The 72,089-nt window shown below is 45.0% G+C and overlaps 1 long non-coding RNA gene across 1 annotated transcript; it reads left to right on the forward strand.

Moving 5' to 3' along the window:
- Positions 1–15,965: 15,965 nt before the first annotated feature.
- On the forward strand, positions 15,966–42,883 carry LOC142803631 (uncharacterized). Its single transcript, XR_012894208.1, has 2 exons — positions 15,966–18,583; positions 42,470–42,883. It is a non-coding gene; the product is annotated as an uncharacterized LOC142803631 (long non-coding RNA).
- The last annotated feature ends 29,206 nt before the right edge of the window (positions 42,884–72,089 follow it).

Here is a 72,089-nt window from a genome sequence, read left to right on the forward strand (position 1 = left end):
AAGTGACCACGGCCGTCAGAACGAGTAATGCAAAAAATCATCACCACGATGTGATACCTAATTACGTCACCATAACGCCACGTGTCACCGAATGACTTCATTACGTTATGCGACGTGGCGTCACGCAATGACGTCATCAGAGGAGACAATCGTTAGGTTGAAGGTAGGCCGATTCCGGAGAGAGAGATGCAAGGAAAGGCGGGGAGGTTAACCAAATGCATGTCCGGTTGGCTACCCTGCACTGGGGGAGACAGATAAAGGGATTGAAGAGAGGGATACAGAATAGGAGGAAAGAGAGACACACAGAATCACGAGCACACTTGGGGTGGCAGGTTGTTGCTTTCTGCGCTGTCGAAGCAGATGTGCAAGATACTAGAATATTCTGTACGAATATGGTCTGCAGTCCATTTGGTTCAAAATCATGTGGATCGGGATATCGCCGGGTGCCACAGTGAGCGCAGAAGCCCAGTACGTGTTCAACTGGCTCTTCAGATTTGCAGAAGTCGCATGCGGAGGTGTCCGCCACATTGATGCGATACGAGTACACCCTATAATGCACTGCATAAATATGTGAGGTAAAGGAACTTTCAATTCTTCCAATCTCGGAGCAGCGCAAAACCATGCTGAGTGCAGGAAACTCTTGAAAGTGGCAAAGAGGGGAATTAATAAAATAGACTCCAAAGATATAGAAGATGGTTTTCTCCATCGAGTCGTCTAAGCGCATGAAAAGAGAATGAAAAGAGCCTAGTTTCTCGGGACGAAGTGAGGGGAATGCCTCACGTAACGTGAAAGCCGCCACAAGAGCCCAGACTTTGGGAGTGCCTCATCATGATCTTGTTCCAGATTTCAGTGGAGCATTAACGCATTACCAGTCGATGAGTGGCCTCAAGCCGCGCGGTTACTGCGTGCCTGTTCAAACGGAATACGAGATTGTGGTGATCTCAAACTTTTTGCTTTGTTTTCGCGTGTCTTTCCTATGGCACTAGAACGGTATTAAAGTGGAAAGTGGGGCAAGTTGAATCGAATTCACGAAAACAACAACAACAACAACAACAACAACAACAACAACAACAACAACAACAACAACAACAACAACAACAACAACAACAACAACAACAACAACAACAACAACAACAACAACAACAACAACAACAACAACAACAACAACAACAACAACAACAAACACAACAACAACAATAACAACAACAACGACAACGACGACAACAACAACAACAACAAATATATTTATCCTGTTCAACGCCATTAAAGCCTTCGGACAGCGAGGCTGTTGCCCCTGTAATTTGGTTGCTTGAACCCTCTCCTTTCATTGTCCCCAGTTACTTTTAATTCATTTCTCTGTTGTTTCCCTAATTAAGCAAAGCCAGGTATTTAGTTTCATTCGAAAGCTCTGGTTAGTGTGGACTACCCTGAACTTTTCTCTCATTCCGCTAACTTTTCTCTGTCACTCCCAATCTACTCTTTGCCATTTCCTGGGGGATAGATGCCCTCTCAGTGCATAATTTCAGTCGCCCTTTTGAGTCGTTCGCCCTACGTGGCCTGCATCATTTCAATATCTTTCCCCCTCCTACTCACGTGACGCCCCCTTGCACTCCAGCCTGGTCACGTGATATTTTTAGGTGCTGTAATGACTTCGCTGTAAAACAACGTATGAAGACGAGGGCTTGTAGAAAAAAAAAACAAGAAAGGCGCTGACTCGCAATAAGTTAATACGTGAACGAAACTGAACTATCGCAATGAAGTCCATGACGACTTTATTAGGTCTGGAAGACGTGGCCCAAAACAGTCACTTCTGAGGCGCAGAACCGACTCCAGAGCTTTCTCTACTAACGATCAAGATGAAGAACACTAGGCTATGATGGTTTTGTACAGGTGATGAAGAAGCGTGCTTTGAATGCCTACACTGATTCTCCGCGCATGAGAAAGGCCATCCTGGCTGCAACTTATAGATGCGAAGAACGCCTTGCGAAAAACTCTATACAGTGACCACCAAAACAACAGAAAAAAAGAATGTGATGGACAAAACACTAGTTTCCAGTGCCGCCGCCATTTCAATCGCCCTTCAAGATATGCTTATGTCTGTTTAGAAAAAGTACTTAACGATAATTCCCACTCGGATAGCGCTATCAAACCCTGTCCATTTCATATCATTATCTCTTGTGCAAGTGTTGGCGGTTTTCAGAGGGTGCGCCAGTTACAAGCTGATTAGAGTGCGTCGTTTCCTAAATGCTAATGTACTCTCGACCATGGGCATGTTGGAAAGCGGCTGTTTCTGATTCGGCAATTTGACCTTCTACTGAGGTTACTCGTCCTTCACGTTGCCGCGTTTCCGCGTTGCCCGGATATGAACGCATGGCTAACGTTGTTGCCTGTAGCAACAGAAGTGGTGCGCTGCTAAGCACGCCGACCGAAGTACGTAGTAGTAGTAGTAAACAACTTTATTAAGGCAGCTGACGGTTTCCTAAGTGGCGAGGGCTGTCAGGCCATGCCTGGTCGCCACCTCGTCAGCGCGTTTGATGGCCCGGAGCTGGGTGTCCAGGCTTGTGGTCGTGAGGATTCTCTCCCAGGCCTCACTTGAAGGTGACTGTCCTAGGAGGTTTGGTGGGGGAGGGTCCTTGCTGCATCCCCAGATGATGTGATCCAAGGTTGCGGTCTGGGTCTTGCAAAGGGTGCACGTAGATGTGAATAAGGCAGGGTATATGTGCCTGTATATGTACGGGGAAGGGAATGAGTTCGTTTGAAGCCGCCGCCAAGTGATTTGTTGAGCTTTGTTTAGTTCCGGGTGCGGGGGTGGTCTGGTTTGCCTTGATAGCTTGTAGTACTGTGTGATGTCGTGAAAGGTGATGAGTGCTTCAGTTGCTTCGATATCGTGGTCCGAAGTCTGGCCCACCGCTCGGCATACGAGTCCTCGAGCTTGTCTGTGGGCGGCTTCGTTGCCCGGGTTTCCTGCGTGCGCTGGGACCCAGATGAGTTGGATTAAACGAGGATCGTCATCGTCGGTGCTGCTGGCAGTAGTGTCGCCTGAGGCGTCGCGTGCCGCTCGGGGCAGAGGACGGAGGATGCGCGCCGTGGTTGGGGAAACAGTGCCCCGGGCAAATCGGATGATAGCAGATTTGGAGTCACTGATAATTGTTTCAAAACCGGCCATTGCGGCGAGTGCTATGGCAGCTTCTTCGGCCTCGGTTGGGTCTTGTGTGCGTATGGAGCCGGCGCACCTCGTGGTAGGCTCTATATCGACTGGGGTACGTTTCGACGAGACGTTGATTGCAAAGGCTTGTTTGGGGGTTGGGTAGCTTGCCGCGTCGACGTGAGCCACTTTTGTGTTCGTACCATAGGTATTGTGAAGGTTTCTGGCGCGGGCTGATCGTCTACCGTCATGAATGCCGGCCAGCATGTTTTTCGGCAGCGGCTGCACAATGAAGCGCTGTCTGAGGAGAGGCGGTAGCGAGATCAAGTCTTGTCCGCTTGGTGACGAGGGAATTCCGATACGTTGAAGTATCCATCTTCCGGTTTTACTACCACGCAATCGTTCAATTTGTGCAGTTCGGTAAGCCTCGATAAGTTCATCTATTGTATTGTGAATTCCAAGGCTGAGGAGGTGCATGGTCGATGTGGTGCGGGAGAGGCCCAAAGCGATCTTGTGGACTGTGCGAATAAGTCTGTCTACTTTTTCTTTTTCAGCCTGGAGGAGTCGTAGGTACGGTAAGGCATAAGTTATTCTTGTGGTTACGAAGGCGTTTAACAGCTGGAGAAGTTCCTTTTCTTTCATGCCGTGTTTCCGCGCGGAGATTCTTCCTAACAGACGGGCAGTCTGAGTGACGGTGACCGCAAGCCTCTCTAGTGCGACGGTATTGCCCCTGCCGGCTTGTACGTGAAGGCCGAGTACCCGCATGTGCTGCACTATCGGTATTTCGGATCCGGCCATTCTGAGAGTGATGGTTGGTAGTGGCGGGTGTTTAACCTTACGGTAGTCAGGAGGACGAAGAAGGAGGAGTTCAGATTTCTCCACTGAGCATTCGAGACCTGCACACGCGACGTATCCGGCCACTGTGTCCACAGCACGTTGCAGTGCCTCCTCGATCTGTCCGTCGGAGCCAGTAGTGGTCCATACCGTCACGTCGTCCGCGTATAGGGTGTGTCGGATATTGGGTATGCAGTCTAGTAACTGTGGGAGTTGGCTCATTACAAGGTTGAAGAGGAAAGGTGAAAGAACAGCTCCCTGTGGCGTGCCTTTGTTGGATAGGGCAAGTCTCTTCGTGGCGTTGCTGTCAATCAGGGAAAGTTCCACAGTACGGCCTTGGAGGAAAGAGCACACGTAGTTGTAAATACGTTCCCCAGGGTTTGTTGAAGCCAAGTGCTGGGCTATCGCTTCATGTGTTACATTATCGAACGCCTTGCGTAGGTCTATGCCTAGCATTGCTCGCGTGCCCGCACGTACGGGGTCTTTCAACAAATCGTGGTAGATTTGTACGAGGGCGTCTTGAGTAGATAAGTGGGCGCGAAAACCGAGCATGGTTGGAGGGAAAAGGTCTTGCTCTTCTGCAAGTGTTTCTAGCCGAGCCAAGACCACGTGCTCAAATAGTTTGCCAAGGCATGAAGTTAACGAGATGGGGCGAAGATTTGATAAGTCTGCCTTTTTTCCGGGCTTTGGTATAAACACTATTTTCGCGTGCTTCCATTCTTCTGGTATATTTCCGGCATGCCAGCAGTCATTGAAATATTCAGTAAGGGCAGTTACTGACCTTGCGTCTAGGTTGCGGATTGTTTTGTTCGAGACGCCGTCTGGACCTGGTGCCGAAGTTGTGCGAAGCTTTAGAATGGCTGCATACACTTCGGCTTCTGTGATGTCGGCATCAAGAGTTGGATTTGGTTTACCTTCATAGGGTGGTAGCGGTGTCGCTGGTTGATGGGCTTGGTTGATGTATTTGTCCGCCAGTTCAATTAGTAGATCTTCGTCTGATCCGGGGTGTTGGTGGACAAGTCGCTTAAGTCTGTGCCGTGCGGCTGTTTTCGAGTCGTCGGGATCCAGTAAGTGGCGTAACAGGTGCCACGTCTTCTTGTTGCCTAGCTGTCCGTTGAGTCCGCTGCACAGCTGGCCCCATTGTTGGCGGGCGAGGTAGGTACTGTGTCGCTCAATTTCTTCAGAGAGGGCCTGTATGCGGCGACGCAATTTCTTATTGTAGCGCTGCTTCTGCCATCTGCGCAGCAGGCTGGCGTGTGCGTCCCACATGTGGAGAAGACGAGAGTCTGTGGCAGGCGTTTCCTCTGCTGCTTTACTTTCGCGCGTTGTGCGTCGCACGTGGTCGTTTAGGGAGGCTGTCCATTCCTTGAGGTTTGTTATGCGTTCTGGGGCTTCACTTTCACGGATGTCTCTAAATTTTGGCCACTCCGTGATTTGAGCGAGGGCGTTGTGTACTCTCTTGCCAGCGGACGTCTGTACCTGGATGGCAATGATGTAGTGGTCACTACCAGCGAGTTGACAGGTGTTCTCCCATCTGGCCTGCGCAATATTCTTGCAGTATGTGAGATCGGGTGACGTGTCCCTACACACGCTGTTTCCTATGCGGGTTGGTGACTGCTGCAGGTCATTTAGTAGAGTGAGCCGGAGGTCCTGACCGAGTTGCCATAGCTTCTTGCCTCGTTTGTTCGCCTGCAGGTAGCCCCAGTCAGGGTGCCTGGCGTTGAAATCGCCCAGTATAAGCAGTTGTGCGCCTCGAGAAAGCGATGTGGTTTTCTGGAAGAGCAGGTTGAAGTCGTCGGCGCGTGCCCGGGGTGCGCAATATACGTTGAGGATGAAGACTGATTGGTGCGAGCGTTTTCGCGGAAGAATTTCAACGACCGTGTGTGGAATGTCCGAGAATTCTAAGTCGTGTTGTTTCGCCGTGAGGCTCTTGTGGACGAGCGTGCCTGTACTTGGGGCTTCTTGGTTGTGCGAGTCGGTGAATTGTTGGAAAGCGATGTAACCAGGGAGTGAGACAGAAGCCATTGTTTCTTGTAGTGCGATGACGTCTGGAGGCGTTTGGCAATTGGGCAGTTGTGTTTCTTGTACGAGTAGCTGCAGGTGGGCTTTCTTTTTACGAAAGCCCCTGCAGTTCCACTGCCATATAGTCAAGTGGGTGCTGGCCATGATGCAGCAGCTGGAGCATTACTTGAGGCCGTCGTGGGTTCGCTGTGCTGGGTGGAAGAGTGAGAGGTCACTCGGTTGCGTGTGATAGCTGGTGCTCTGGCCATGCTTTGCTTGATTACTGCAAAACTGGTGTCTGTGGCAGTTCTGAGTGCTTCTAATCCGGCTACGGTGTTGTTTACGGTGGCTTCCATGTTTGAGAACCGTGTCTCTATGTTCGTTAGGCGTGAGTCTACGGTTGCGAAGGCTTCTGTTACGGCGGCACGAACGGCGTTGACGACCGTGGTTTGGACTGTCGTGCGGAGGGCTTCAGCAACGGATGCGTTGACCATTTCAATAATTCGCGCCGTCATGTCCTCTTCGGATTGCAGCGTTTCCGTGGAAGTCGTTGCTTTGCGTTTGGCTGCTGCGGGTGGTTGGGGCTGTTGAGTTGAATTATGCACGGACTGGCTGGCCTTTGCCAGTTTACTTTCTAGGGAGCGGTTCTGCGCAAGGAGCACTTCGATCTGAGCTTGTTGCGTCGCCATTTGGGATTTTAACGCATTGATTGTTTGCGTAAGTTCCTTGACGAGCGGGTCATGCGTTGAGGCGCACGGTTTCGATGGCTGCGGGGGAGATGATGGCAGCGGAGACGCTGCGCTTGGCGCCCATGCTACACTAGGGTTGCTTGGTGGTGCTTTGGATATATCAGCATGTGGGATGCGACTTGATGATCGGGTTCTTGATTTGGACCTAGAGTGGGAGGCTGCTTGACCCTGGCGAGATCGTGACTTCGATCGGCTGTCGCGTTTCGTCGGCGTTTGTGATGTCCCGAAACTGGGGTAGTTACGCTCGTCCAAGGCAGGCGGGCTATCGTCATTTGAGGTTTGCTGCGTCGCTGGTGACTCGGTTTGTAGCGTCTTTCCTGCTTGTGCTGCGTTAAGTGGTTCAGACTTTTTGGCGAAGCGGTACTCGCATCTTGAGCTGTTCGTCATGTGTCCTCCTTGACAGACGATACAGCGTGCTTGGCATGTTGGTGGCGTTCCTTGCGGCGGTGGCTCGTGGTCTTCTCCGCAACGCGGGCAGCGTCGGCGCCTAGGTTGAGGGCACACATCGGAGCGGTGCCCGGTCTTCCGGCAGTTGAAGCATGCGTCTACTTTGGGATGGAAAGGGTATACTCGAATGAGACCTCCACGGTGTAGAAGCCATCTAGGTAGGTGGTCCCCGAGCAGCGTTATAAGTAAATTCTTCGTTTTTCCCATGCGTCGGCCACCTACTATTTGGTAGTCAGGGTTGCTGTCTTGAAGGTCCTTCAGCGTCTCATCATCGGTGGGGAACGTGTGGGCGTAGAAAGAAATGCCTCGTATCGCGTCGTCTGGTGGCGGGGCGTACATGTGTAGCTCAATCTGCCGGTCTTCTCCGAGGAGGATTGATGTGATGCGTTGGTACGCGATTGCTCGGTCGGTGGTTGCCACACTAACGGTGAAAGTGTTATTCCTTGGGTGTATGCGTAGTTGATCACGCTTGGCTGGGTCCAGGTCACACAGAGATGCCGCTTTAAGCAGTGCTCTCTGCAAGTCTCCGGGTGATGTGCGCGTGAGGTCAATGGGTGTCTTGGGGCGTCCCACGATGTGGTACGTGTGCGACGGCAGTCTTGGCAAGGGATGGCGTTTCAGTTCCGGCGGCGGCCGGGGGGTTGGTGGAGTTTTGGGGGCTTTGCTTACTTGCGCGTCGTTCATTTGGGCTTGTTGCTTAAGTGCCTGGTGACGTTTCGCCTGGGCTCGGAAACCTTGAGGTGGTGTCCAGGAATCGTCTGACCATTCTTCGAGAGAGATTTCGACGCCGTCGACCTCGATTTCCATGTCGGCTAGTGTCCCAGCGGCCGCGACAGCGGCGTTCGGTGTAGCGTCGCTAGGCTTAGGCGTCCAGTGGCGGATCTTGCCGGCGTGGCGTGAAAAGATGAAAAGCTTACTTGAAAATTGTGACCAATATCTGTCGGAAAGTTGTATCCTCGGGACCGGTATGATTTGCAGAAACCATTCGTACAAGAAATCTTGAGCTATGGCACGTCTTCCTACTGAAACATCGGAAAACTCCGGAGCTCGGTGCAGACGCGTCCGATCGCGTCGATTGCTCCGCACAACCCCCCACCGAAGTACGATTCGTGGCGTAAGTGAAGGGAACAGCAAGAAAGAAAGAAGGAAAGAAAGAAAGAAAGAGAGAAAGAAAGAAAGAAAGAAAGAAGGAAAGAAGGAAAGAAAGAAAGAAAGAAAGAAAGAGAGAAAGAAAGAAAGAAAGAAAGAAGGAAAGAAGGAAAGAAAGAAAGAAGGAAAGAAGGAAAGAAAGGAAGAAGGAAAGAAAGAAAGAAGGAAAGAAGGAAAGAAAGAAGGAAAGAAGGAAAGAAGCAAAGAAAGAAAGAAAGAAGGAAAGAAGCAAAGAAAGAAAGAAAGAAAGAAAGAAAGAAAGAAAGAAAGAAAGAAAGAAAGAAAGGAAGAGAAATTGGTGGATACTAAAGCTTTGCCTTTAAAATTGCACGCAATAGCGACATTCTGTTCCTAGTACGTACTTCAAACACTTGATGTAGGAAATCATTTCAAACTCGATATGCACCCATTAAGTGGCATTAAAGGTACAGTAGCAAGTGCGCCTTTTGTAGTAGGTGACTGGTGTGAAACTATAAACTCATTAGGACAATCCCATGTTCTGACGCCCGATGGCGATGTGTTCTTGTAGCCCGCATTATTACGGCAATATTTGACGTTGTATTGGGAAGCATGTATACAGGACGCGCGTGTTTGTCAAGCATGAAAGTTAGTTTCACTGCAATTACAAGCGGTGGAAGTTATTTTCACTGCAATCACAAGCAGCAGCGTGGTTGTGTGGTATAAACACTCACTCGCCACGCAAAGAGCTCGGATTCGATCCGTACTGAGACTCAGGCTTTTTTCTCCTTTATTTATTTGAATCTTTCTCGATTTTTCGGTCATGCCAAGTTAAACCCCATATATCAATTGGTCCCGCCAAGACGAAGATTTTTCGGTCACGACCAACGACGCCGATACCGACGCCGAAGCCAGAATTTCCGCGAAAGGAGCTCTTAACGATATTGCGTCAAAAAGGAAGAAACGAGTGTCAAGCTACGCTTGCTCCCTTTGCCCAGTCGGGCAAACAATACTAAACTCTTTTAGGGGTGAAGCTTCTGATAGCGGCACCCGTTCGTCCCTCGTGGCCGTAGTAGTAGTGTGTAACAAGTATCACATTTTGACCTCCAAGGCGGTGCCGGTGAGAGATTTCTTCTGTGCGTTGTTGAACAATAAAAAATAATGCTCAATGTACATGCCAATGGCTGCTAAGGAGGAATGAGAAACAGGATAATTCAGCTTTTAGTTAACGCGCACGCTGTGAATATTTTATTGTTTAACAACGCACAGAAGACAAGAAAGGGTTGCTACGTTATACTCGCTGGGAGTAACCTCCTAGGTTCTAGAAAGGTTTAGCGAGCGTTGGGCCGCTGTGCCATGAATACAGTGAAATAGTATATACCATGAACTCAAGGTGGTTAAAGGTGGGATGTAGACACGAAGCGCTAGCCGTAAGAAAGTGTGCGTGTGCGTCCTCTCGTTCAGTCTTTGGAATGTCCGCTGGATGGCGGTGCTTCTATATGCGGAATATATGATGAAAATATGCAAGATGGTGGTACTTGGAGTGTTGAATATGTGGACGAACGGACGCACGGACAGATGCATGGACTGATGCACGGATGGCTGCATGGACAGACGCAGGAGCGGATGCATGAACGAAAGCAGGGACGGACGCGCAGATGAACGTGCGGATGCACGAACAGACACACGCACGGACGGGCGGACGGACGCACGGGCGGCCACACAGGCACACGCATGGATGGACGGAAGCAAGAACTAATGGACGGACGTATGCTTCGCCCCACTATCTATCATTCACTCCGTGGATATGCTGCCATTTTTTTAATGCATGCTATGCTCCATACCCCGTTGTGCTCCTTTATTGACAGCTTGGCAATACGAACGCTGTAACCTTTTCTGCAATTCACAGAAGCCACGAGAAGGAGCAACACCCTCAAAAATGCAAAAAGGCCACTAAAAAGTAAAATTACGTAACGAATGGACTTACCGAAATTTCAATTTCGAAAACTGAGTTCGAGATTCCTGGTTTAATATTTGCCCACACACGCTCCGTGATATTCACGCATTTGAACGCAGAATTGTGTAAACCATATCCCTGCATTTTTATGCGGTCCCAATATATGTCACCAATAAACAAAAAGTGAAAGGGAGAAGGCAAACAGCATGCGAGTTCGGTTGCAGGTAGTAATAAAATCACGCGACAAGACGACAGGATTACACTAAATCAGTTCGCGGGCCCACTGCGTTGGATATATTTATACGCCGACTTCTTTTATGGCATTTAGTTTGTCAATATTATCGCTTAATCTATAGATCATTTGATCAAAGGGCTTATAAATTAAATATATTGCATGAACTGCAGGACCCAAACTAAGGCTCTTGTTTATCAAAAGCTGGGAACATAGCACAGCGGGTAAATAGATGGGATCGAATGATGCACTCGCAAACTGCAATCCAATTACTAGTTAGAAATAAAAATACGATGAACGCAAAAAGTTCAAGAAAGCAAGGAGTTACGTAATCCCAAAGAGTGGTGAAAGATGAAAATTCTGCGACCACAAACACAACTAGTCCACTTTTTTATCGACATATTCGTATAATCGAATACGGAACGCCATCATTCGAGCAACCTTTAAATTGGATTTGAACGGCAGGAAGTCGAGCTGGTCGGTAAGGGTTGATGATACGAAAATAGGCCTGCAAACACGCGCACACAAGGAAGTATCAAAACAACACAAATGCCGTTTGGGTTTGTCTCAATATCTTTTTTTGTGTCCTTCCTTGCGCGCCTAGATTTTTAAATTTTGTGCTCTGCAAACAGCTGGGACTTTCGGAACGGTAAAATGAAGAACAAGGGCCTTGAATGGGTGATCAGGTTTCTTGTATACTTCTTTCAGTGTGACATACACACAAAAAAGAAAAACTTTCAAGGTCATTTGCCTCCATCGGGTCGACCTTCACTTGCTTTTGCGGTTGTTCTGAACGATGATGACGTCATCAATCAATTTTTACCAGTACGATGAACGTGGCTCTAGAGGAATTCATCATCAGCCTGACTACGTCCACTGCAGGACAAAGGCCTCTCCCATGTTCTGCCACTTAACCCGGTCCTGTGCTTGCTGCTGCCAATTTATACCCGCAAACTTCTTAATCTCATCTGCCCACCTAACCTTCTGTCTCCCCCTAACCCGCTTCCTTTCTCTGGGAATCCAGTTAGTTACCCTTAATGACCAGCAGTTATCCTGTCTACGCGCTACATGCCCGGCCCATGTCCATTTCTTCTTCTTTATCCGCTATACATCTAATGAGGAATTCCTATACATCTAATGAGAGGAATTCGCTATACATCTAATGCGGTTTCCAAGAAAAAAGAATCACAGCATATCTAAGAAGTGAATGATGATGAGTGGGGCGAAGCGTCTATCCATGTGTCCATCCGTTCGTGTGTCCAGCCGTGCATCCGAAGGACGCATGGACGGATGCACAGACGGATGGAAGCATGAACGAATAGACAGACAGATGTAAGCACGGACAGACAGACGAACAGAAGCACGCACGAACGGACAGAGGCATGGATGAATGCATGGCCGGACGCGTGGATAGACGGACAGAAGCACGGGCATACGGATAAACAGACGGTCTCACGGACGGACGGATGGAAGCACGGACGGACGGACGCATGGACAGACAGGCGGATGGACAGACAGATGGATGAACGCACAGACGGACTCATGGACGGATGGACGGAAGTATGGATGAACGGACGTATGGACAGAAGCACGGAGGAATGGACAGACGAACGGAAGCATGGACAAACGGACAGACGGAAAACGCATGAACGGACGGATGGATGGACAGTAGCATGGACGCATGGACGGACTCCAGGAAGCACGAATGGACGAACGCTTCACCCCACTCATCGTCATTCACTCCGTGGATATGTTGCTGAAACTACTGACGCCATCCAGTTAAGTTATTTCCTAATATATATACACACACCCCCATCTATTGAGGAACTCATAAACTAGAGGTGGCTACATACTACTGCTACTACTGCTACTACTGCTACTACTGCTACTACTACTACTAGTATAGAAGAGGCACGACCCGTGGCCCAAGGAGCTTTGTCCCTAAGAGTAATTGGGGCGTATTTGTTCCACAGTTCCACAAAACTATTATTAACGCGATAGCGTTAAAGAACTTGTTTAAAAGAAATTTCGGCGTCGGCGTCGTTGGTTGCTAGAGAAAAATTATCATCTGGTGCGTGACGGAAAAGTAGAGAATCGTAAGTACTAGAAGAAATGGTGGGTCCGAGTGGGGAGCGAACCCGGATTGTTTGCATGGCTAGCGGATGTTCTATGACACAGCCAAGCATTTTTCTTTGTTCTTTAGTGCACAGCAACGCGTCTACTTGTGCACACAGGGAAAATAACTCGTGCTTTACAAACACAGCCATCCGCTATACGTGCTTCACAATACAACATGATATATCGCAGTTTTAATGCGTGGCACAAGCGTACATTGTCATAGGGCGTCAGGACATGCGATTATGCATAATCACTCCACGGTTTAAAGCCGATCACCCACTACACAAGGCACGCACGTTACTGCGCCAATCCCTTAAGGCCACGTAATGGGTGCATATCAACTTCGAAAATATTTCATGCACGAAGTGTTTGAAGTACTCAATACTTCATCATCATCATCATCATCATCATCATCATCATCATCATCACTGAATTTTACTGCAGAAAAAAGCGATTCATCATATTGCAAACGTACCATATGACGCACATACAAGTGATTTATTCAGAGAATATTACATTTTACCGATCGATCACATACACAGCTTCAACCTTATTATGAAATACAAACAAAGCTTGCTATCAAACAACGCTTGTTTCCTTAAACTGTGTAACCTCAGAAAAAATACACAATCCCATTATGACATTCGGAAAAGGCCTTCCTGGTTCGTTCCTTATTCGCGAACTAATCATGGTTTGAGAAGACTGCATTCCTGCTTGTTTTAACATGTTTGAAAATAAAAACATCGACGTCTATAATATACATAAAAACTACCTAAAAACCTTCTCATCCAGAATGGCAGCGTGTAATTTAGCTTCTTCTAACTGTCCGGCTAAACTACTATATGTAAAAGAAACACCCTATGATAGTGCTCGTGTGTAACATGGCATCCTATGATGTTTGCTTTCTTTGGCATTTTTTTCGTTGCTTTTTTTTTACGAGTAAAACATGCAACATTTCACTCGTCAGTGTTTCCCTTGTGCATCAAAACTTGTGCTTTTCGATTACCCAGTGTTGTAAACGTCGTATAATCATTTTGTAATACTTTGTTAGCCGTTTAGCAACGTGTGCATTGTTTCATGATTGACCGTATGCCGTTTTCTTGTTTTATTTGTTGTTTTTCTCTCTTGGTGGTTTGCTTATTTTATGTAAACCTGAAACTGATGTGATTTTGATGCATTTTCTTTTTATTTCCTAATTTCTTGAAGTTTTGAAAATCGACGTCAAATTGTTTTGTCATGTTTGTGCTCTGCGGATTTGTAATGCCAAGTGAAAAGGGGTAGGAGCCTCGTCAAGCTGCTAACATAGCAGCTTTTTGCTCTTATCCTTGCGTTTTCTTTTTCGCAACTCTGTGAAGAAAATGCTCAATAAAACTGAAAATCTGTCGCGTTCTACTCTTAAAGACGAAGTTGAAGGCTCCCCCAATTTTTTTTAGTGTGTATAGCACCAGCTGATAGCCGAATGAGATTACCGAATGATACTAATAAAGAGCATCGGCTCACTATACATACCAAAAATGTACGGCATACATTTCGTTCCGTAAAATGAGGGGCTGACAAGAGTAATGAATTTTAATTATGAACCCATGGTTTGCTTTCTAATGTGGATATATGTATGATTTTTTGGAAGCATCATAGAGCAATACCAGCATGCCTAAACCTCAAGTGTGACGAACGAAAAAAAATATGTTTTTTTTTGTGCTGTGAGCACGATATAATTATGAGGTGTAATGGAATAATTATTGTTCAGTAACGTCCCAAAACCTAGATGAGATTTTGAAGGACACCCATGGGTAAGACCTCCGGAATTTTTGGCCAGCGGGCCTTCTTTAACGTGGCTTTGAATCTAAGTACACGAGCCTTAAGCATTATCACCTCCAATGAAAATACGGTCGCAGCGGCGGCTGGGACTCGATTTTCTGACCTGCGCGTCAGCAAGACAGCACCATAACAATTGCGGCGCCTTGGATGTGCTGAATAAAAAAATGATTTGATGGACATAGCTGCATTACAAGTACAAGTGTGTTGCACTTGTCACTGCTTTTTCGTAGGTGCGTTGGCTTTTCCCGCACATATTCGTTATTTTGAAGCCTTCATCTGAAAATAGCCTGTTTCATTAACTCAAAGCGTATTGTTCAGCTTGCGCCAGTGAAGCGATCTTTAAGTAGACGCATCAACTTTCCAGGAGCATCACATCTTGTATAAGGGTAATTAAATGCACACTTTATTTACTAGCTTGCGAAATAATTCCATTTGGTGTTAATGTTTTTGCGAATTGCATTTTCTCGTAGTCCATTCTCTCAGAAGCCGACGCATGCCAGTTAAACGACAGCTAAAACATTTAGTTTAGTTGTAAATTTCAACAAGGACATGTTGATAATTATGCAACTATAATCTTTTTTTTCGTAAGTACTCAAGCCTTACGCGTAATAATCTAGCAAATGCCTCTGAATACACCGACTTCATAGTTTCAACGCGAATGACATAGCATACATAAAACTAAAAGAAATTGTGCTTCGGTAGGGTGAGAACTTACTTATACAGCCTTTTTCGTAAACGACGATTTACTCCTAATATATTTAGGAAAAAAAAGCGGTTATAAAATGATATAAAATTGGAAACCGAGCAAGATTGTTAGCAAACTTGCCAACATCAGATGTGACACAAGAATATCGTTTAATCATTTATTTTACTCGGACAGTGAATGAACTCTACAGGATAGCACACTAGCACGAGAAACGCTAAATAATTGCCTCTTCACACCATGCTAACATTGTCATTGCATTGGCTACTTCTGTTAGGTTCTGGCGGCAACTTAAAGTTCTTGTCAGACCTTCAACTCTCCGGCGATCAGTCGCACCAAACTAATTGTTCATTAATCGTTGGTACGAGAAACCAGAGCTGATGTAAGCGAGCTTTCTGAAGACACGCCGATAAAAGAAATGTTATTTAAAATTCTAAAATGCCACAAAATTGCCGCACATCGCCTCGCAACTATAAAGCTTTTCCTATTTTCCCAAACAGGTCACCTGCTCATCACAGAAGCGCCAATCGGCAAAAAAAAAAAAAAAAATCACCGGTGGCGTCGTCTGCTACCCAGACATGCAACGCTCAATCGCATCGCTCTCTCAATGCCGTCCACGTCGTCTGCTCCTAACTACCGTCTGCGCATGCTCCATTCCCCAAGTTTCGCGATTGGGCCCATCGAGTGCCGCCGCCGCCACCACCGCTTTGTCCAGCGACGCCGTAGTTCTCAACTCCCCCTCGGTTCCCCGTCTCCCTACTCTCACCTCCTTCGTCTTTCCAGGGTGCGCGCACATGTGCTGCTCGGGCGCCCTTTTCGGGAGAGAAGAGAAGCCCTCCCGGCGGCCGGCCGACGCGAACAAGACCTGCGTGGTGCCCCAAGCGCGACGACTCGAGCGGCCTTGCTCCATCGTCGTCGACTTACTGGGACGACGCCCGGATTTCTCTCGCTCTTCGGCGCGGGGCTACACCCAAAAACTTCGACGGACACCGTTTCCCGACTCCCTTTTCGCTCTTTTTTCCCTAGGCGTTCTCGTGAAGGTGACTCTCCCGTATTCGCTTGGGAAGACGCAGTTGTTGCGTCGTCGGATGGGGACCCGCCTGCCTGTCGGCCGCTCGCTTCACTTGCCGTGCTTTCCTATTTCACCGCTGCTGCTGCTTCAACACTGATCGAGACGCGACAGCCTGCAGCACCGGAAGAACATCACTGATCAGCGACGACACGAAAAAACTGTACAAACCTGCATATTTTCTGCTCGTTCTTCGACGCTTCTTGTTGCGCTCGCCTTCCCTAAAATTTTGGTGCCCGTGCACTAAAGGAAAGAGATGTGACGACTTTCGAAACGACTGTGCCAATGTGTTTCAGCTACGTGATACTGCTGCCCGCACTTCGATGTACTTCGTCCACTTCGTCTGAGTGGGAAGGTGCCTCGTTAACCGCCGGCGTGATTTGAATTGATCGTCGGTGGATTTTGTGCTGTGTTTCGCACCTGAATCGCTGACGTGGATGCGTGTGACAAACTTAGCGCACCGTGGATTACGGCACATCACTGATCGCGGAGACGTGACCCTTTATCTTTTATATATTGTTCTGGTGTAGTGCGGGCTACTTAATTTACTATTTTTTTCTTGCGAGCTGAGCGACTGCGCCAACTACTGTGTCGCGTTGGGTATTGCTGTGGTGAGGCATACCAAACAGCTGTTTTCCTTCGTTCTCACTTAGATAAGCCGGAATTGGCTAACAGGAGTGTTAGCCATTTTGAAAGCTTATCTTAGAATACAGGTACTATGGCGACTATCCAGGAAAGACTTGCTCTCGTTCAGGGAAGTTGGTAGTTTGCCCTGAAATCGCCAATACTAAGTAAATAAAGACTACATTTCCGGTTTTCCTCGCACTATGGCATCTTCCAGCGCACTGCGTAACACCGACTTAACTGACATCGAGGAAGAAGTTCCATACAAGGATTACTTAATGATCGTACACCAGCGTTTGTAATGTCATCTCTGTGTAACTTCGTCCTTAGCCGCCTAACAGTGCACGTGTTAGCCATGTAGCGCTAGGCATCGCCTCTTAGAAGTCGTTGCTTTTTTTGGCTTTTCTACGCTTTCATTTTTTTTCTACCCATACTAGATGCGATGATAGTGGCCTTCCGGCAAATATAGACTTAGCGTGATTAGCCTAACTTTAGATATATTTTTGTGTGTTTGCCTTTTCCCGCAAGTCAGCTTTTTTTTCATATATCTGACATATAATCACACGTTATTATAATTGCCCCTCACCGTCGTAAGAGAATGCTGCACTAATTCCGCCACTTGAAAATCAGTAGAGTCAACGTACGGGTACGAAGAAAGAACCAACCTACCACGCCAAGCGTTGTCTGGCGAATAAACGAATGAGAATGCGCAGGGTCAACTTTTCGCGCATGCGCCGTCATTGCCTAAACTTAGTTACACAGCTGGGTTGATCGTTTTAAACGGGCTTTAAAAAATAGAAAAAGAAAATACATCACGCTGTTATCACTTGTGAGGTAAAGGAATACCATAGATAAGCCACGTAGCTTCGCTTCGCGATTGGTCGCGATATTTTGATCGACGGCTGGTAAAAAAAAAAAAAAAAAACTGGGACTTGGCTTGCAATTATGGATATGTTATCTTTGCGCACTTAGCCAGTATTTTTTTTTTCTAAGGCGCAACGCTGCAAAAAAGAAAAAAAAACATGACATCGCGAATATACAAGCGCGAGTGATATCGCTTGGCTATCTACTTTGACGTATTTTTGGCACAATCGCCGCTCCGAGCCTTTTAAAGTTCGCGGTTCGAGTTGTGCGACAAGTGTAGCTTCCGCTCGCTGGTTGGCTCTTCGAGAATACCCAAAAAGGAAAGCGATAAAACAGCCAAACCGGCGAGCGCGTGCGATAGTGACTCTTTCCGCGGTGACGTGAACTACGCGAGTGACGCGTCGGTAACGATTCCGCAAAGTAGGGGAGGGAGTGCTTCGAAGGTTCGCTAGGTCAGTGCGGTAATAATAATAAAAAAAAGCAGCAGCGAGTGTTCCAGAAGGCCAGTGTCGACGCCAGTGAGTGCACAACTTTCATCGGTCACGTGACGACGACTACATCCTAACAGCGAGTACGAGCGAAGAAAGAACACTTGCGGGACGAGCAACCAAACTTTTGTGTGCCCGTTGTTACCCCGCAGTTCCCAGCTTGCGCGATATCCTCGCGTTGCCTGCTGACCCCAAGGCGACGCGCTGCTGCGCCCTTGTGAAGCGTCGTCTTAAGTGGTGGTCGACCATGAAGCTGAGCGTGGCCACCTACCGGGCGAGTACGGAGCGTCTTGCGTCGTTGCGGCAAACCACGTACGGCACGAACAGCGAAAACCGTCGCGGTAGCAGTTTGGACAGCGGAGCGGCTCGGTTCTTGCAATCCCGGAAACCTTCGCGCTATGCCATCACCAGCGTCTCTCTGCCCAAGGTGAGAGCGCAGCTCCCACGTTCTCTGTTCAGTATGCGCATATTTTCAGCTGCATGATGTCGTTCTAGCTTCTAGCCGCACGTCACGTGTTGTCGCCATGTTCTTGTTTATGTCCGTTCAAGAGGACGAAAGTAACTTGATACACGCACGTTTTGCTGTTTGAGGTCACCCGAGTGTTTGTCACATGTTGAACCACTAATATCTTGTTATTATTTGTTATTGTTTGGTATGTCATTAACTTCACCTTGAGACATCACATTACCGGAGCAAAGACACTGACGGTACCGATGGCAATCTGAGGGAAGCCAATTTTCAGGGGGTACGAGAAGTGAGATTGAAAAGCACTGCAATTCAATGTTCAAACGACCCTCCAATAAGGGACGTCATATCTGTAGAGCTCTGGTGTTGCGTTACCGCTGGTAGCGTCAGGAAAGTTGTTTGCGGCCGTGGTTTATAAATTGAAGACAGCTACTTCTTTACAGGACACCCTAGTAACAACATGGAGAGACACGGTGAAACAAAAGTTTAAAAAATACGTTGTGATATTACTATAGTGCCATAATATCAGGCGTTCTTATAGTCTGTCCCTTTGTACACTCTCTGCACAGCTCGAGGTCTCTTTGTGACAATATTCCATGTGTCGTTATTATGTCCCTTTCTCTCCTGTGCTATTATGAACGAAAACCATTAGTAATTTTCGTGTACCATCTTTACTGATTGCTTATGATTTCAAGGACGAAATTTAGAACGTAAATACAATACTTATAATAAACAATATTTATGGGGCAACAGTAATGAAACCAGGAACTGAAAGTTGCCGTCTGCAGTAGAGGAAGTAGATAACTGCTGTGGCGGTTATATTTGCACTCGCGCTACCTAACATTTATCTGTGATCATTACGCTGAACAACTACACACTACTTTTAAAACCAGACAAAAAAAAGTCTTTTTACAAAACATATATGATGAGCGTACTTTTTTTGGATGTGACATTTTCTCCCACAGCTATTAGGGGAAAGTGCACTAAATAAAGCCAGGTTAATTGAAAAAAAAAATTAGCCGCTCAGCTGTCACTGGTATTTTGTGCAAGCATGGTATGAAAGTCAGCAGTAGTTTTGACGGGGAGTGCTTTAATTTATTCTAAAATCCCAGATATGTCTGCATCTTCGTAAATTTGTTGCAGTTTTTATATTTCGTAAGATTTTAAGTCTGCAGGCACCATAATGCCGTGTGTTTCTTCCAATCATTCTGGTACTTTCGGAAATACATACTGGCATTACAGTTACTACTAATAACACTTTCTTGATCATCTAAAGCTCTTTTCTGATGCCTAATGATGCATTTTTGTTGTGCCCTCGTGTCAGACTCGTTTAGTTGAATTCCTGGATGCTTCTGTTACAGGTTTTCCGCAATTTCTAACTATACTTTCTAACTATAACTATGTTCCTGACTGGTGATTTGTAGTCTAAGCGCACATACGCACCCCATTTTGGCTGACGAACTGGTAGCGCAACAGTGAAAGGACAAGCTCCCACACTTCTCCTTGCAATTGTTTTTCTACAGACTCTGTTAGTGCTGTGCTACCAATCCATCACAACTGGGAACCATACCGACTCGTCCATACGGGTTCCCTGCTACATACGCTCACTATTCATTCATTCATTAATTAATTAATTCATTCATTCATTCATTCAACAATTCATTCATTCATTCAACAATTCATTCAATAATTCATTCATTTATTCAATAATTCATTCAACAATTCATTCAATAATTCATTCATTCAATAATTCATTCATTCACTTATACATACATACGTACATACATATGTGCATGCAAGCATACATACATACGTGCATGCACGCATACATGCATGCATACATACATACATACATACATACATACATACATACATACATACATACATACATACATACATACATACATACATACATACATACATACATACATACATACATATGTGCATACATACATGCATACATACATACCACGTGAGCGGGAGCCCTTCTCGAGCATTCTTTTTACCTCCCTTGCGGTAAAGAGACATGGTTATTAGAGCTCTTATACCAGTGCTCTGATAACTTCGCTCTGTCAACTCTATTGAAGCTGAACTGCCAGCCATGATCGATAAGTTCAAAACTGATTTGGAAACCTTAAAGGATTATGAAAGTCAGTACGCATTAGCGTGAATGCTATAGGCTGAGCAAGGACCTCTGGGTCATATCCGACTGGAACGCCAAACTCACGTTGTTGTTTCCCTTTTTTGAGTTACGTTTCACCTGAAATGTGGTAGCAAGCTCACCGTTGGCGCACTAAAGAACACAAGGTGGAAAGACGAAAAACACGCGGCTATCCTCGCCGTCCCATGTTCATCAGTGCGCTATAATGGGTACTGTGTCAACGTGCTCAAACATGTCCCGTTTCTAAAGCATGTAATTTAAACCGCGGATCCCGCTTGGCAATTCAACCGCATTACGAAAGCCGAATGTGCGTGCTCTAGTGATTGCCCAACTTCTGTGCTACGCCATGGTGTTCGCTGTGTCAGTATGGTGCTTATATGTGCTTTGGTTGCGCGCATTTTTTTTATTAGCCGTGTTACAAATCATATGCTGACCCGCAGGTCGCGCGATCGAATCCCGGCTGTGGCGGCTGCATTTTCGATGGAGGCGAAAATGCTGTAGGCCCGTGTGCTCAGATTTGAGTGCACGTTAAAGAACCCCAGGTGGACAAAATTTCCGGAGCCCTCCACTACGGCGTCTCTCATAATCGTATGGTAGTTTTGGAATGTTAAACCCCACGTAACAATCACTCATCTTACAAAACGTATTACTGGCCCCAAATAGTACGTCTTAATTGAAGCAGGAAAAGGCTAAATAAGTTGTTTCAGCAACGCTGCAAGTGTTATACAGTTTCGAAATTTGTTTGCGACGCTAATGTTGCTCAGCGCGGGAATGTTGCGCAGCCCTGTTTGTATAACAAAATATTTACTTTCGATGGCTATGGATTACTTTGTTCCAGGCCTGACGTTCCGTTTCGACGAACTAAAAATGTTGGGCGTTTTGCATTTTGTCGTTGTACCATAGATGTAGCAATGTTTACTGACAGAGACACCCTCGTGCCAGCTCGTCGGGTGCAGCCCATTTCTCGCGGGGATCGTGTGAAGGCAATTGTACTTTATACGTTTATATATGCCTACAATGATATACAAAGTGCAGTTTCGCTCGCCTGGTGGCTGTTTCTGGATCCCGAGCATTAATTGTTCGTCTTCTTTGGCTTCCGCGATATCGTTACGCTCGAATTCGTTTCAAGAAGAACCACGTTCTTTTCATGAGTGATGGTTCCGCCTCGCTGCCTGCTGTTCTGAGCTAATGTCGCGTGACACGCAAACTCCAGAAAGAGTAAGCAGTGTGCTTGAATCAGAAGTCAGATATATGCACACGCGTGATTGAAATGTCATGCCATGATTGTAGAGGACTCTTTTTTATTGCGATAGCAATTATACGGGCAGTCACGGCTGGTTTTTGCCGTCGCCGCCGTCGTGGTCATTCACGTATATATATATATATATATATATATATATATATATATATATATATATATATATATATATATATATATATATATATATATATATATATATATATATATATATATAGGGGGAAGGATGCGCTGGCTTCCTCTTTCTGCGGAGCCAACACCGCCTTTCCGGCCGGGGTCGTCAGCGCACGCGCTTATCTTGTAAGCGAAAAAAAGCGGGAGGGGGGGGGGGTAGGAGGCTCATGGTTGCGGCAACGATCAGCGCACGGCTCTTGATTCCACAGCAGGCGAGAGCTTCTACAGGCTGTGCTCTGAACACGAGAAAAATGGTGCCAAAAGTGTACCTAGAGTGGCCGTGCACATATGCATGAGCTCTACACATTCCCTGCTGCCACCAGCGGCGACACCCGACGTATAGCTTTTAGTACCAGCATGCACTGCCCACGGGAGGCGCTTCTCAACGCCGTTAATACGCACGAGCCTCGTTGTGATCATTTTCTGTAGCCATGCCGCAAGAAATTTGGTTACTTAGCAAGCACATGCTTACTACAAATAATATTGCTCCTGAATATGCTAGTCTTGCTTCGTAATATATTTTAATATGTTGCTATCACAATCATTGATTTGCTCGATTTTTTAGCGAAACTGTGACTTTTTTCTCGAGAAGTACTGTATTCTTACCCCTTTGAATAATTTAACGCAATAGCGTTGAAAGGCTCATTTTGTAGTAGCTCTGGTGTCGGCGTCATTATAGTTGTGAGTGAAAAATCAATATCTTGTCCATAACCAAATGTTAGAGAATGATGCTAATCAAATGAATGATAAAAAACTTCTGTTCAAGCCCGCGCCTGACACAGGCCATCTGCGTGGCAAGCAGCTATTCAAATAAAATCAAATAATTCTTATTTTCCTCAAAAGCTTTGAAGAGGTTCATCGGCTAAAAGCTGTTTATTGACAACTTGACGAGGCCAGCGTTCTACCCTAAAACTGGTTCGCTGCTCGCTACTGCTCCAAAAAAAAACTGTGAATGTCATGTAGTGAATTGAGTCTAGTTTACGCATGTAATGTGACATAAGCGTAGAATCGTACCAAGCATCAAGACATAGATCAACAGTCACAGATTTGCCGCAAAGACTAAGCAATGAATGCGATAGCAGCAAAATTGGAATGTCACGCAAAGAATAGCAAGCAGACCTAACCATGCCCCGCGTTGCTAACGCACAAATGACGAATGAAACATACTCACAGGTACACATGGACACGAATAAGTGTCTCAGTTGTTACTTCATTGCGTCTCAAAAGCACATCTTTCTCGCAAACGGTGACTGCGCAGCCAGTGCAGTGACCCTTGTGCGCCCGGTTACTACAACAGAACCGTTCCGGTGAAAGCCCAAGGCCTACGACTCTCCTCGCCGTGAGATAGGGCATACACACGCTTATGTTGCAAGACCATCCCTTGGAACAGACTAGATTCAGCTTATAAAGTCTACAGCAACGTTTATGATTCAAATACATGGCAGGATGTACTGCATAATGAAATAAAAAGAACAGCAACTCGCGAACATTGGCAATCGCAAAGCCCCACCCTTGACATCGATTCCACTCTATTCGTTTTTTACTTTGACGACGGAAAATTGTATTTAGTACGCCAATATAATGTGTCGACGCGCAACGAAACATTGTAGACCCAAGGGTGAGGACCAATGACACATGCCTGATGAAATCATTATGTAACTGTTAGCCGTACAAGTTTACCCGTCTTGCGTCAGAAACGAACTGTAGTCGTATAAGAGTGGATTTCCTTAGATGTAATTTCCATCTTCAATATCACACGCCGAGAAGTGAATTTTCTCACTGTCATCCAAAGTGCATGCCGGGAGTGGCACGTAGAATAAGATCCACATCTGGTTTTGTGACTGTCTCGGTTAAACTAATTTTTCCCAATGTTCACGTGTCAGCCCTTGGTAATTACCCATTGGCATTTTTTATACATTACAAAACGCCATACGTTACGAAACGCTGCATTTATAGTACAAATTTATGAAGAACTTTTTATTTTCAGTCGTCAAAACAGGGAAATATTGAACGGTAGCCTCCTATATTTTGTTGGCAGCTGAGACCGGTGTAATATGTCGGTAAGGACAATCTTGCTGTTTTCGATATTTGATCTTCTCGAAGCTCTAAGTTCCACAATAATTCATTGGCACTGTTTTTCTTCTTACACAACCTTACGTATTGCAAGCTAAGCAAAATCGTCAAACCCCTCAGGAAGTGAACGGCAGTATTGAGTGTGTTTTCATTGAGTAAGGGGTGTCTGCCCTGTCATCTAGTTTTTTTCCCGCTTGCTTCCTATCTTTCTGCAATTCCCTTCGATTTGTACTCCCTGATCCCAATAGACACCACGTTGCCGTCGTGTCCCCAAGTGTAGAATAGCCAAACGAGGTAAAGCTTGGTCAATCTCACTGCCGTTCCTCTCCATTTCTCTCTCTCTTTCTCGAGGCCTTTTGCAATCATTATCACTCCCTAATTTAACTAATCTTACTTCGTATATATGTCTGTTTATTATCAGATGAATGATATCAAATGAATGAACTTCTGCCCCCTTAAAAAAAACATCCCCTAACGTTTGGAGCCAACGAATGGAACCACAGAGCGGATAGGTTCCATTAGCCGCAGAAAATGCCGCAAGGTCATTCAAATATAATAGAAAAATAGTCATGCTTATCTAATTTTCAATTTATTCTTTCCAGACGGTAATTACCAACAGTGACACACATCATGAGACATGACGTCCAGAACTAACAGGTTTAAAACTAACGGGCAAAGAATGACAAGACGCCTTTGACATAGATAGGTCTTCCTATTAAAGCACCGGCCAGCTTATCAAAGGTTATTTCTTCCTGCTTATTGAACCGATCAGTACCTAATGCTAGTCATTTTCAATACAAACTGTCACTCGGGGCAATTCGTCGTCAGTGCCTGCCTTAGCTGTGACTGTAAAATAATTTTAATTATACATTTTGGTTAGATGCAGGGAGTTACAGCTAACTTGCGCATAGTACTAAAAACAAGCATATACGTGGCGCGCATAGAACTGGCAAAGTCTCGTTCTGAACCATATGAAGCACGTCATGATTTTTTTCAAAACGCCTAGCCAGGTAATGAATCAACATTGCCTCACTAAGTTTTAATTATTAACTGGAGCTTCAATGAAAGAGTCTTAGCACTTGATCTGAAACGTCGGCATACTATTCCTAAGCTGCCACACTTTGGCATACTTGATATGTGATAACATAACTGCTTATTCCACTATGTTACGTAATTAAAGATTGTTGAGTTAACCTTTAATATGGTGACTATAACAAAAATCTTCAATAAAATGTTTTATGCTTGTTCAACAACGTCGAGTTATTTCATCTATTTCAATAACTGGCAAGTTGAATTTCTTTCTGACGCTTCTCTAAAAACGCTAAATTGAGAAAAAAAGAACACATATACGTGGTTCAATTAAGCTGATGCAAACTATATACTTATCTTTTCTATCCCCTTCCCAGTGCAGGGTCGCAAACCGGAAAATTTCTTCTGGTTAAACTGCCTTTTTTTCTTTTACATTTCTCTTTCTCTCTCTATACTTAATATACGAAATGTAGGAATTGCAAGCTACGTCCCGCTATAGCAACCTTTCCAACAGGAGTGTGATAACAAAGCTCTCCTTCCCCGAATTAGGCACGGTCGCGTTCACTGCAACGGGCCGGTGTTTTTTTTTTATTTCAGAGGAAAAGGAAGGGGCAGGGGTGCACAAGCAGTAGCGAAGTGTTCACGTACGACTTTGTCGGAGCTCGTTGGGGAAATTAAATCACAGTGCGCGAAGGCATATCACGTGTAGAACGGTACGCGTGAGAAAGTGCACTGCCAGCACTGATACGGGCGAGTCTAGATTTTCTTTGGTCCGTGGCTTTGTTTCTTTGTTCGTTTGTTTGTTCTTATCTCCTCTGGTAAACGAGGTTTTCAAAAGCCAGTTACAAGACTAGCAAATGGCAGCATGCAAGGGTGGTAAAGAGAGTGTCTGTGCCTCTATACGTGTGGGGCTTTGATGTAGGTTGTTGGAGGGCAGGTTCTCAGGCCATTCCGCTAACTTCTTTAATATTTCTCCTCTCCTGTCTTCTCTATCTCTTCCATCCTCCTGAAAAACTCGATATGACGTTGTCCCTCGCTAGGTGGCTGTTGTCGGTCGGCTCCCTGCCTCTGCCGTTTGATTCCTTTTTTATGTGTAAGTATATCGGATAATAACAGCATTCTTCTAAGAGAAATAAAGAAAATATTATTGTTGGACAGTAACAACGTGCCTGATAGGGGAACATGAAATACGATTTACACGTTGGTCACTGTGGCTCACCTGATAGTTTGATAGTTTTAGTTGCGGAGTGTTGGACTAAATGAAGAAACAAACAAAACGAAAGGAATGCCGGAGACGTGATCTGCGTCTTAGGAAGGTGCGAGCTCTGGCGAATGAATAGAACTATAATGAATTACTAGCTAGACTAATTTGTTCCTGTCGCTCAAAGCAGCGGTGATCTGTCATTGTGTCAGGTTGCCAAAAGAGGTATAGAACTAGGTAAATCGATTGCATTAAAATGTTGCGTGCCATATTTCTCTCGCGTACTGTAGATTTCACGTAGGTTGAACTGGTCGTTGTGCTAACAATAGAATAATAGAGTGGATCAACAATGTGAAAAGTGCACAAGATGGTTGGTTAGCCATTCACTATATGTCGTGCACGTGCTCACCTCATTTTGAGAAATCTAGTAAGTATGCACGTTGATCGCCTAACACATGAAATCGTTGAAGCGTATAAGATTACGCAGTAAGTGTGACAACTATGGCAGCACCCTGTCAGTTGCATTGTTGCCCAAGGAAATGGGGTACCTATGGAAACCAGGGGGTGGAACACTGGACACGTCCCCTGTCCCCACCACGAAATGTTCTTGCCATGGCATACATGCGCTGTCACTTTCGGAACCTCCGTAGACTAATCATTTACTAAACCATTTACATCCACTACACAGACAAACATTTACTTAACCTACATAGACGCTGGTATTACGGGAAATTCAGCTTAAGCAAAAATGCCTTAAAAACAGCTTAAGCGCTCACACAAGCCTCGGCCCCATTTGTTGCCGTGTGGCAAAAAAAAACAAACAAACAAAAAAAACTAAGCCAAATGAATGCGCTCATGCGCGTTAACCCAAAAAGATTTAGATGAAAATCAAGAGAAGGAAATAAGGTTAATTACATTCTGGGCCCTAGGAGCAACATATGCGGCCAATCTAATTACCAGCATGCTCTGTGAGTACGCAAAAACAATTGTACACATCGACAGAACTTTGTTCTTCGTTAACATAAAACGTTTGCATCCAGTGACCAAAGGAGCAAAAGAAAAAAAAAGCGCCAGCATTGTCTAATTGTTTCAAAGTAAAACATTGTCATTCGCTGCATTATATACCGGTTGCGAATGGAAAGGCAAGATTGCAGAAAGACGAAATATACACAAACAAATGGATTCTTCAAATTCTTGGCGTGATATTTCTAGCGACTTAGTCTATATATTTAGTTTACAATACGAAACGACAAAATTAGCCGCTCTCTTTTAGATGAGAGGCATATAGCAGGCTTCATGAACGGCCACCGCATTCCTTTTCCTCATGACTGCGACATATATAGAACAAATTTATAGATATTACTGAAACTCGGATGCCGATTCTGAAATAATATAATATATTATAGATGTTTCAAAGTAGTGGCCGCTTGAAATGCCTCTCGTAAAAAGAAAAAAAAAGCCCGAGGCGATTCTTGTCTCTGTAGCTTATCCGCATAAAGCATCTTTAATTGCAATAGGCGAGAAAAAAAAAATAGGACCTACATTTAGCAAGGACACCATTTTATTCCTAGTGAGGCCGCTTTTCTTTGCACTATTGTGGAAACTGCAGAACCGAAACGCATACCTGCTAGCATGCGATAAATTAGCACTCACGTTTATTGATAATTTCTTCAATTTCCTCGCTGAAATAAATACTGCTCTATTTATTACGAGAGTTAAATGGTTGCGGAAAGGGGTAGATGAAATGCGCTTGCTTTTCACTTTGTGGGAATTCCTTTGTTTTTTTCCTGTTTCTTAAACGGAGCGCCACCTTTTGGGAAATGCGCACATGCTTTACAACGTAAACACGGCGTCCGTAATGTGGATGGGTCAGGGTGCGGCCACAAACGTACTCTATAGTTCTGCAAAAACAAAAGTGCTCCTAGTATGACCCTAAAGTCTACAGTAAACAATTTTGGTTTGATCATACTTTTCAAGGAGGAAAGAAGAAACTATAGATAGGTCGAAGGGTTCCTCATGTTCGCACACTCGGAAGTACAGTTCCCTTGAATACCGCGCCATTTTCTCAAAAGCAGATAACATAATTTACATGAGGTTGCAGTGACACACCCAGGTAAGTTTACTGCGTACCGGAAGAATGCGCCTCGTTCAGCTGACTTCAACGAATTTGGCTGGCTGTTAGTTCCACTCGACATTGAGAACGCTTCATTTTTCCATAGCTGATGCGCTCGTAGTTCTGCGTAAAAGTCGGTGAGACAATTTGATACGGTTAGCAAAAAAAAAAAAACAAAAAAAAACGAAAAAGTCAAGAACGTGCGGAGCAGAACAGCAACTTTAGTTTTCCTGGTTTTGTTCCACCATGTTAGAGTTTCTCTAAATGTTCAGCAAGCATATGTGTTTTTCTGTAGCAGAAAGGGGTGTGGTGAAGGGGTTAAGGTTCAGTGGCAACAGGAGTAGATGATTCAACGAAAACGGGGTGATTTCACGCTATCGCGTACATGGGAGTTGACAGCGTGGAAGTACGTTGCCAAAATAATAAGAAAAAAGTTGCGATAATATTGGTGAGTGTCAGTGCTGAAGATTTCATGTATTTTTTATTACCCTGTCAAGCGGAGAACTTATGAGTCTTGGTCTGGTCGCACATGTGGATTGAATCGGTACAGTTCTTTATTTATTTTAACCTGTTTTGCATTTTTAGTTTCCTGAATTCATAGTGCGTTATGTCACGACATGGTATGCTGAATATATATATATATATATATATATATATATATATATATATATATATATATATATATATATATATATATATATATATATATATATATATATATATATATATATAGATCATTCCGCAAAAACCCAGATCTTTACTTGAACTTTCGAGATACCAGACCGAAGAGGCGAAGGCATGCATGGGAACTCGAAGAATACTCATTTAGTAATAATAATTTTTCCTATTCGTTCTTCCCGCGCGTAATTCGAGAATGCAACACACTGAACCCAGTCATTACACAGCAGCCAAAATTAGAGAACTTTATGAAACTAATTGAAGGTACTGATCTATTCTAACCTAGTTAGCATGTACAGTGATCACCTGTTTTTCTTCACGCAGTCCTTCCTGTTTCCAATTGCCATACTAAAGCACTTATCTGCATATATTTATTGTTTAATACGGTTCCTCGATAACAATACCCGATCTGTGTTTTCTTCTTTCTGTGCTTCGTTTCTTTTCGACTCCTGTTTTCGTCGGTGTACCATTGGTGTACTTTGTACTTGGTTATCGTTCAAATAACTATGTATGATTGTTCTATGCCGTACTGCTGTGTTCAGTGATAAAGATATATATATATATATATATATATATATATATAAATATATATATATATATATATATATATATATATATATATATATATATATATATATATGTCAAGTTTACGAACAATTCTCAAGCACTGGCTTGGCTCAGTGGTAGAATACTGGGCTGGCACGCAGCGGACCTGACGTCGAGCCCAACTGTGTCCTAAATACTAGATCTTTTTTTTAATTCTGTGTGATAGTGGTGATGAACACCGGCAGTGGCAGCGAACAACTGTGGCGCCGTGCGCGACACGAGTTGTAAATTCATAACAGAATTCGCTGTAAAAAGCTTACGTACACTACCAAACCTCATTTCACAAAGTGTGACTGCCTGTACAACAACCTTTTGCACAAGCAGAGTGCTATTCTGGCGGAGCGGCCTCAACGGCACCTAACAAGGATTAACATCAAGATTTGGGATTACCAAATATAATTCATTCGGCCATGTTGCGTGTATTAAAACGTCTTGTATGATTTAAAGTTGATAATGAAATTAACGAGAAAGGTGACGCGGCCCTGCGATTACTGAAGAGAGTAAAACAAAAAGATTCGACGCGCGAGTCCAGCTCAAATCACCGAGCGGTGTTCAGCGGGCATTCGCAAATGAATCTGAATATTGAGAATCTACTCTACAGAAGATGTGGTTTCCCGCTTGGAGCCCGGTTGCATCGCGACTACTGCCCGAAAAAGTATCCGGTTTATCGAAACTCCCCATACCTGGTGTTTTCTATATTTAAATATTCGCTTGTGTAAAAAAATCAGTTTCTCCGTATAGAAGCAGCAATGGATTGAATAGCAACGTATTTCAATGCTATACGAAGAGAAGCTAGCAGGTTACTTTTCCCTGTCAAAAGCTTATTTACACTACAAAACCTCAATTCAGAAAATGTGACTGCTTGTAGAGCGTGCTTTACCTCCTGCAGGGTGTTATTGTGGCGAAGCGCTTTCAACGATACGTAACAAGGAATAACAGACATTTTGGAGAACATAAGTCATTCGGTCATGTTGCATGCTATAAACTGTCTTGTATGATTTAAAGTTGATAATGAAATTAACGAGAACGGTGACGCGGCCCTGCGATTACTTAAGAGAATAAAACAAAAAGCTTCGACGCGCCAGTCCAGCTCAAATCACCGACCGACGTTCAGCGGGCATTCGCAAGTGAATCTGAATATTGAGAATCTACTGTACAGAAAATGTGGTTTCCCGCTTGGAGCCCGGTTGCATCTTGACTACTCCCCTAAAAAGTATCTGGTTTATCGAAACTGCCCACACCGGGTGTTTTCTATGTTTAAATATTCGCACGTGAAATAAAAAACTCAATTTCTCCGCAAAGACGCAGCAATGGATTGAATAGCAACATGTTTGAATGGTATACGAAGTGAAGCTAGCAGGTTACTTTTCACTGTCAAAAGCCTATGTACACTACAGAACCCCATTTCACGAAGTGTGACTGCCTGTATAGCGTGCTTTATCACATGCAGTGTGCTATTGTGGCGAAGTACTTTCAATAGCACGTAACAGGGATTAACAGAGATTTTGGAGAACATATTATAAGTCATTCGGCCATGTTGCATGCTATGAACTGTCTTGTCTAATTTAAAACTGATAAAAAAATCAGCGAGAAAGGTGACCTGGCTCTGTGATTACTGAAGAGAATAAAACAAGAACTTCGAAGCGTGATTACAGCTCGAATACCTGAGCTATTTCTAGCGAGCATTCATAAATGAAACTGCATATTAAAATCTATCCTACACGTGATGTTTTTTACCGCTTGGAGGCCTGTGGCACCGTGACTACGCCCCGAAAAACTATCCGGTTTATCGGAACTACACACAGCTAGCGTTTTCCATCAAAATACATGTGCTTGCTGCAAAAAAAAAAAACCAGTTCAGCCTCAAGGACTCAGCAATTGATGCCATAGGAACATTTTTGAATCTTATAAGATGTAAACGAGCAGCTTACTTTTCGCTGTGTGAAGCTTATGTACACTACACAACCTCAATTCATATAGTGTGACTGCTTGTAGAGCGTGCTTTAGTACATGTAGAGTGTTATTGTAGCAAAGCGCCTTCAACAACGCATAACAGGGATTCACATTGAAATTTGAGATTGCCGAATATAATTCATTCGGCCATGCTGCATTCCATAAACTGTCTTGTCTAATTTAATTTAAAGATCTGCCACCAAAATTTTCGAACGCAGAGTCATCTCCGACCAGGCGTTATGTATCCTGCGCAGAGAGTGCCCTGAAGCACCACACTGTCATCTGGTTCCTTGACCATCTCGGCCAGGTGCCGGGTGCCCCATCCAACCTCACCGAGATCGCCCATGATGCAGCGCGCGCACTTACCGACCACACCGCCACAGGGCAACCCCATGGTGTTGAGTTAGAGACTAATCGTGATGCACCCATTACGTACAATGATACAACAAAGAACTTTTACCTTGAACGCCGCATTTTCCCACCCCCATCCGAATGTTTAACAGACCTCAGGTATTAACCCTACGTCTATTACAAACACACACGTACTCAAAGCTTGCCACGCTTCACGTTTATTATCCTGATGCATACCCTAGTGACACAAGCCTGACGTGTGGACACACGGCGACTCTCTCACACATGCTCTGAGAGTGTAGAAACACTCCTCCATACTCTACTTAAAACAAATGGGAGAGGTTTCTCAGGAGTTCACTTCTCGCCGACCAGCAATGGGCCGTCCAACAGGCCCACAAAGTGGCCGCCAAGTACCCCCTGTCGGTCCCTACGTGGGAGACGCCCGCTACAAGCTAAGAGCGTTTTGAAAGACTGAAATAGTTTTTTCATTTCATTCAAATAAAATCAGCGAGAAAGGTCACGTGGCTCTGTGATTACTGAAAAGAATAACACAAAAAACTTCGACGTGCGAGTCCTGCTCTAATCACCGAGTGATTTTCAGCGCGCATTCACAAATAAAACTGCACATTGAGCATATACTCTACAGAGGGTGTGGTTTACCGCTTGGAGGCTTGTTGCATTGTGACTACTCCCCGAAAAACTATCCGGTTTATCGGAAATATCCACACCTAGCGTCTTCCGTCTTAATATATTCGCTTGTTGCAAAAAAGAAATATCCCAGTTTCGCCTCGGGGACGGAGCAATGGATGCGATAGTAACACATTTGAATATTATAGGAAGTGAAGCTAGCAGCTTACTTTTCGCTGTCAAAAGCATATGTACACTACAGAACCTGAATTCACTAAGTGTGACTGCCTGTAGAGCGTGCTTTACTACGTGCAATACGTTATTGTGGCGAAGTGCCCTCCACGGGATGTGACAGGTAACACTGAAATTTGTGATTACCGAATATAATTCATTCGAACATGTTGCACGCTATAAACTGTCTTGTCTAATTCAAAGTGAATAATGAAATCAGCGAGAAAGGTTACGTGGCTCTGCGATTACTTAGGAGAATAACACAAAAAGCTTCGACGCGCGAGTCCAGCTCGAATCCCTGGGCGATTTTCAGCGCGCATTCAGAAATAAAACTGCACATTGAGCATCTACCCTACAGAGGGTGTGGTTTAACGCTTGGAGGCCTGTTGCATTGCGACTACTCTCCGCAAAACTACCGACATCTGGAATTTTATATCTTTAAAATTCGCTTGCTGCAAAAAAAAAAAAACAACAAAAATCCCATTTGGCCGCAAGGACGGAGCAATGGTTGCAATATAAACATATATAAATGTTATATGAAGTAAAGCTAGCAGCTAATTTTTTTTGGATCTGACCTAGCGTAAGTTGGAAAAACGATCGCGTAAAGAAATATGGCCGCACCGGGAAGCAAATTGTTTTTATATGCGAGTGCATTTCTTAGTCGGGCTGTGTCAAGCATCCGGCATTGTCCGCGGTGGTGTCCGCGCACCTGCAGGTGTTATCTCTCCCCTCTGACTTCAATAGCAACAGCTGCGAGCGCGCGCGCTTATCTTCGCTCCTAGCGACCGGATCACGTGGTACGAAAGAGTGTAGGAGAGGGTAGGTGCAGTGCTTCGCTTCTCCTTCTCTCGCCGTTCGCTCTCTCTCCTCCCTGTGCCCCACTCTCTCGTCTGTTCGCACCTCACTCTCAACCGTTCGCTGGCTGGGCGCCTCTCAAGAACATCCGGAAATGTGTGCTCGAGACACCGCTGTGAGACACCAACGCCGAGCCGAGAACGCTTGCGCCCCACTCTCCTGTCCACTAGCTCCTCACTTTCGACCGTTCGCTGGCTGGCGCCCGATGGCAGAAGCCGGTTAAGGCAAAAGTGTGACGGTAATGGTACGCTCTCTTGGCGCAAAAAATGCAGTCGCATTTCCTCAAAATGTCTTTCGGCGAGCTGGGAGCTTTTTTTATTCTGTTTGTCGTCTTTACACGAAGTAAGCGGTGAGAACCCGACAGGATCAGTCTACTGATGTCTGTAGATTTCATGATCGCCTGTGCTCGTGACCGCGCCTTTTTGATCAAAGTTCACAGCTGCTGCTCGAACGACGATGCACTGGGCAATGTTATCGGTTTGAACTTCATACGGTACATGATGGTGACGGCAAAAACTCGCCAAGAGTGTCGATATAATTGATACCGCAATTAAACGCGAATCAAGAATAATATGTGCGTGTTGCAGGGCAGCTACTTACTCTGACAGGAGTTTGTAAACGCCCTGTAATCAGCAATGCAGGCACGTACACCTGACAGGAGCGTCCAATTGCCATCACTTTCGCAGAGCATGCGTTGTGGTGACCGGACCACGTGGGCAGTAGCCACGCATTGGCCCTCGGCTGTCACATTAACAGACACCTCGCTGGCCGTCAGCGTCTCCGGGAAGTGCGCCAATGATGTAGTCACGTCAGGACACACTATTTAGTATGCTTGAATAACATTGACGTGAACGCAAATCGCAGGTGAACAATCCCAATGCAGTGAAATGCGCTTAAGTGCGTTACGTTCACTTTTTACAATGCAAAAGCAACGGTATCTCATTAGTTAGCATAATATGCCCCATTATCACAAGCATGCATTATTGAAGTATGGCAAAATCTTCCCCAAATAAGATTAAGGCGACAAGGTAGTCTGAATCACACAAGACTACAGCGGTGAAGCGGACGGTTGTAAAAGCTGGTGCCGTATGCGGCATCTTACCTCGCGTTATCCACAACCTTCAATTAATGCTTGCATAATGGCATCACGCCCTTTCACGCAGTTTCACTATGTTTAGTATCATAACGGCGTCGGTCTCCGCATATTCTAAAAAACACATAGGGTGAAATAGATGGCTTGAAGCTCCAGACAAGTGTGATTCAGACTGCAAACCTTCTATGTGTTCCTTTAAAAGTACTATATGAAGTACGCACTTGAGTGCAAATGCGATGCCGCCTTTCTGGTAAGTGTAAGTCACCTGAGCTTAGTATCAAAATTGAAAAAGACGGCAAGAACCTACATCATGCCCCGATAGCGAAGAAAAAATACCCGACCAGAAATAGCTAAAACCTAGTACGCAGAAATAGTTACTTTGTCTTAGTGCTGACGTAAAACAGGGTACAGCAATTATATAATTATTAAAAGAAGGCACCCCTAGACAAAAAAATGCCAGGCCTGTGCGGAAGGCGCAGCGCAGTTAAAGCAAAAGCTAGAAGAGTGGCCATTCAGAGCCTTTTCTAAACGCTCATTGGGTAACTGTTGTTGCTGGGTGCCCACTATGGCTATAATAATAATAATTTCTGGGTAGGAGGCCGGCATTCGCTATATGCTATCCTTCGTCATTCTTCTGAGAAACTGGGCATGCGCTAAGCACTTGCAAGGAATTTCGTGCCCATTGTTCATGTAGTGGCTGACGACGATGAGGATTTATGCCTGAATTGGGTATGCGCCACAGTTAATAGGTGATAAAGAACAAGCTCTAAGATGCCCACAAATAAGCAGATTGACGGTGTTCTTTTGATGTTTTAAACCATTGTATTGCTCATATTAACGCGATTCCTTTCCAGACATGAATCCTGCCCAAAGCAAGTTCGCGAACAAGTCCCAAGCACCAGCGTGGCTCAGTGGTAGAATACTGTGCTGGCACGCAGCGGACCCGGGTTTGAGCCCCACTATGTCCTTGGTACTAGGTTTTTTTCCTATTTCGTGCGTAGTGTTTAAGGACACCGGCGGCGGCGGACAACCCTGACGATGCGCGTGACACGAGTTGTGATCTCATAACAGCTTTCGCCGTAATAGCATCGGAGTAGCGGAATAATATAACAAGCCGGAAGTTAGCGTTTAGTAATAACAACCACAACGACGGCGTGAATAATGATGATGATAATAACAAGACAACAACAACGACATCAACAACACCACCCCCAACAACAATAACAGCGACAACAACAATGATAACAAAGACAAGGACAAGAATGACAAGAACAAAGAAGACATTGCTTACGCTGTCATCTTTATTTGAATTCCTTCTACCAGTATTTTATTTTTTAATCTCAAGGTGATTCGAAGGTCGCACGTTCCGTCCCTGCCAGCGGCCAGTTACCTCTTCGTGCCCTTTACTTTCTTCGCATTTACGTCGCATTTATGTCCCAGTTGCAACAAATCACATCCTCCATACTTTCCTAATAAGCATATAGCACCGCGTCGATTGACGCAACGTGGTCTTTGCTCTGCAGAGGGTGTAGGATCATTATGATTATGGTACTTTCTTTGGCGTTGTCTGTTAGTACTCATGATTACTTTTTACTCTGAGTTACGGAAAAGACTCGGGACGCCTTGGGATACCAGCTCGCCCAAACTGCTACTGTCCTGTTTTAAAAATTCTGCCCACCCGCGTTTCCGACACGTAGGCGGCACTGTATATCTATTGCATGAGAATTAGGGTGACCGAATACAGCAACGACTGGATGACACGGGGTGAGCGTGTAAGTTCTTCGCTTCGTTTCACATTGCCTCGGCCGTTTCTGTGGCGAGTGTGTTTGTTGTTTGCCGAGTGTGGAGAAAAGTCGAGTCGGTATACGTTGCGTGTGATTGAGTTGACGGGATCACAGGAGCAAAAAATGATAATAATGAAAAGTTTTGAGAAGACGCAATGAATAATTCATGCCGTTCTTCCTCGAGCACGTCTGCATGGTTACGCGTTACGCACTCAAGCAAAAAAAAAAAAGAAAAGCAACACGAGGGGAAAAAAGTCATTTTGAATATTTCTGCAGTGCCCTGTTTTGTGACAGTCTTACAAATGAGTAGTTGTGGCGTCTTCATTTCGTTTTTTAACACTTTTTCCGCAATTTTTTAAGCACAGTTTCCTATCATAGAAGGTATGTTTTGGAGGACACATACTTAGGGTATCTCTACGTAAGCGCCGGGCCGCGGTGAAGAAGTTTGCAAATACCGGTGTGTCTCTGAGTGCTGTGAGCAGATGCGCTTATGCCTATATGGGCCACTCCAAAAAATACGTCGTTACACTTTCTTTTTTCTTACTCGTAGCGTGCGTAATCTGAAAAAAAAAATAGATAGACTTTGTCTACGAACTCTTCTTCAGAAGCCTTCCCAACCAGGATTTTCGACATTCTCCTGAACAAAATTAGTCTCCTCGTTTCTGTTCGCTTCGCTATAATGTAGAACAATGAATAATAGTTGCTTATTGCCAAGCTCTACCAATTTTTTACCATGGTAATGATACAGTGCGCAAGAATACAAAAGCCTTTATTGCTACACATTTTATTTGTTTGTTTATTTTGTGCGGATCTGTTTCGTTCATTGTAGAAAGCAGGGAGGTAACTAAGTGTCACTTGTCCCATTAATTGGGGAGGCAATTGCTGGGCTGATTACAAGAGTGGACGTATCGGCCCCCCGAAACGTGAAACGAAAGCACGGACGATTTAAAATTGTCCCTTTGGCGCGCCTGCGAACGCCGGCTGTGGTCCAAAAAACGAGGCAGTGCCTAGAGTCGATAACGGAACAAAAATATATTTTACAATATGGCAGAACAAACAACACGCAAACATACACACTCGGCAATAATCCAATACAATACGTCACCAACCACAATATACCCGAACAACGGGCTACGCAACACAACAAGATACACTCAAAACAACGGACACAAACAACAACACGCGCTACAATGCAATCTCATGCGTTAATAAACCAAGACACTTATAGACTGAAGTGTTCGTCAAACGTATTCAGTTCAAAGTTATTGGAACAAAGCCTGAAAGCTTCTCTTCAAGGAAACACTCACTCAATGTCCAGCGCTAGTTGTCGACCCACTGCGTCCGAGGTTTCATTCCAGGAAACTCTCGCGTCGTCAAATGTCCGCACTCAAATTACCAAACCTCTTCGCCGGTAACACGTCGGCAAGTCACGCGCTGCGACTGCAGAACACGTCTTCAACCACGGGCGGTAAGCAGACACACTATTCAGAAGACACACTTCTGCTTGTAAGACAATCCTTCACCCGCAGACGGAAAACCTCTTCATCTCCTTCCTGCTTGTAATGCAAGCCTCCGCCTGATGGTGGTGAACTCTCTTCATCTGCTTATGGGACTCCTTCCGCGTCTTGATTATATTCACTATCCGCCGTGTTCCCAAAATTTCTAGAAACTTCTTTGGTGCACCGCACAGCCAATGTCGTGAAAAAGGCGGGACCACTCTTGTAACGTGACGCAGCTCTGCAGCACCACGCCCTTTTTCTTCGGGATGTCTCCAGGGTTGGCTGGGTGTTAAATCCGAAAAGGTAAATGGTACACGCCAGAAATTAGCAATTCAGGGGCCACCAATGAGAAAGGAGAACTACCATATGTCTGTCATTTTCCTTAATTTTTGGCTGATTTAATTAACTATTGAATCAATGAGCTCATGGTTGAGTCATTGATTGATTGTTTCGTATTCCTTCTCTTATCCATATAATTTTTCTTCCTGTGTTATAATAAGGTAAATTTTGAATGACAGTTGCAATGATTTATTTTTACGGTAGGTTTTTGTAATAACTAGACTACGGATCAATAAATCATTCAATGTATTTTTATTTTTTTCTTTTCTTTCTTCATGATGATATAAATGAGCTCCGAAGCAAAAGCTTGATATAAAAAAAAGACGGTATCGTTCTTTGCTTGCCACCCACGAGTTATCAAGACTCGAGTTCGTTCATTTAGGTATAGGAAAAACGAACGTTCCCATTATTGCTAGTACATTTTTCTGTGCATTGAGTTCTCCACTGAGCCGCTCACTAGGATACTAGCTTTCCCCGTTTTGCGAGAGGAGCGCCTCTCGAGAGAAACAAATACTGCTTATCAGAAAATGCGGACGCTGCAGATAACGCGAAATTTCGCTGACTCACATCATTATAGCGGTAGCTTAACACGTACGGATGTGTATGCGTTTGCTTTGCTCTTTCCCGAGTTCTTCTTTATCCAAAATCCCGTATTTAAGAGCTGTTAGTTCGTCAAAACGTCTGAAACAATGGCGTAAGCGAAATTTCTTTCTTCAATGCTTTATTTCAGTTCCAGGTAATTGGTTATGTGTGCATTAGTTACAAAATACCTGCACACAGATGTAGCCGGCGCAAACCGCGTTTTCTAGAGATTTTCGCCACTCACTTTAGTTTTAGAGAGACAAAGCAATGAATAAAAAAACAAAAAAAGAATAAGCGTGTGTGTCCATGATTTTTTAAAGTAACACCGCGAGGGATGGAATCGCTCACAGACTGCTGTTTTGCCAATGCGGTTTTGAAGGAATCCATACGTGGGTTCAAAGCGCTCCTGAACCAGTGCGAGTTGAAAGAAGAGAGAGAGTGGGTTTTTCCTTGCCTTCACTACCTCTCCTATTGATTCGTTCTTCTGCTCACTACTTACATATTCCTAAAACACGTTGACTAAGCGTATCGAAACTTCGTGCTTTTGATCTACCCGCTGTTTTATACGCTTGCACACTGTATGAAAAATACAGAACGAAGAAACGTTAGAAGATGTGCGTGATAATCATGCGAGACAAAGCCGAATGGGAGTGTGACTGGAGGGCAAGTCACGGAAGATAGTCAATCCACAACTGATGTCCCTCATATATGGACCAATCGAGAGCGTATTTTCTCCTGACATCTCATGACTACGGCGTCACTGATTGTGTCCATAGTACGGGAAGCTCCTGGAGATTAAGGCGCTCGGTTTTTGTATTTTCAGTAGTATTTTAGCTGCATCTTAAGAGCGAATGAAATAGGTTGAACGCGAAAATAATAGGTGGCAAACATTTTTTTTGTTGTAGTTGGCGTAAGTAAGATCGCTACATGAGCCTTAGATAGACGCCTACCACCGTTCTGTTTGGATCGGTGCACAATTCGATGGCGATTGTTTGGTGCCGAGTCTCGATAGCTTTCACTTCGTTCATTTCGAAGGTGTAAGTGTTTATGCTAGTGAATAGCTATTAAAAAGTATATAAATGTGATATGCTATTATTTTCGGTGCCAGGATTATCAGAGATGCTTGGAAGAAAGCGAATAAACCTTGAAATTAACTCAAGTTGATGAAGAAGGTTATGAGGGCCACAAAACTCGGAACTGTTTTTATACCTTTATGATGACAAAACTGATCCCACTTACTCTTTTCTTCTCAATCAGTTTGAGTCAAAAACCAAAAAAGATGACATTACGAGTTTTGAAGAAGAAAAAAGAAAAAAAACGAAACAAAAAACTACGTTATTCTACGAGCCAAAAAACAAAGGCTTCTGAAAGGAAAACGGGAAGCTTTTGATCCGATTATATTTCCGACATATTATGATCCGACACGACGATTATGATCCGACATATTTGGATAGTACCTATTCAATTAGCCACTGCAATTCAATAAGATCAATAAGGCCTACGGCGGAAAGCGAGAAGCCAAAGTGCCCTGAAGCCTCTCAGCTCTTCATCTCCGCTGTGTTTTTCTGCTGCACTCTAGGATATATACTAGCATGTCACTAATGTTCTCGCAGGCGTTGTATAATTACGGAATTATGATTGAAAATTGATATCCCTTTGTGCATCTGTGTCTGTATCTTCGACCACTACTCGGATCCGAGGAATTATTTAAGGTAAAAATGCCATCGCCACTAAGCTTTCAAAATGAATTGTGCACTTTTAATCGGATCAAAAGCATCCCGTTTCTCTTTACAAATATGTGTGCCTTTTGTCGTCTGTGTTTCCTGTGCGCTTTTACTTCACTTCAGACCCTTCTCTTCACACTGGTCTAGAGGTTAATAGTGGTCGATCGCTGACCCGCAGGCCTCGGGCTGAAATCCCGTCCGTGGCGGCCTCATTTTCAGTGGACGCGAGGCCCACGTGCTCAGACTTAGGTGTACACACCGGGGAGTCGAAATTCCCCGAGCCCTCCACTACAGTGTTTCCCACAATCATACCATGGTTTTGGGGGACGTTAAGCTCCATAAATTATTATTATTATTATTAGATCTCTTGGGAATGCATTGCCAACGCGTGCAAGCCTTACGCGTTGGTGGTCCGCCTGTGTGGATTAGTTAGTGCCTATGGTGCTCAGCCAGCTGCTGACCCAAAAGGTCGTGTGTTCGGTCCCGGTCGTGGCGGCTGCATTGTAAAGGCACGTGTACTGTGCGTTGTCAGCGCACGTTAAGGGACACCGGATTTTTTGTTTATTTACATTTCACCTACATCGCCGTAAGGCATTACGTAGGGGAAGTACAAGTAATAATTTGACTACATAGTTTCATTCGAAACAATAGGTACAACAAATTCAACAGCACTCAAGATTTTTTAAGAGAAGAAAAAAAAAAACACTCGAATATTGGTGAGCGAAATCAACGTCGCAGTCATGCATTTGTAAACACGCACACGCTTCGAGACAACAAACCATTCTTAGTGGCAGTGATATTGTAGGCATTGTTACAAGGAAGAAAAAAACGATTCATTATCAGTTTCATGGAAGAGATCATCCGGTAGACGGTTTCATTCCTGTATTGTTTTTACGAAAGAAGAACTACCGAAAGAGTTGGTTTTGTAGCGGTATTCTAAGATTTTTCTAGAATGGTCTTGACGATTAGAGACGTACGTTGGTGTGAACAGATAATCGAGATGGTTAACAGCATTTCCATTATAATATATACAATGAAGAAATTTAAGATGGTCAACATTTCCGGAGCCCTCCACTATGGCGTCTCTCATATTGATATGGCAGTTTGGGACGTAATACCGCAGATATCATCATCATCATCATCATCATCATCATCATCATCATCATCATCATCATCATCATCATCATCATCATTATTATTATTATTATTATTATTATTATTATTATTATTATTATTATTATTATTATTATTATTATTGCAGTATTAGAGAACTTCAGTAATAGCATTTTTTTTGCGCGCTTTTTTTGTTTGAATTTGGACTGCTCTTCTCTCTTCTCTCCACACTTCTTTCATTCGTTCTTTCTTCCTCCTCCCTCCTTCGTGTGTATGGTAGAAAACCAAACTATATATCGTGTGTTTGACCTCTGTGCCCTTGCCTCACTTGTTTCCTATATCTACTCGTCTCCCGTTCTTTCGCGGTTAGTGCTAATTCGCTGCATACTGCTTTTTTCGCCAGTCGAACAATCGCGCAAGTTCCCAAGTCTGTCGCGGTGTCCCGGGTGACTCACGCCTCCAGGCTCGCCGTTCCCGGACGCTGCACAAACGAACCCCAACTGGCTGGAGGCGTTATCGATCCGATGGGAATTGCACTGCAGCGCATCGGGCTCTGTACACGAGACAAGTTTGACAGTGCGGCACTTGAAGCAACGCGGACCTGATTGAACAGCCTCCGGACACACTGGCCGACTGCAATTCACCATAAAACGTACCACGGGACGAGTTGGCCACTTCCGGCTCGCAACCGTGGTCCAAGCTGAGAGCTGCTCTCTGTTTACGACGTTGAAGAGCTTGCTGGATGGCATATTGAATAGCGAACAAAGTGAGACAGGTTTTTAAAAGTCATTAAACTTCATCGAATAGTTTTTTTTGAGATGATAGCTCGCTAATTCAAAGCTCTGTCGGTCCATCGTTGTTCGCTTCGTATCATCACGCTACAAATTTGCGTGTTAGGGTATCATTCATTAGTGGTCCGAACACCGAGTGACACCCGTGTTACTTTTTCGTGTGTATATATATATATATATATATATATATATATATATATATATATATATATATATATATATATATATATATATATATATATATATATATATATATATATATATATATATATATATATATAGCTACCACAGGCCGCTGTGGTAGCTCAGTGGTTAGAGCATCGAACGCGTTATTCGAAGGTCGTAGGTTCGATTCCCGCTCACGGCTGTTTTTTTTCATCCACTTTTCTTTCTTCTTATTTACATTCCATTGGTTTTAATAACGTCTCCTGTACATTCCTTGGCATTACTGTCTGTTATATCTCATTAATATTGTGTTAAAGCACGGAAAAACGAGCCCTTAGGTATACACTTCTTTCGCTTTTTCCTTATATATATATATATATATATATATATATATATATATATATATATATATATATATATATATATATATCCGCTAGAGGGGTATTCAGATGAATTTGTTCTATTAAAAACAATATATATATATATATATATATATATATATATATATATATATATATATATATAAGGAAAGAAGTGTATACCTAAGGGCTCGTTTTTCCGTGTTTTTACACAATATTAATGAGATCTAACAGACAATAATGCCAAGGAAAGTATAGGGAAGATATTAGACCAAATCGTAAAGTAAGTATGAAGAAAAGTGGGTGAAAAGATAACTTGCTGTGGGCAGGATCTGAGCCTGCGACCTTCGAATGACGCGTTCGATGCTCTACCACTGAGCTACCACGACAGCTATCCCCCCAGCCACTTTATAGGGTTTATATGTGAACTAAACGTGGGAGTGTCAGTCAGTGCCCCCAGTAGCCATGGCCGCCAGTGTGGCACATTCTTTTGAGCTTGTTTGGCGTCACGTGCCTGTTTGGCGTCAGTAGCCATGGCGGCGAGTGTGCCACACTCGCCGCCATGGCTACTGGTGGCGCTGACTGACGCTCCCACGTTCATTTCACATATAAACCCTATAAAGTGGCTGGGGGGATAGCTGTCGTGGTAGCTCAGTGGTAGAGCATCGAACGCGTCATTCGAAGGTCGCAAGCTCAGATCCTGCCCACAGCAAGTTATCTTTTCACCCACTTTTCTTCATATTTACTTTACGATTTGGTCTACTAATATCTTCCCCTATACTTTCTTTGACATTATTGTCTGTTAGATCTCATATATATATATATATATATATATATATATATATATATATATATATATATATATATATATATATATATATATATATATATATATATATATATATATATATATATATATATATATATATATATATATATATATATATATATATATCCGCCAGAGGGGTATTCAGATGAAGTACGCCAAGTTCTCGCCAGTACTTTCGGCGGTGACCCTACGGACTTCAAGTGCAACGAGTATTTCGAGCAGGATTCGGCGAACGGCGTAGCCAGTGGCTTTGGGATTGTCTTAAAACGATGATCCTTGATTCTTTTGCCCACAGAGCCACTTTACGCCAGCCAAACCCGACATATTGCATACTGGAAGACGATATCAATTGATGAATTATGGACAAATTACGGAAACTGCAGCAACTAGAACTATGACACAACACTGCTAAGGCCATGCTTCTACGACACTAAATGTGGTGCCAAAGTGTTCTTTTACAAAACACAAAGTGGTGGTTCAACTGGTTATAAAGCTTTTCGTTGTTCTCGGGAAGTAGCTCGGGAACCTTGCAGTTCGACTTGATTCCTAGTGGTAAAGCTAGTGGTTTATGATAGCAGTCTAGTGGTTAAGGTACTCAACTGTTTACCCGCAGATTGCGGGACAGAATGCCGGCTGCGGCGGCTGCACTTTCGATGGAGACGAAATTGCTGTAGGCCCGTGTGCTAAGATTTGGGTGCACGTTAAAGAACCCCATGTGGCTGAAACTTCCGGAGCCCTCCACTACAGCGTCTCTCATAATCATATGGTGGTTTTGAGATGTTAAACCCGACATATCAATCATCAGGGGTATTGGGGCAGCTGTATTAACAGGACGTTTATGCAGAAAAACATTGCCAGGGGAAGCAAGGGACCAGACAAACAGCAGATGCATGACACGTAAACAGAGTGGGTATTGGATGGACCACCTCGATAGCACTGTTATAGTACTCGGCTGAGTTTGATGTAGAACGACCTGTGTTCGACACACCCTCAGTTCATTATTGTAGCAACCTGCGCACATCCCACCCTCCTCTCATCTCCTTTGCTAATTACAACGTGGAAGAGCTTGCTATCGCACGATGCGAGCAGCAAAGATAATTAAACTGCTCTTATCTGTTTTTCGATGCCACGTGGCGGGACTCCATTAAACATCTCTCGGTCCACGCTATCCCGTGGGAGTGTTGGAGAAATGTATCAAATGTAAAATCATTCGGCCCTACGGTTTGGAAAAGTTTACTCCAATTAGCTTTTTATTTGCTTGTCTGTCTGTCGCTCATGCGCCAAAGCATGACAGAGCGTAACGAGATACGTGCATTAAGTAAAATTCAAAAATATTATAAAAATAAATAACGTTTGTGGCGTATCACAGGACATAAGTAAGAAGGAAAACAAGAATACTATGAAATTCAGTATATACAAACGAAGCTACAGTTGCATTAGACATAAATGATGATAAAAAAGTGGAAAATGTTTATACTTTCGTAACCCAATCGAAAACAGAACTCACCTGATTTATGTTTTGTATGATGGGTTCGGTAACACAATTACTAACAACTTTAGCGAGGAAGTCGAAAGTATTGATGTCCAATTTAGCAGGAATGGCATGTATATTTGCACTAGTTTACTACTTACAATTATCTCACAATTGTCTTACCTGATCTTATCATGCCATTTTTATATGGCCAGCAATCAGATATTTATAGAAACGGGTATTAAAAAAATCAAATTCACACTATAAAAATAAGGTTGTTTGAAGGCTGCGTTATAATACATGCATATTGCTTGTCGATAACTGACAAAGCCCGGCAGGAGGCAATCATGTAGTCATGCTATCGCTAGCTAAGTTGGACTAGTTGGGTGGCCGGTTGGTAATTCGTCATATTGAAGTGCAAACTTCTGTTCATTACGCTTAGTAAACAGTTGGCAGTCAGTGCTGTTCGTGTTTGGTTCGTGGTATATACGCATGTGCGCATGTGTAAGCCAGTAAGTGAGAGTACCAAGTTGCGCCTGGTTGCTTCACTGTGGCGACACTATGAATCTTTCGATTTCGCATTGTGAACAACCTGTTTCGGCAACGAGTTTTCTTGCTTGCCGTAATGTCGTGTGATGTGTACAGCACTCTGAACAAAGTACGTCATTCGCAATGCTATATTGTGTATTATGTACCGAGTATTGTATATAAAAAAATTGGCGATATTTATTAATAGGAAGGTTTTGTATAGAATTGGTGTGTTCCATGCTTTAATAGTCGGTGCATTTGTTACTAAATGATCAATTACTCTCCCAATGCCGGTTTCACCAGGCACGTTATCATTACGGCGCATCTTCGATGAACGAGTGCAGTCGGAAGCTTTGATCTCTGAGGTTTCAGTGTTTGCTCTACATGGGAAGTTTCTAGAAACATTCAGTGAAAGGAACATCCGCTGTTCTGGTTCACTTCAGGCGACGCACGTTCGCGCAATGCGGAATATAATGAATCGAAACTCTTTGAACTCTGAGGCTGTCGCAGCTTTTCGGAAGACGCAGTGCGCGTTGTAACGCTGTAATGAAAGACCGCGCGAGGGCTCCCCGAAAGCCGAGCATAGCTTCCATAATCTAGTAGGAGCACAGGAGCATAGCTCCACGTGTACACGCTCGGGTAATATATAGTGGCTTCAGTAACTTATCACGCCCTGAAGGCATAATAATCCATAAGTACATTGCTGTTTATCAAAAGAAACCCCAGGTGGTCGAAATTTCCGGAGCCCTCAACTACGGCGTCTCTCGTAATCATATGGTTGTTTGGGGACGTTAAACCCCACATACACATCTATCTTCAATCATTTATAAAAAGTAGAAAAGTCTGGGTGACTGTCTTTTGGTACCGTGTTTAGTACCCGTTCGCTTAAGAGAAGGAGGAGGGGAGGAGGGCTTGGATGTTACGCATACGACCGATGATACCGAAGTTCACTGTATGGAAATGATTCTGGCGCCACGCTGGTCTACTTAGCATTAAATGAAGGTCGCGTGGGTGGCCCCACACTAAAGTGCGACAGAAATTTTCATGGTGGGGTGGAAAGCCACGGTTTGCGTTTAAGGAAATCTTGTGGGAGATGAGTTGACTATATAACCATGAGCTGATCGAGGGACGCGAATTACTATGAACTTATCCTTCGCATCTCCCAACGTGGAGCTTTCTGATTAAGGACAGAAACGAGAAAAAGAGCAGTTATAGCGTTGATGTAGGCAGCTTCATCTTGTGAAAGCCTGGTGTGAAAAAAGCTCTGACGGTGGCACTAAAGTTGATTTCCTTGAAGGTTACTAGTGGATCGGGGCGGTCAATTTAGGGATGTTATTAAGACAATGGTCTTGTTAGTTGCTGCGTCAAAATACCGCCCATTAAATTCACAGAATTCCAGATGACACTTTTTCTTAGATTTCGTATATTTTTCCAATAAGCGAAAAGGTTTAGCCATCGCCAAGACAAGGCGGCAACTGCATGATTTACTTTTATTTCAATAAGATAGAGGTATCACTAAATGTAGGGTCCTGCCATATGCGTTGTCCCGCCTTAAGCAGGTAATGAAGTTTTGTTGTCTCTCTGAAGCATGACAGCGCTATCCGTTCTAAATACGATGTTTAAATTACCACTATAAGATGTCTGTCTTCTCGTGACAATTTAAGTGAAGTAAACTATGCAATTTTTTTCTGGTGATTACAATCCTAATAATAGTTATCAGTGTTTATTGTACATTTCAGTACGAAGTCATCTGTCAATAATCAATAATCCAGCTTGGAATGCGTGATCTGATTTCATATTATAGCCCAAAACGTAATTAAATTCGTAGATGCACCAAACGCTTGGGTGTCCCCAACCCCGCTTCGGCTCTCGTCGTATCAATTTTATCACTTCCGACCAACCGTCGGCTATCGGTACTTCTCACAGAGTGACATGCATGCCCAGGACACACTTGGAGGTCAGCTCGACGTTGATCGGCGTCACCGTTGTTAGTTGGCCTCGGCGTAAGCGATAGAGTGAACTAGGTTGAAAGAGAGCAATGTCACGAGCCACTGGCCCCTCTGTCGGTGCTCGTGCTGGGCTGGCACGTGCACTCGGCTTCGCTTGTCGTAACGGGAGTTTCGGCGCTTCGCTTGGTTCGCGACGGATGCTATGCACAAAGGGGTGTGCGTAGACCTACAGCGCCGGCAGTTTGTGCGACCGTATGTGCCGAATGCTACATCCTACAAGTGCGGGAAGCCAAAAACCCAAGCGTAGTTGGCCTTGCTCCAACATGAAGCTGAGCTCAAAATTTGCATTCTGCAGTATGCTGATCGTCGATGAATTTTTTTTCTCTGCTGAAGATGCCGCCCTTATACAGGGACTCGTGGCTACCGCCTGAAACTCCCCCCCCCCCCCCCCCAAAAAAAAAAAAACTGCCAGCCCACAATGTGAGATTTTTTTTTCTCTCTCAACGTTACGGGACGTCGGCCAACGTTTTTTCCACAAAACAGCGAAGCCATTGTTGCACTTTACGAGAACGACGAGCCTGTTTGAAATGCCTCCGACCGTTGTGTATACTGGCACGTACGTGTCACGTATTCATTTCCTATCTTTCGCTCTCTCTCACCTTCCTTTCCTCCTTCATTTCCCTTCGCCCGACGTAGGGCAGCCTACTAGACGTGACATGTTTCCTGTCAATCATCCCGTTCCCTTTCTTCTTTCCTCCTTCTTTCGCTTCCTTTTTTCCTTGTCCGCCACGGTGGTCTAGCGTTTACGGTGCTCACTAGCTGACCCGAAAGTCGCGAGTTCGACCACAGCAGTCGCATTTCAAAAGAACCGAAATTCTGTGCTTTGTCAGTGCACATCAAAGAACACCAGATGGTCAAAATTTCTGGCACTCTCCACTACGGCATGCCTCATATTTATATCGTGGTTCTGGCTCGCACAACTCCAGATATTATCATTAATTCCTTCATTCCATCCTGTTTTCTCCTCTTGTTCGCTCTTCTCTCTTCATAGTTTAGTGTTACTTCTATAATTTTTCATTCCAAAGTACACTGCCGATGTGGGGTTTTTGACTTCTTGAGTTATCTCTATGATTTTCAAATTTTCAGCATCCCCCCCTCCCCCCCCCCCAATTCCCTCGTTCTCTATATGTTCTAACAGGTGAAAAAGTTTACTTGTTAATGCGCCTGTGATCCATTGGCCATCTACCTTTTTACATAAGTTATCGTCATTCAGGTTTTTCATGCACAGATACGCCCGATAAAGCAGGACAATTGCCACTTAAGGTCAACTCGTATGACATCGAACCTGTTGTCCGAATGTGTTGTTAGGCTTAGCAGCAGCTAGGTGGCAAATTTTCTTTTCATCCTCCTCAATTTATTGACATGTTTCAAAACTACTGCAATAAAGTTTAAAGAAATATACAAATAACGGCACTGAAATCAACGTTTGTTGCTATCTCATAGCAGCTTCGCCATAAAAATGGGTCATTCATGTTGTCCTTGTTTCTTTCTTACATAATGGACATCGTTACAGGTGCTCTCCTTTTATAAGGTCAGCCCTGTGTTGATTGAAGGGCACGCGACACACGTGTCAAACAAATTTAGCCGAATTTGTTCGAACGGAAACAAACTCTCTTCAGGGGTGGACAACATTGGCTCGACACGAAACTCGCTGGCCGGGGAAACGCGAGGTAGTACTGCGGGACGATGCGGGATAGATTTTTTTTGTTTCCTCTTTCGCGTTTCCGGAGAGCACGTCGTCGGAAGGTAACTGGGGACATCTGTGTTCGGGTCTCGTAATCAAGCTATTGTCTAACGGCGTGGACGATAGAAATGAGGACTTCCGCGTCACGTGCGCGCACATCTTCTGGTGGTTGTTGACTAGTTGCAGCGGGAGCACTGCTCAGGTGTTTGCTTTGACGAAATGAGTAGATTCACTACTCTCTCCCCTTCTCTCCCCTCCCTCCTCCGTATCTGTATAGCGCGTGAGGTTTCTCGACTCGTGATTGACCGGCTCCCCGTTTCATTCCGTTCTTGCTTTCTGCTTCGTCATTCTATTTTTCACGGGGAGTATAGAGAAAAAAATATTTATATCAAAGGCGTATCAAAGGCGTATCGATAGTTGAATGGTTTTGTTACCTTCTACCTGCTATTAGAGTGTTCCAGTCATGGTGGTTAAGTGGCTACGGTGCTCACCTGCTGAACCGAGGATCACGGAACGAAATCCCACTGCTGAAGGCCGCATTTTTCGATAGTGGCGGAAATGCTAAAGGTCCGTCATCTCTGATTTAGGTGCATGTTAAACATCCCGACATGGTCGGAATTCTAAGTGACCTGCACAGCGGCGTCCTTCATGATGATGCCGTGGTTTTGGGATGTAAAACACAGGCAATTATTGAATAGCAGGCTTGATTTATGTTTCGTTAATCTGTTTTCTTACATATTGTGGAAAAAGAGTTATTGATGTGCGGAGATAAAATCGCAGAAACCAAACCGTGACTTGAAAGGGGTAATAAATAGAGCTTGTTGGCATGGCTTCACATGACGTCTGTCTGTCTGTCTGTCTGTCTGTCTGTCTGTCTGTCTGTCTGTCTGTCTGTCTGTCTGTCTTTCTGCCTGTCTGTCTGCCTGTCTGTCTGTCTGTCTGTCTGTCTGTCTGTCTGTCTGTCTGTCTGTCTGTCTGTCTGTCTGTCTGTCTGTCTGTCTGTCTGTCTGTCTGTAAAGTCTATCTACCTATCTATCTGTTTATCTACCTATCTATCTGTTTATCTACTTATCTATCTGTTTATCTACATATCTATCTGTTTATCTACTTATTTATCTGTATATATGACGAAAAATATGACTTGTGCAAACATGATAATCCTCACACGCGTGTCATGTAAGAACATGGAAACATGCCACGCTCATAGCGTGGTCACGGCTGTTTCACTAGCTCCGCATGTACTAAAATTGGAATCACGTGACGTGAATAGATAGAAAAAGTAAAGGACACATCCAAACGTAATAATCATGACGCGGAACTCATGTACGGCATCATTACCTCCACCTCGTAACGTCGTGCTCCCTTTAAAGTGACATATCAACATTGATCACTCGTGCTTCGCATATCATCGATTCTTATTGTACGTGGAATCTGCTATTTTTTATTATCTCTTTCCTGCTCCTTTTTTTCAATTCTTTTTTTGCCATGACCCCAACTTCCCCAGGACTTTTAAAAAGGTCCTGCTTAAAGTCCTGAATGTAGCGAAGAAAGCGGATATTGTTCTTCTGTTTTCTTGGATATACGCGGCATTTAACGAGGGTCTAAGAGCGTAGGGTAGCAAACGAGTTGCAACTTAGTTAACCTGCCTGCATTTTCATCGCATTTTTCTCTCTCTACATCAGCGGGAAGCGAATGCTCTTTTTGTCTGAGCCATTCACAAGTACCACACAGAATTTATAGCGAGGAACGCTTCTGCTTCATGTACCAAATCATAGAAACGGTAAATACTGTAAACAAAAAAAAAAGCAAATACCATAGTGGCGTACCAAGTACTCTAAGTTTTCTAGCAATTTTTCTAAACACTAAAACAAAAAACAAAAACAAACAAACATGAGAACTCTAACGCCTTCAGGGGCCACAAACACCACAAACAAGCAAAAAACAAACGAACAAAGAAACAGTGGGGACAATTGCGGCTTAAGTCTCTTGCGAAAACTTCGTAACCATGGTTTCTCGTCTCATTATTTCAGTCAGAATTAAAACGCGTAATCCAATACACAGACTAATTGTCTCAATCTCCACTTTACGCCTACGTGAACAATGACGCAGCGTTGATTACCTAGCGATTAGATGGTTTCGCTGCTTTTCATCCTTTCGATTCACAACTTCACACTGGGCCAAAGAGAATTCGCTCCACCACGGGTGCGTAATTATATTTCGATCCAATGAATAGTTCATTTTTTATACATAAAGCTGTTGTATGAGCGCATCAATGCGGTCTGACAATCCCTATGCGTGGACAGACATGGTCGTTTTCAAGAACCAGTGAAGGAAAATAAGATTTTTCTGTTATTTGTGAGCTTCAATAGCACAATACCAAAAGCATGACGCTTGCAGGGAGGAACGCGCTTGGTAAAGGAGAAGACTCGCGAAAACAACTTGCCGGTAGCGACATCGTCTTGAGGTTCTCGCTCTAAGTCACCATGACGTCCCCAATTTTGATGACGTCTGCTGTGGCCTGCGTAAAAAAGATGTTCGCATTATGTTCCGAGTGGTCCTATGTATTCACATAGCAATTGTCAGAAAATTTCGTTGACCCAATAAGGCCTAAACACGCAAAAAGGCGAAAATGCGCAAAAACATTCCTGACCTCACGATAACCTTTTAAATTTTAATTTTTTTTAAAATCATCAGCCTGACTACACCCATCGCCATCATATTACTATGAGAGAGGCCGTAGTAGAGGGCTCCGGAAATTTCTACCACCTGGAGTTATTTAACGAGCCCCCGTCTACAGCAGTTCCGCCACCACCAAAAAATGCAGCCGCCTCAGCCGGGATTTGATCCCGTGACCTGCGCGTCAGCAGCCGAGGGCTTTAGCCACAGCGGTGGGGAAATCTGACGTCGAGGTGATAATGCGAGAGGTGATCCACTGGCGCAGCAGACGTGATGGAAAGCTTCCGCATAGCGTCACTGGGCGCTTGGAAAGTATAAAAATAATCGAGCGTAGTACTATAGTGACGGGGCTTACTGGCCGCTATGAAGGGACGCGGAAAGGGCACGATATGGAAGACGCTAAGCCAGGGCCTAGTGAATATTGTGGTTGGTCGAAAAAGTATGCAAAGCTATAAGCAGGCTCGACAAGCAAGAAATGAAGCACAACGAGCCAAATGGTTCGTTGAATTCCGACGAAAACATAGTTTTTGAAGCGACACTTAAGCGAAGCAACAAATAGTTCCAACTCGATAAGGGTACTGTGAAAACCATAATGCCGGTAACTTTACTGTTGTATGTATGCAACATTGGTGAAGAAGAATTGAAAGGTGAAAGCTCAACCGATGAATTCCACACCGGACTCTCCACGCATGGCGTCAAGGATTTCAGAGTGATTTTTAGATGCGAAGCGTCTCTTCCTGGGGCCCATGTACCGCGGAGTGGGCAGCGTCCGCATTCACACTACGCATGCGCAACTCTCCCTTCTCCCTCTCCAACAGCTGCGCGTTACTCTTTACACTTCTCTCCTACCATCCGCTTGCGCTCGCTCCCCCTCTATATCTCCTCTACAACGCCTTTGCCTCTAGGCATCTCTCCCTGCGGCGTTAACACCCCCATATTGCATTCGCGGCCCCTCCCACCTCTGTCATCATCAACGCTCTCCTTCTTTCACCTCGCAACACTGACGCAGGCAGCGTCCAGATTTTTCGAGTTTCTTCATTGGAAAAAAACCGACTGGTAGCGCTGCATAACCGTTCACTGTAGGGAGCCTACATGAACGGCCGTTCATGTAGGCTCCCTAGTTTACTGGCCACCCAGCATATATGGGCACTGGATCTTGAACTCCAGGGTAGTACTGGTGGGTGATTTTTTCTGTGCGTTAATCAACAATGAAAATTTGCAGTCTGCGCGTTATCTAAACGCTGACTCAGGGTCTCTGTGTCCAACCTAACTCCTCTGTCTCTCACCGCCGATTATAAGCAATTGACATGTTCCAGTAGGAAACACCCGTTCCATCGCTGCGTGCTTTGCGCCTTCCCAGATTTTTCTTCTGCAAAACGTCGCGATGAGCGCCAGCGTCAACGTCGCCACCAGTGTAGGCGTTAGCGACGGCTGCTTCGCATCTACTTAACATGATTCCCTATAGCGGGAGAGGGCGTAATTTTTCTCAACTACGTCACCTTGGCTCAACAAAATTTATTGAAAGTAGGCAGGCCATTTTCGCTCGCTAATAACTACGTAGACGCTGTCAAAATCTATGAGGTCGCGGAGATTGGTACGTGAAATTCAAGATGGCGTCGCCACCCGCTTTTTGTTTTTGTGCGTTACCTCGCTCACCATGCGGCTCTTCGAAGCAAGTGTGTTGATTTCGGTAACGCGGAAGAGCTTACAACCATAGGGGAAAATTGTTTTTCTCTTTGAGAACAATTTAAGCGTAAGAAATCCCCGAAAATTTTTTAACAAGGCACAGGTCTACTGCTTTCCCATAGTAGTTATGCAAGCAGGTCGAAAGTATGCGTGAGCAATAATCGCACTTTGGGAATTCCTGCCCAATAAATAGGATAGGGGCAAGGTATGAAATTTAACCCGTTTATTACTACACGGTTGAGTTAGCGGTTACTCAACCGGTACGACATCGGTTGCGGCGGCTAGGAGCTCGATAGTTTGAATGATAAGGCTCTAAACACCAAGTGAGCGGGGAAAAGAAAGAGATAGAAAGAAGAGAGATAAATAAGGGCAGTCACAGTCGATCACCTTTGCACGGTAAGGCATAGAGAGAGGGCAGTACGCAACAATGTTCCATTTTGTCAGAATAAACTTATCGCATCGACGTGTGCTTCGGGGAAGCATTAGAAAAGAAGACTGAACGAACAAATAAAATAAAAGAAAGAATGTCACGGACATCAAGGCGTGCGGAAAGCTACGAAAGCTACGAACCCATGGCACACTATCGCTATTGCCCTGTACAACTTCTCAATGAAGACGGACGACTTGGGCTTAAAGCCGAGCTCCAGCAACAGCTCACGCCTCGGGCTCACTTTATAAGCCCTCTTCACGCAGTCGGAGCTATAAGTCTCGCGAATAGCTCCTCAATCTGCATGAATTGCTCTCCATAACAATTCAGCTCGTGACACTCACCGCACTTCCCGCGTAGAATAAAAACAGAAAACACCCGAGAAATAAAGAAAAAAAAAACAGCAAGATGACACTCTTAAGAAACGCACAAGTCAATTTTTCAGCGTGTCTCTCAACGTCTTTCTTTGTGTTCTTTATCTGTTCTTTCTTATCTTTCTTTATCTGTTCGGAGTAACACACGGTTTGCGCAAAACGCACGAGACAGACAAAATTTCTGTTTCCGCTTCTCTGCACTCGTTGTCGGCGCTGATACAAAGATGCTGGGTGGGTATAGCGAATGGAGAATTAATCGGGTTCCAGAGGTCAAACCACTTCCTGAATCCAGGCCACTGCCCACGAGTTTTGACGACCTGAAAGAAAAGAAATAATAAAGCTATGAAATTCTCTTCACGCACGGATTGTAGAGCTCACGATTCCTTTGTTGCGCCAAACAAAGTATACGGGGAAAAGAAGATTTGTACAGAAATTCAAAAATGGGTGCTTTCGAGATTCGAACACGTATTGCGAGGAGATTTGAGAGTGGCAGCATGTCGGAGCTCGATTGTGAAAGGATAACGTAAGAAATAATGTGAGGAAACGTTAGAAAAAAAAATGATGTATGAAGACGTCTTCGCCGAAGACGTCTTACGGTCTAGTTCCTGTGACAGAGTCATTTGCGGAGACAACTTGCGCCGTAGCTTAAGGGATGTGAGTGACCCTAATTCGACTCTCCTAAATTTATTTTCCCGGTGACTTTTCAAGTGAAGTTTGTATTGATAGTCCTGTGTAGCTAATGGTGTTCCAAAAAACTTCCTCACCCACGGCTTGCTCGCGTGCCCCAAAGAGATATTATGTAAAAAGAAATACTTTCTTCTCTAGAATGTCAAATGCAAGCCCAATGAAGCGCAATGACTTTATAGACTGCAGGTTTGCTTTGGGACGTTATTGTCAATGACTATATATAAGGTTATTATGCGTGCATAACGTTCAAATTTGCTACAACTTGAAATAGCGTTTACATTAACTGTAGCTTGTAATATCTTTTCGCACATAACATTACATAATTGTTCAACTTTGGTGGTCGGAAAGAAGTCGAGACAGCTGCCGTGGTGAAGGGCAAGCATGTGACAATAACAGTTCAGTGCAAGTTTGATTGCTCTCTCATACTATACTCCGTTTCGTACATCAGGTGCAACACTTTGGAGGCTATGCAAGAAGATCGGTCAGCAAGGTGTGTGACTGCGCACGTCAAGTGCTTGGCTTTTGTCGTTGTAAACGCTCGCGCGATAAATCATGAAAAGGTGAGAACGAATAGACACCAAGTGATCCAGAACAACTTACAGACGGCCGTATAACGGGGCGTCTTCATCTCCGACTACCAAAACGTGTTTATTTATTTTAAAGACCAAATAGGCAATGAAAGCATGTCTCAAATCGAAAAATTATCGTTCTTAGTGCGAACGCATTCATTGCAAGAAGTCTCGCTAGCCACCACACTGTTGCACCTGATGTATGAAACGGAGTATATTTAGTTCTTTCGACGCGTCGTTTCTAAGCGTCCGTTCAATTCGGCGCGTTTCGAATAGAAGTGGAATTTTGTGAAAAAACTTTAGGTGAAACACAATCCCAGCTTGCGACTCTGGCCCAGGCGTCGTCGTCTCTCATAGCATCGATTCATACTAACAGATCTGGCTTTCACTCTGTGTTCCCGCGAACAATCGCGGTCGGCCGAAGCGAAGACGTGCCGTCTGTAGCGTTTCCCCTCGTCGGGCAGTGGTGTTAAGGGAGGTTTAGAATAGCGCAACGCCAGCCCTTGCGGTGCGGTCACTGCCACTGCGCACGCGTCGTAACGCGAGCCGCCGTTCGCGCTTGCGGCTCACCCGCAGAAGTTACGAAATAGCGTGCGGGGATTACGGCCCTGAGGTCCGCAAAGTGCTGTGTAGTTTCCGTGCATTTGGGTTTGCGGTCGGGGTGGAAGTCCCTACACTTTTTCCTAGGGGGAGCAAACGCTATTCTAAAACTCGAATGATGCCCGCAACTAGAGCAACGCCCGCAATGCCTGTGAACGTTACTCTAAACCTCCCTTTTAACTCCAACATGCTGCAAATAGCCGAACATGGCCCACGTTGGGTGTCCGATCAGCCGCGCTCTTCTGACCTTCACGTCGTTTTCTCTGATTCCGCTCTCACACAGGCATCTAAGACCTCAAGGATTTGTTTAATCCTAGTGACGGATGTTAGTCGTCTCGATGTAGATGCATGACTAAGCGGTAATGTGGACGCATCTACGTTAAGCAGCGCTTTAGCTGTCAAACACCAGCAGACATTGCGCAAGCTCTTTTAAATTAATGTACAGTAAACATTACAGTTCTCCGCTGAAGACACATTTTAATTTTGTTGCGTTTTACTGATTATGTTGAATTAGGCATCAACCACAATTTTCGAAAGCCATTTAAAAATGGCTTTCACCTCCGAGTTATCTTAGGCTAATGCCTAAGGGACCTTCAGAGCTTTCTGTCTGTCTGTCTGTCTGTCTGTCTGTCTGTCTGTCTGTCTGTCTGTCTGTCTGTCTGTCTGTCTGTCTTTCTTTCTTTCTTTCTTTCTTTCTTTCTTTCTTTCTTTCTTTCTTTCTTTCTTTCTTTCTTTCTTTCTTTCTTTCTTTCTTTCTTTCTTTCTTTCTTTCTTTCTTTCTTTCTTTCTTCCATTTCCTTTCCTTTTCTTTTTTCTCTCTCTTTCTTTCACTCTCTTGTTTTCTTTCTTATATTCTCTTTAGTGCTTTTTCTGACTTTTTTTGCGTTTTTTTGTTTTTGTATTTCTCTCTTGTCTAACTTTATCTCTCATTTTTTCTTTCTTCTTCTTTCATGATTTTTTTCTTTCTCTCTCACTTTCCTTCTTTCACGTTTCATTTTCGTTTCATTTGAACTTTTGTTCAAATAAAATAAGTACACTTTGTTTGCAAACATTGTACGACCCCTTAGCCGAAGGCTAGTATTGGGGTAATTTACAGACATATAACTACAGAAATACACATTAACAAAATGAGCAATAGCAGAAAGAATGCATGCACGCGCACATCTATATCTAGATACACAGTCTTTCTTTTTGTATCCTTTTCTTTACTTGTTCCTTCGTTTCTTTCATCCACACTACGCAGCCGAACAAGCCAGCCATCTCCGTGAGTCCCCCAAGCTAGGCGAGCGCATCGGCTGCGATACGGAGGAGAACAGCCGTGGTCGCCTGGTTTCTGAAGCAGAGAGAAAGAGAGAGAGAGAGCGAGCCGCAGGGTTACGAGGAGCCACCGTAGCCTCACGCGCAAGACAATGGCAGTGTACGTGGGCAATACTCGTCATAAATTGCCCGCAGCAGTAGCGTGTCACGCTGGTTCTCGGTAGGAGTTATGGCCGTCGTTATAGGCCGTGTCGCGTCGCGTCGACGTCAAAGTCCGAGCTCTATTGCTGCCTCGTTTTTTGTTTTTTTTTGTTTTACGACGCGTGCACTACGCGCGTGTTTGTGGGGCATGGTGTCCAAACGTCCCTCCGGGTGATGTTGGTTGTTGTATATGATATAAGAGGCAAGATATTACGTATAGCTCTTCGCGTCGTTCGTGGATGCAGTATTCAACGTTAGAACATTGTTACGCTCCGTAGATGGCTCTTAAGCGCTGCGTTCCGGTCATTCGTGGTATTGTTTGGCCATACCTCTGTAAAATGGGTGGAGTCGGTAAACAGCATTCACCTGTTAAAAGCTTGAATCTACTAAATGTGTGCAACGTTTTCTTAAACATGAATATTGAGGCTGTTAGTGCATGACGGAAGATAACAAACCAGCGACGATTGTAAGCCACGCCGTAGTGAAGGTGCCACGTAAAGTTTGCACATCTGGGGTTCTTTAACATGCACTGGCATTGCATTTTGCACGGACCTCCACCTTTCCACCTGCGCGAATGTGGGATCGCCACGACAAACACAAATGCATAGCGTCATTGCAGTATCGATCTACACAGGGCAAGCATAAAAACTCCAGGCCTACGCGGGAGCACAGCACATTCGCAGCGAACGAGGAGCCGCCGTAACCACACACGAGGAGCGGCTTTTCAGAGCCTTTTCTAAACACTAATTGGGTAACTGCTGTTTTTGGGTACCTACTACGACATAAATGGTAATAACTTCTGGTTAGTAGGTTGGCATTCGCTATGCTATCTTTCGTCATTATTCTGAGAAGCGTGGCATCCGCTAAACAACTGCAAAAAATTTTGTGCCGATCGTTCATGCAGTGGCTGCGACGATGATAAAGTATGCCTGAAGTGGGTATGCGCCAAAGTTAATAGGCTACAAAGAACAAGCTTTTCGTAATGGGTTGGAGCATCGGATGACCCACTCATTACGCTGTTCACATTGTGTGACACCTGGTTGTTCTTTTGTTGTTCTAAAACGCTTTATTACTCATACTAACGGTCCAACCGTGGTAGTCCAGTGGCTAAGGTACTCGGCTGCTGACCTGCAGGTCGCGGGATTGAATCCCGGCGGCTGCGTTTTCGATGAAGGCGGAAATGTCGTAGGCCCTTGTCCTCAGATTTGGGTGCACGTTAAAGAACCCCAGGTGGCCAAAATTTCCGGAGTCCTCAACTACGGCGTCTCTCATAATGATATGGGGGTATTGGAACGTTAAACCCCACATGTCAATCAACTGAGATTAATACGATTACTTTCCCGACATGAAGCCTGCCTAAGACAAGTTTGCGAACAAGTCCCAAGCAACGGCGGGACTCCGTGGTAGAGTACTGGGCTGGCACGCAGGAGACCCGGGTTCGTGCCCCACTGTGTCCTTGGTACAAGGTTTTTTTTACCTTTTGTGCAATAGTTGTTATGAACACCGGCGGCGGCGGCGGACAACTAACGGCGCCACGCGTGACCCGAGCTGTTATCTCATAACAGCCTTCATTGTAAAACACTTTATGCGCACTACCGAACCTCATTTCATTAAGTGTGACTGCTTGTAGAGCGTGCTTTTACACATGCAGAGTATTATTGTGGCGAAGCAGCCTCTACGACGCGTAACAGTGATTAACATTGGGATTGGGGATTACCGAATATAATTTATTCGGCCATGTTGCATGCACAAAACTGTCTTGTCCAATTGGACGGCCCATTCGTTGGACGGCCAACTCCCGAGTTTTGAGACCCGAATTTCAAGCCCCACTGTGTCTTTGGTGCTAGGTTCTTTCGTCTGATTTCGCGCGATATGGCTACGGACACCGGCGGCGGCGGCGGCGGTGGCGGCGGTGACAGACGACTGCGCATGACCCGAGTTTTGATTTGATTACAGCTTTCGCTGTCATAAGGGACGTCTAAGATGCCATGATGGCATGATTGGGACTATAGATATCTAGTAGCAAAGCCCGATGCTCCAAACAATATGATGCGAACATCACCAGTTGCGCGTCAGGTTATACAGATTGCGTTGGCCCACTCGGTGGCGAAGACAGCCAGTGTGCTCTGAGAAGGTTATGCATTCTATGTAAATTACTTGTTTTTGAGAACAGGCCGTGTCTGTTGATCTCTTGGTAAAGTAGGTTCTCAAACCTTGTTAGTTGGCACTGCCTCTGCCTGCCGGTGCGTTAATAGGCGGCAGGAAATTGTTTATACAAAATTATGAATAGGTGATTGAAACCCCACTGCAATTTTGGTCGGTTAATAAAAAAACGACGAAATTTCAGGGGACTAATGCGATATCGGTAAACAGGTAATGTCACTGGCACCGACGTTTCAAAAACAAGCAAAGTGTGCGTAGTTCGTGTTCCGTTTCGAGAGTACAGTCCATGGAAAGACACGGTACAACGAGGACGAGCGTTAATCTTCGTCAATATTGTTGCCTCGTGCCTCATTTCAACTGTAATCACTCTCAAAAACAAGATTTTTGCCCCTCCATGGCGGTCTAGTGGCTAAGACTATCCTTCTTTACCGCCCCCTCCTCTTTTAGTCGTTTTTTTAAACATTGAGCGAGGATCAAGTACGTTACCCCGTATGTGCTGCGATTGTTTTAGTAATTAATAAAACAAGATGAGAAGGGAGATACGGTGACTAAGAATAATAATAATGCTCGAAACGCAATTGGTTGCTTATGTACGCGGTATAGCCGTTCGCATGTATGCTCAAGAACGGAAACGTTGACCCGAGCCCATTTCTTTCTTTTATTGCGACGTAGTCGTGTCCTCAAGGTGTACTGATGACCATGGCACTGGTGGAATGATTACGCCATCATCTGGGGTTGTCTATTGTCCTTTTTTCCGGCTCTCTCTCAATGTCTGTTCCTACGCGTACCTCAGTTTGCGTAAGGACCGCAGTGAACATTCGTTTATTCCCGTGCCATTGCAGGATGGGCACCAATCGCTACATAGCTGAGCAAAGACGTAAGCCCTCAGGAGTCCCTCTCTATCTCCATTCCCATGCACGGGGCAAAAAGTAACATCCCCTACCTTGTTTATCATCAGGCCTACACTGGAAAGTCCTCGGAAGATTAAAAAAAAAAAAAGAACATCCGAACGAGTTCTCCACCAAGCTGTACGAATCAGAGAGGTATGGTTCGCCAGTGCTTTCTTTGTGTCTGTCTGCTCTTTCGTGTTAGTTTATAGCAATTACCTAATTTGTTTTGCGATTATCAATTTTTTTGTTCTACTCTCTCCTTTCTATTGTTTTTCAGCTCTTCATTGGAACTTTTGCGCACACAACACGAAGACAGACGAACGGTTCACAAGAACCTGCGCAGACTATCATCTGACTTTTATTCAATAAGAAAAAAATTGACATATACTCATTACAGCCCCTCCTGATAACTACGAATGAGCAGAGCTGGTGTTCGGTATGCTCACCCTAATCACACAAGAGAAATCGTAGAAGCGTGGCATATCTCAAGACTTCAAGACATGTGTGTCAGTCAACGATCTGTATTGCTGAATGACAAAAAAAATTGATTTGCTAAACAAGATGTGATAGTGCAATGTCTCTATTAAATTATTGATTATTTGATGTAAAGAAGTATACTATGCAATACGGCTCATGCGCAATGATCACGATGTGGTGAAACCAGTATGTATGATGTTTTCTTATTGAGTGAGGGTCAGTCGATAGTCAGCGCTAGCCCTTCAGAACCTTTCGTCTGTGTCTTCGTGTTGTGTGCGCTAAAGTGCAGCCAAACCAAGTAGCCCGCCTTGCCGTAGAATTTATGCTGTTTACAGCTTCGAGCGCGGTGCCTCTAACATGGTGTCGCACGTGTTTCGACTCTGCCTTTTTTCCGTAGAACTGTTTCTGACTCGCGACGCTGACATTTGGCTGCCGCTTCATTGGTTTGGAAGGGCGTTAGGTGACGCTGCCGCTCGCAGGCATATAAACACTCGTGTTTTAGACGCACAGCTTACGTGCATCAAATATGGGACGAGCGTTGCCCAAGCGCGAGACATGAGAGTGCGTCACAACAACGCGATACACGAAATTAGAACAGGTCGTTCCTCCAGACTGATCTGTGGGACGAAATATTATTAGAACAATTTACATTTACCTAAGGTGATTGGAAGGCAAAAAGTATCTGTTTCTCCGTAGATGGACTGGTGTTGCCCGGCCGCCACCATTCGAAAGCTTTCTGCCCATGACGGGTTTTTATGCACGGCCCCCGAGATTGGAGACACATCAGCTGGTTTTGCATTGCCTCCATTACGATGCTGCCTGATGACGTCATCTTATGGCGTAAAAGTGACGTCACGAATGTTTGATAATGACGCCACAATATTCAGTGATCTGTGACGTTGTCGTGGCGTCATATATGGCGTCATCACGTGAGGATTTCTTTTTTTTTTCATCACATGTCCCCAACGCTGACGGTCAATTTTCGCACAGTGATGAGGCATCTAAAGCTTCGGCCTTAACAGGAACCGTCAGTCGACAAATAGTGATAAATTGAGACCTTTTACATCCCGGAGAGAACGTGCGGTGATGCAAGTGCGGCACGAAGGAAGTCTTCAATCAAACGAAAGCAACCAACCGATAAAATGCAGCGAGGCTGCAATTCCCCCGGACATCGATTGGCCCAGGTGCGTTTCCCGGCTACTGCAACGCCGGTTGCCACATCGCGCCATGCGCAAACCAGAAAAAGAGTGCCGCGCCACTAAACAGAAAATGCGAAGCTTGATAAGCTCGCTACTGCGTCTCTTTTCGGTGTTATGAGAATAAAACGACTGACTGGAGAATACGCTTCTCTTTACCCTTGCCACAGGGGATACTTTCATTTCTTTCTCGTGAAATCTCGGTGAAGGTCCAAATCCTTTGTGCTGAGCGTGTATTGCGCAAACCGTTTCGCGCAGATGGTAAGCGATTCGCCGAAAGTGTTGCGCGAGAAAAGCCCTCATTATTTTTTCGGACACTGTGACGAATGAACGTGCAATGATTGCATAGGTACGTTCGCTTATAGCGAAAGACGGCTCTGCCGACCCTTTCAGGATTGTCCGACCGCAGAATCACTAGGCATTGGCGAACACTCTTGCTGGTAAGAAAGGTGTGTTTTCCTATTGAGCATTACCAGTGGCGTAGCCAGAAAGTGGGGTACGTGGAAGAGTTTACCCCCCCCCCCCTTCCCGAAAATCACTCTCCCCGAAATTTTGCATGAATATGAACACACACACACACACAAACTCTCGGACGTACATACATAAAGCATGGCTGAACACTCTCCCACCTTCCTATAGATTTTTTGCTACGTTTGTGCGCACGACTATATGACGGGTGATCAGAGCCCGAGTGCAATTATCGTCACCCTAATGAGCCATGAGTGCATGTTCTAAACTTAGATATATGTCAGCGCCTTTGACAAATGAAGCACCTGTGGGGCGGGCAGGCGTCATCTGAAACATTCGCCAATAATTAATGTCGGCAGCCCTCAACACCTTTGCGGGATTCAATAAAATCTAACATAACTTTAGTGAGAATGGGTCTGTATAAAACACATTAAATAAACTACAAGGTGACCGAAACGAAAAATTCTTTGTTGTAAACTTTTGCGCACAATGAAAGGCCAAGCCCTCAAAAGACTAGAACGCGCATTGCTAAACGTGAGCGCACCCTGAAAAAGTAACTACAGTACGTTTGAAAAGAAAGCTAGTTTCAGTTTGTTATGTAGCAACACGTACAGAAAAGGCTTTTTCTTTCGTGATCTTACCCGCCGCGGTTGCCTATAGTTGTGATGGCGTTCGACTGGTTGCCAGCAGGTTGCGCGATCAAATCCCGGCTGCGGCGGCCACATCTTCAATGGAGGAGAAAATCATCGAGGGCCGGGAACTTACAATTAAGTGCTCGTTAAAGAACACCAGGTGGTCGACATTTCCGCAGCACTCCACTACGGCGTCTCTCATAGTCATGTCGTGGGTTCGGTACGTTGAACTTCAACAATTATTACCTTTTTTTGTTTTAGATAAGCGTGCGTTCTAATGAGACGACTGGTGGCTGACATTCTCCATTCTGCGTTGGCAGAGACGGTTCTCATAACGCCTACCTTTCCATCTGTGTGCCGTTATTAAGCAACGACAACGTCAGGGCACGTGGAACAACGAGGAGACTCCCTAAAGACAAGCGAACGTGTTCACCTCGTTCGATTAAGGCGCAGATGGGTGAAGTATGCGGAGTGGATGCGTCCGTAATTGTTGGCAAACACGGTTTTCCCTATAATGAACCCCAAGCTCAGCCGTATACAGGCGTGCGCCTCTCCCGTTGATCTCTGGCTGCACCTTTCAGGGCGATGGGCTCGCTCAAAGTACAGCGCTGTTCGACCTAATAATATGGATAATTGCGGGGGCGTCCCGGTGTCACGAGTCCACGTCAGGAGCCCAGAATTAATTGAGGGCGGAGGCGGCGCGGAGCGCTCGTAGTGCTATCTTATGCGCGTGCCTCTCTCGACAACGTCCCGTACGCTGCAGTTTTTCGAGGAGGCTGCCGTTCCCTGCCAGCAGGGCAACGTCAGGAAGGTCACGGGGGCGCCGGCGTGCTACAGGTCGACGAGTTTCTGTTTTTTTATCTCCTTTACGTGAAACACCACCCTTCCATTTTTCGCCGACGTGAGCAGTAGTGTAGAGGCCGGATTAGGGAACGTGGGATGGAGGCACCTTGGGGTAGTAATGGCCGTATTGCAAAAGGGAAGGAGATCAGGCGCATGCCGTTAATGACGTCAAGAGAAATTCAAGAGGATTCTTGCAATGTCCTTTTCGCCAAGGGTTGGTTGAATTTAAATGTGAAAACCTCCGATGATTCGCCAAACGCGAAAGTTGACCGTTGTCAGCAGCAGGAGTGATGCTAAACATCAGCACGTGATAAAATTAGTGTGTGAAGTCATTATGACGTCACAGAACGCCAAACTTTGTGACGTCAATAAAGAATGCCATCGCTTTGTCAAATTTGGTTACTGTACACGGATGTGCTGCGAAACCGTGTGACGTGCAAAAAAAAAAAAAAAAGCGCGGTACCACGTTCAGGGCGGAAGCTCGCCATGGAAAGGCGCTATAATCGGCAGCAGTATCACACCTTTCTTTCTTTCTTTCTTTCTTTCTTTCTTTCTTTCTTTCTTTCTTTCTTTCTTTCTTTCTTTCTTTCTTTCTTTCTTTCTTTCTTTCTTTCTTTCTTTCTTTCTTTCTTTCTTTCTTTCTTTCTTTCTTTCTTTGTTTGTTTGTTTGTTTGTTTGTTTGTTTGTTTGTTTGTTTGTTTCTTTCTTTCTTTCTTTGTTTGTTTCTTTATTTATTTTTTATTTATTCGTTTCTTTTTACTTTTTTCTTTATTTCTTTTTTTCGAAGCACGATACAAGGACTGTCTGCCAGTACTGACATTTCTCTCACACTGCTTCTTTAGCTCTCAAGTCGGCTCGAGTGCAATTACGAAAGCTTCAAAGTCACATCTACTCACATACACAGCTAAAGCCGCCAGGTCTTTAAGAGGCTACTGCAGATCCATCTGTGTGCTCCGGAGAAGAAAAAAAAATGTTCGGCAAGAGCAACATCAGCGTTGTTATTGTTTCCCACTACTGCGTTGTCGCCTTTGCCGAGCATCGTACTTATGACGGCGCGTGACTCGGATACTATAGCAGAGCCGCTCGGTGGAGGTTAGGCCGCGTCGTCCCACTCCGTCATTTTTTTAACCCATGACTTTGCCGTACGTGCCACAGTCGTCCTATCCGTGCGCTCCACGTAATATATACGGGCTTCTAAGGCGAAAGCCTTAAATGCCTCATCAAATGCGAAAATCACCATTGACGTCCAGTGGCGTGGTGTGGACACGAGTGATCGAAAAAGAAAAGATCACGTGATGTCCCTCTGTGACGTCACCGCGACAGTGCGAACGCAGACTAACATGATAATAATAATGATATGTGGAGTTTAACGCCCCAAAACCACCACATGATTATGAGAGACGCCGTAGCGGAGGGATCCGGAAATTTCGACCACCTGTGGTTCTTTGACGTGCACCCAAATCTGAGCACACGAGCCTACAACATTACCGCCCCCATCGGGAATGCAGCCGCCGCAGCCGGGATTTGATAGCGCGACCTGCGGGTCAGCAGCCGAGTACCTTAGCCACTATATGTACCACCACGGCGGGGCAAACGCAGACGAACATATGAAAGGGCGCATGGCTTTCGCAAAAAAAAAAGTAAGCACGAAAAATTAACTGCGCGTGCGCAGGTTATAGCTTTCAATCTGGTACACGCGGGGTGGTTACGTGAGAGAGAAATGTTCAGGCATCCGGGTTCTTCTCGATGCAAGTTAATCGACGGTTGGATAGCACACGCACCTACCACTACCACTATTATCAATGCATTATGTAAGGACGTCATTCCATGACGTCGTCGCTTGGTCAAAGGTGGGCCGATCACGGAGGCAGTGTAGTAATAGTTTTGGGCGTTTGTCGTCCCGAAACCATACCATGCGATTATGAAAGAAGCCGTAGTGGAAGGCTCCGGAAATTTCGACCTTCCGGGTTCTTTAACGTGCGCCTAAATCTAAGCTGACGGGCCTCAAGCATTTTCGCCTACATTGAAGATGCGGCCGCCGCCTCCAGTATTCCAATGACCCCTTGACCACCTGCGGGTCAGCAGACGAGTGCCTTGTCCACTAGACCACCTTGGCGGGTCGCAGGGCAAAGGTGAGGCGCACATAACTCTCAATATATCTGATCGTGGAGGCAATGCAAACACGCATTAGATGCAGAAAGCTTCCCAAAGGGGGCGGGTGGGAGGACCCAACACAGCTGCTGAGAAGAAACAGAATGCGGCTTTTCGCCTTCGCGTTTTCTCTGGCGAATGCGTAAGAAAATCCTGTACTTTGTTTCCTCATTACTTCGTTGTCGACTCTCCCGTGCATCGTCCTTCGAACGGCGCGTGACTAGCCTGCTAGCAAAGCCGCACGGTTAAGGTTAGACCACGCAGCGCGCGTGTCGTTCCACTCTGTCATTCTTTTGTCCCGCGGCTTTGCCGTACGTGCCTCAGTCGTCGTCCTCGTGCGGGGAGGGCTCTGTCATGCGGGCCTTCGCTCGTTTCTCGCATGTGTTGCTTTTGCGGTGGCCTTGCGCCTCAGTCACACGAGCAAGCAGTGCAAACAGCGAACCCCTCGCACATCCCAACTCCCCCATACCTCTCCTTCTTTTTCTGTAGTGTCGTGTCGTGCTGGTTTGCCGTCGTCGCCTTGATTGTTTTGTCGTTTTTGTTTTTCTCACAACCCTACCTGGTTTATGACCGGAGTTCACGCCAGCGCCTACAAAAAGAATGCCACGAGGCGACGTGCTTCACGATACGAGTTCCGTGCAGCGCGGCGAAAAACTACGCCTCTGGTCGGACGATAGGGGGAAGAGTGGTATTCTACGCTTCTCGTTATGCTCCGCGCGACGGCCTATAAATGTAAACTTTGTGAAGTGACTTCAGTGCCGATCCAATATTGATAATATCAGTGTTTTCTCTTACTTGTCCCCCACCGAGATTATCTACTGGCTAAGGTACTCGGCTGCTGACTCTTGACCCGCAGGTCGCGGGATCGAATCACGGCTGCGCCGGCTGCATTTTCGATTGAGACGAAAATGCCGTAGGGCCGAGTGCTCCGATTTTAGTGGACGTTAAAGAACCCCCCTGCATGGTGGTCGAAATTTCCGGAGCCCTCCACTATACGGCATCTCTCAGAGACATTGGTGGTATTGAAACGTTAAACCTCACATATCAATCAATCGATCTTTTACTTGCCGAACCCACGGTAGAATCGGGGCAGGCCGTAGTGAACGGCTCTGAAGATTTCGATCATCTGACACGCGCAGCTGTCATCGTACAATACATTGACCTCTATCATTTTCCCTTCATTAAAATTCGACTGCCGCAGCTGGGTTCGAAACCGTGGCATACGGATCCACCATAACCCACCGCGTTGAATTGTCACCGTAACTACCGCGTTGAATTTCAACGTCGAGTGGGTAGTCACTGCCACGGCACACTGCTGCATGCAATGTATCACGGAATGCCTGGAAGAGGCTGCACATTTAGCGATTTTCTGAATACTCTTTACATTTGATCTAAAAATCTTGCAAAAAATTTATGGACAACGTCTATCCAATTGCCAAGAGAAGGCTAATGATAAGCACAAAAGACAATTGAAAGCCCTAAGGACCCTGCAGATACAGCTGTTGAATAGTGGTAGGCTGCCAATCCATGGCCACGGCTATACCTGAAATGAGGTGGCTGCTCTTCTCCGGGAGTTCTTTTATTCTTTCGCCTAAGACGACTCAAAGCGATATCGATGTTTTTATTTCTCCGTAGCTGGTATATATCAACCTGCACTGCCTGTTTGAAAGTTTTCTGCATGCAACGTCGTTTAGCAGTGCCTCCGAGATAAGCAGCACGGCGAACTCTTTGCACCTCGCGTGGTTTCGCTGCGCCTCAAAGATCAGGATTAAGCGAGGATGTCATCTCATGAGGTGACCACGAGACATCACGTTATGTGATGTCGCATAGGGGTTGCGAGTTGCCGACACTTATTCCAGAAACGCGCACCCTGGTAGTCGTTGCTGACTTGCCAGACACGAGCCCTTACGACGGGCTTCACCACACTGCACAATATTGTTTTAAGCGGAGTATATCTGCGGATGGCCGCAGCGAGGAGGACGGAAAGCCACGAGAAAGCAAGCATTCTCACCAACGGAAGTTCGTTTCCTTTCTCTTTTTTTTCGTCTTTTCTTTTTGTGTACAGTAGTGAAGGTCTTATTGCCAGTGAAAAACGCATGAAACAGACGCTGCTCTGCTTTTTGATCTCCTTCTTTTCACGCTGGCGTGTTGTTCGAAGTCTATGGTGAGCGGAAAGCCGTGTCAACAATGAGTCGGTGGTCGCTTCCTGCATCCGAGTCTGCGGTGAAGTATACCGCCTCCGGCTTGAAGCTCCTTTGTCAACCGACCTGTCAGCAGTGCGAAACAGCTTTCTCGGTTTCTCGAGGAGCTGCGTTTCCGCAGCACTTTTTTCAATAGAGTGTCACGTACACGTTGGGCGTTGCGGCTCCAGTCGAATGAAAACCGCCTGGGGCTAAGACAGAAAAATGAGTCGCCAAGAAGGTGTATAAGCCTGCTCGTGGGAGAAATTTGAACGTTGAGGTGTAGAGCGTGTCCGCAACGGTATTTTAGGAGCCCGTAAATGGGGCGTAGTACAGCTGGAACGGCCACTGCTATGAGTATACGCTCGTAGTAAGTTACTATTTTAACAGAGAAGCCGCATATGTCGGAATATCATAGTTGAAATCAAGAAGAAGAAATGTACATGGGATGGACACAGTTATGATCGACCTCCCTTGCTTGCCACCGCTTGGACGCGTGAGACATTAGGGCTGAGCCTACCCTGATTTCTTCGGGGTCAGCGCTGATGCTCCAAGAGCAGCGACAACACGAAAGTCGTTCTTCAAATCATCCTAGGCCATCGGTGCCCCTCGAGAAACCCTTTGAACACGACCGACTGACGTCCTAGGAAGAGCAGTTGGCTGTCGAGGCTGCTTGCTTTGTTCGACGTACCATACGAGACGCGCCGAACAATTAGCCGAGAGCTTGGGAGACCCGTCGTCGGGTAAGTTTCTGAGGCACTCCGTGGTGCTTTCATGGCGACCGTTTTCCACAAGCCGTGGCCTGACCGGCACCGCAGGCCTCATCAATGAGTCACCATTGCGCCTGACCACACAGTTCATCTGCATGTACAACACAACGTCTTTGTGCTGTGCTGAATCGTGCGTAGTGTTTCTCTCTCACCACGGGATCAATTGGGCGTGCCTCTTCCCTCTTTTGTTGGTCGGGAAGGTGGTGGTGTTCCACCTCCTCGGCAGAGGTGAAAATGCCAATTTCATTGGACTGTCCTGGCCTGAATTGTTATCCCTGTAGGAAATCTAGGAAGGACCAGGACATAAAACGCGAGTGCTGAGACACTCAGAACAAGCTCCCAGAAGTTCCCATCAAGCTTCCTTCAAAAGCTTCTATGATGTTACCTTCAGCCATGTAAGCACGCTAGCTTACAACTGTATAAATCGTAAATAAAAGCTTTGTTAACAGCCCCGGCTACTCTCCTAGACATCTCCCGAGACTTTGGCTGGATCCGGTCCCATGGACAGACTCCCGACATCAGCACGTAGTGCGTAAGGAAGATAACCGCTGGTCAACTGGATTCCTAGAGAAAGGCAAATGCGCGAGGGGAGATGGAAAGTTAGCGATAACAACCTAACGAACTCAGTACATATTGGTTAAATCAAATTATGCCATGACCACCACGCTTATGACTGTCATCGCATACAAGACACGAAGCACAAGAAATTCCACGGCACAAGCGCTGTCTGTCAAATGAAAGCTTAAGTGAGCCTATCGCGTTCGTCGGCTCCCTTCGCTGCCTTGTTGTACATGCTTCATAAAATCTTCTAGTAGTGCTTAGTGTGGGCAGGAACATTCTAGAACGCTACGGCAACTAGGTTCTGATCGGATAAGGCTTACTATTCCTTCCAGAAAACACGCAGGTGCTAGAAGTGTGCTAGTCATGCAACGTCACGGGGGTCACTTGTACGACCGAAGGATAGCAGCAATTGAGTGATACTGAAAAAGGCAACAGCAGTCCAGCCCCTTCATAAAAGGTTCTTCCTGTTGTAGGCGCTTTTTCCTAGAAGTGCGTGGCTGCTCCTAAATGGGGGTATTGAAAGTTAAAAAAAAAAGACGCCCATTTTGTTTTAAAATTGAATAGTGTGCTTAGAGCGTAAGCGAAAAAAAACACAGTAGCCCATAAGTCGGTGACATTTGGTAATATGCTTTGATTACTACGAGACGCGGTCAAACCACGGTTTAGTCTTACGAAGAAACAACTTCGAATTTCCTTCGAGTATCAATTATCCTGTCGGGAGGCCCGCGTTAGTAATATTGCACGCTATTCGTCTTTGTAACGCAGGTATACATGTCAGGCTCTCTATCGAATTCACCGAAAACACTGCTACTTTATACTCGATGACGGTCGCTAACGTGCTGCGCTTACGATGTAGTTGATTGTATGAAGTGCTCATTTCGTCGGCAGACAGCAGACAAAAAAAAAATTAAGAGACTTGCCTAAAGAGCTTGCTAAACGCTTAACAAAAATAGTGTTCGCCCACTTCGATGAAAGCTCACTTTCGAAGCAATCGCCCAGTAGTCATTTTCTTTTGAGTCCTATGGGTGGGTGTGGAACTACATTCGAAGAGAACGTAGAAGCCATGCTTAGTTGTGGAAATAATAGTGAGAATAAAGACGTAACAGGGATATGAAGGAATTCAAACATTTTTTCATTGTCTCTCAACACCGCCATAGCTGGCTTTCCTGGTGGATTTTGTCTGTATCTTTCCGTTTGTAAATCAAATGGTACGTTTCTACAATATGCATGTGGCTTGTTCTTACCGTAGGCGTCATCATATCCGAATGACTGGCACTGTTGAGACTGTGTATATCGATTGAACCACCGTACATTTTTGCAGTGTAACTGCGCGTTTCAACGGTAGCGGGAGCTCACGTGCGGTGCATTCTTAATCTCAT

Source organism: Rhipicephalus microplus, chromosome 3, assembly GCF_043290135.1.
Source record: "Rhipicephalus microplus isolate Deutch F79 chromosome 3, USDA_Rmic, whole genome shotgun sequence".
Classification (NCBI taxonomy): domain Eukaryota; kingdom Metazoa; phylum Arthropoda; class Arachnida; order Ixodida; family Ixodidae; genus Rhipicephalus; species Rhipicephalus microplus.